The following is a 72089-nucleotide window of genomic DNA, read 5'->3' as shown; positions in this document are numbered from 1 at the left end:
AATAGCAGGCCTAATGCTCTTCCCACCATGGCCAAGTGCTTTCTCCACAAACAAGCTAGTGCATGCTCCACCATGGAGGGTGGAGGGTCGTTTATCTTCAAAGCTGACTGCTATAAATATGTGCAGCAGCTGTTGAAGAAAGACACACAACACAAAAACTGAAAACGAAAACGCTCAACTTTGGCTATACATTGCACTCCTTCCTCTCAACATTTCCATACGATTTTGTGAGTTTCTACTCCTTTGTTCTGCATTATTTTAACTTCAAATAAAGTAACTGTAAGTGTGATTTGCTACGAACTTTGTGTTCGCTGAAACACTGGGGTTTGAAGTACCGCTACACCAGTGTGTGATTCGTTCTATCCTGGGAGGAAATAATCCATAACCTTAGGTACTAGGAGGGGATTAAATTTCTTAAGGAAACATTGTGAATTCAATGGGCTCGAATTAATTACTGTTTCATTACGATAACTTATATTTTTCAGAATTATTATTTACAAATACAGCAATATTGACGGGACTAACAAGAGCAAGCCGATCAACCTCAGTTTTTGAATGTGTTGTGGGGTGGGGGTGATAATTCTGTTAACTAAATGTCGCGAACTTGATAAATTAGCATTTGATTCAATTTCCTATTTAATTCATACGGTTTTGGTCGAGGATGAGAGGTTAAATATTGGTTTCTTCTATCGGTTTAGCTTGGATGTTGCAAGTTCTTACAAGAGTAGAACTTTTAATAAGGCTATACTGAAGTAGAGAAAATGGAACAGAGACAAGTGAGAAGCCAAAAGAAAAGAAAGGATACAACCATTTGCAGTTCTTTTCAGCATGAATTTGTAACATTAATAATTTTATGGAAAAATTAGAATTTTTTTGTAAAATATTTGAATGAAACTGAAATTCTTTAAGCACATTACAAAACAAATACACTGACTGTGATTTTGTTAAATAGTTTTATGAAAATTAAGCCAATAGGATAGAGGAAGAATAAGTTCTAACCCAAAGAAAAAAGGCCTCATTGTTTTAGAGGAAGGCTTTGCTTTATTGCAAGTCATGTAGCCATTCCTTTTGTCCCTTGTTGATGTTCACTCTTTGCTTGACACAGTGGAATCTCATTCCTGGTTCATTTAATGAGGACATTTAAATGAATAATCTTCTCCTTCCTAGTCGTGGTCGATATTTTATTTAAACCAACTGGTGATGGATAATATTTGCTTATTGCCACTTCTCCAAAATTAGTGATGTAGATCAAATTATGATTCCTTGGGTCAGATATGCAACCAGTTACAAGTTACAAACCTTGATGACCAAAGAGATGTAGCTGATATGATAGCACTGTACACAGAGAGAAAATGTATATCCCCGTTTTCCTGAGCACATGTGTCTTCTCATGTTTTCTTGTCAAACTTTGAACCTAAGCAGATAACAAGATTTCAGAATGGGCCCTTTAGGTTCAAACTAAATTTTATTTTTTAATAAATCATTTCTGTTTCCCCCAATTTTATGTACTGTAAGGGTCTCCCTGCTAAATATAATTTTGTGATTGTCAAAGTCCACATTTTTTGTTGACTAGTTAATACTATTGAGAGTATTGTGTATTGTAACTGTATCTGTATTTATGTAGTTGAGGATATTTTGTAATTAGTAGTTGAGGGTATTTTTGTAATTAGCCAAAACATAGTGTGCGTATATGTACAGTATAATACAGATATACTTTTCACTTTTCTCTTTATGAAAGAATCGGTTTTCTCTCTCCAGAAGTTTCCACCATCTTCTCTTCTTCTCTCTCATTCGTTCTCTGCGAGCTCCGACTACCACATCAATGGTGGTTTCTGCTCGCGTCTGAGTCTTTGATTTCCACATGGTATCAGAGCTGGCTCATCTCTTTCATCACTAATCTTTGTTTGTTTTGAAGTTGTAAGTCAAATTGGGAAACCCTAATTTTCACCCACAGTTTTTCAAATTTGTCGATTAATTCATCTTGTATCATGGCGGTAGATGACGATACTTCGGATTCAACTAATACAAACAAAGATACATTAGATTCGACCAATCCCTTGTACATGCATCCTTCAGAGAGTGCCGGATCGACATTAGTGCCGGTGGTATTTGACGGAACTGGTTATAGATCCTGGAGAAGAGGCGTCCTCAGAGGTCTCTCAGTGAAGAATAAGGTCGGTTTCATCACCGGAAAATGTAAGAAGCCAGATTCCGGCCATCCGACATTTGAGCAGTGGGAGAGATGCGACGATATGGTCACATCGTGGATTCTCAACTCACTTTCCAGGGATTTGGCAGATAGCTTACAGTATGTGGTCGATGCCAGGGAATTGTGGCAGGAACTGGAGGATAGGTACGATCAGATGAATGGAGCGAAATTGTACCAGCTTGAAAGGGAAATTAACGACCTAAGTCAGGGAACCCTAGACATTACAGGATATTATACAAAAATGAAGAAGCTTTGGGAAGAGTTAAACACATTGAATGCACATGCACAATGTAAGTGCCAGTGTACTTGTGGTGCCAAGGCAAATATGCACAAGGCTGAACAAGACAGAAGGCTAATTAGGTTTCTAATGGGTTTAAACGAGGTCTACACAGTTGTGAGAGGAAGCATTTTGATGATGAATCTGTTGCCCAGTATTGCACAAGCCTTTTCTATCCTGATCCAGGAAGAAAAACAAAGGGAAGTTAGGCCAAGTAACCATCTGATGATGGAGTCTGCTTCAATGAATGTCAGTGGTCTTGCAAATCCAGCTTTTAGGACAAATTATGCTCAACAGAGGAACACTATAGGAAACAACTCATACAGAGGGAGTTATCCATCCAACAGGTCACGCCTGTTTTGTGACTACTGCAAGAAGCAAGGGCACACTAAAGATAAATGCTACAAACTACACGGATTTCCCCAGAACTTCAAATTCACTAAAGGAAAAAGTGTGGCATCCGCTGCAAGTGTGCATAGAGGACTTGAAGGGATAGTTCCTGGAGGATGCAGTGAAGTTGGTGTTAGAAATCAAAGCATGGGAATTCAAAACCTGACAAAGGAGCAATATAATCAGTTACTACATCTGTTGGAAAACTTCCATGGTGGAAGTGCAATTGAAGTCTCAAATAATATCACTAGTAGGGCAGCAAACTTTGCAGGTATATTGGCTTGCTCTAATCATAAAGAAATCATTGGTAATCTTTCATGTAAATGCTTCAAATCATCTGCTGAATATTGGATTTTAGACTCCGGAGCTTCTAATCATATATCCTATAACAAAGCCCTATTAACCAACATTAGAATTCTACCTTATCCTTTCCTAGTAACCTTACCAAATGGATACAAAGTTAGAGTGACAGAAATTGGTGATGCAGTCCTTAGCCCTAAGCTGACCTTACACAAAGTGTTGTTTGTCCCCAGTTTTAAGTTTAATTTGATCTCAGTTCATTGTTTAACATCATACCTTAAGACAATTGTCCAATTTTCTGATACTTCATGCATTTTACAGGCCCCTTCAATGAAGAGGCCTCTGGAGATTGGTAGAGCAAGGAATGGTCTGTACTTCCTCTGCTCAAAATGTCAGTTCCTTAGTTCAGCTACTGTCCCCACTTTTCTCATTTCAAATTCATGTTCTGCTTCTACTGGCAATCCGAACAATGCACAACCACATAAATCACTCACTGTAAATAATGACAACTTGGAAACTTGTCATGCTAATTGTCTTTCATCATCATCTGTAAATGTTCCACTCTCAAGCAATAAGAAAGGTTCTTGTACATCTTCTTGTCCTACTAATGTGTGTGGATCCTTTTCTAATTCTTCATCTTATGGAAATTGTGTTGACTATTTATGGCATAACAGATTGGGCCATGTACCTTTTGTGAAAATGAGGGGAATATCATCTATACCTGTAAACTTTGCACCTAAACAACCATTCTTATGTTCAATTTTCCCTATGGCCAGACAAACAAGATTACCATTTCCACAGAAAAATACATCATCTACCAATGTTTTTGAACTATTACACATAGACCTCTGGGGGCCATACCACACAGTCACACATGACAATTACAAATATTTTCTTACCATAGTTGATGACTTTAGTAGGTCAACCTGGACATATCTTATGAGTTGTAAAAGTAATACACTTCAAGTTCTAAGAATCTTTGTGTTTATGATAGAGAACCAGTTTAATTCTTCCATTAAGTCCATGAGGTCTGACAATGGACTGGAGTTTGTCAACAATGAAACTTCATCATTTTTTCATTCCAAGGGAATTATACACCAGAAAACCTGTCCATACACACCTCAACAAAATGGCGTGGTGGAAAGAAAATATAGATATTTGTTGGAAACTGCAAGAGCCTTATTGTATCAGTCCAAGTTACCTATCAAATACTGGGGAGAATGCATTCTCACAGCCACATACTTGATTAATAGACCACCCTCTACAATCCTGAATAACAAATCACCTTTTGAAATACTTTACAAAAACAAACCCAATTATTCGCACCTTAAAAGCTTTGGATGCCTATGTTATCCTACCACTCTTAAAACTCATAAAGACAAATTTGAACCCAGAACTGAGCCTCATATTTTTGTAGGTTACCCCTTTGGCACAAAAGGTTATAAGGTACTGAACTTAGCCACTAAAAGAATACACATTTTCAGAGATGTACAATTCCATGAACATGTTTTCCCTTTTGTAGTGTCTTCTGATCACACTTCTCTTCCTTGTGTTTTGCCATCTTTTCATTCTGATCTTGCATGTGAAGGTCATAGAAATGCTGCCTTGAGTAATAGTCAGTCACCAACTGGGACTTCACCAAGTTCTGTCACCAACATTTCTTTACCAGGCGATCAAGATATTTCCCCACTAGTTGATCAAAGCAACCATTCACCTGTTGATGCAGGTGTTTCTGAAAATTCACCTATCCTTTCAAATACCTCAGACCAACATACCACCAACACTTACTCATTCCCAAGTCCTACAAGACCATCCAGAACAGTAAAAACACCAAACTACCTAAGTGAATATGTGTATTCCCTTCCAAATCTAAAGAACAATTCATCACACACTGTCTTGCTCAATTTTCCCCTTTCAGACCATCAACATATTTGTTTTACTGCTTTAAACAAGGATAGTCAGCATATGATGAGAAACATTACTCGTGAATCTGAGTCATGTTCTTATGAGGAAGCAGCCTTAAACCCTGCATGGCAAGCAGCCATGACACAAGAATTTGAGGCTTTGCATGCTAACCATACATGGGATTTAGTGACATTGCCTGCAGGTAAGAAAGCCATAGGATGCAGATGGGTGTATAAAATCAAACACAAAGCAAATGGGACTGTTGAGAGATTTAAGGCAAGACTTGTGGTGAAAGGATACACACAACAAGCAGGGATAGACTATACTAAAATATTCTCTCCAGTTGTCAAGATGACAACTGTTAGGACCCTTATCAGCATAGCAGTTAAAAGGGGCTGGAACCTTTTCCAACTAGATATGAACAACGCATTCTTACATGGAGATCTACATGAAGAGGTGTATATGGAGGTACCACAGGGACTGCAGACTGAGGTTCCTAGTCTAGTTTACAAGTTAAACAAGTCCTTGTATGGACTGAAACAAGCAAGCAGATAGTGGTATGCTAAGCTGACTGAGGCATTGTGCACCAGGAGTTTTAAACATTCAGAAAATGACCACTCACTGTTGTGTAAAAAGGATGGCTTTTCAATAGTATTTGTGGCTGTCTATGTTGATGATGTGATTCTTACAGGTACAGATGTAGAAGAAATTAAGGCACTAAAGGTTTTCCTCCATGATCAGTTCAAAATCAAGGGTTTAGGAAAGTTGCACTATTTCCTGGGACTGGAAGTGTTCTACAAGGATGATGGAGTTCTCATTTCACAGAGGAAGTTCACTGCAGATCTGTTTAGAGAATATGACAATCAGTATACTACAGTCTCTTCTCCTCTTGACTGTACTGTCAAGTTGAAGGCAGAAGAGGGAACCCTGCTGGCAGATCCCACTCACTATAGAAAGTTAGTTGGGAAACTTAACTTCCTCACCAATACAAGGTTAGACATTGCCTATAGTGTTCAGCACTTAAGTCAATTCATGAAAACACCCAGAGAACCTCATCTTAAAGCTGCCCTTCATGTCTTAAGGTATCTTAAGAATGATCCAACCTTGGGCATTTTCTTTTCCAACAACCCAGATTGCACTATGAAGGCTTTTTGTGACTCAGACTGGGCTGCATGCCCTGATTCTCGACGATCAGTGAGTGGATACATTATCTTGTTAGGTGATAGTCCTATCAGCTGGAAATCCAAGAAGCAGGAAACAGTCTCCCTCTCCTCTGCAGAAGCAGAATACAGATCAGTAAGAAAAGTAGTTGGAGAACTAATCTGGCTTAAAAGATTGCTAGAAGAACTGACAGTTCCTTGCTTACATTCTATCTCAATTTTTTGTGATAGCCAAGATGCAATACACATGGCAAGAAACCCAGTGTTTTATGAGCGTACCAAGCACATAGAGGTGGATTGTCATTTTGTACGAGCCAAGTTACATGATGGCCTCATCACTTTGCATCACATTCCCATAGATGCTCAGCTAGCAGACATATTTACGAAGGCCTTAACAGGGATCAAACATACTTCTATTCTTGGCAAGTTGGCAGTGAGTTCCTCACCTCCAACTTGAGAGGGGGTATTGAGAGTATTGTGTATTGTAGATGTATCTGTATTTATGTAGTTGAGGATATTTTGTAATTAGTAGTTGAGGGTATTTTTATAATTAGCCAAAACATAGTATGCGTATATGTATAGTACAATACAGATATACTTTTCACTTTTCTCTTTATGAAAGAATCGGTTTTCTCTCTCCAGAAGTTTCCACCATCTTCTCTTCTTCTCTCTCGTTCGTTCTCTGCGAGCTCTGACTACCACATCAATGGTGGTTTTTGCTCGCGTCTGAGTCTTTGATTTCCACAAATACAACTCTAACTTTGTAAAAATTATTCTGAACTTAAAACATCTCTAGTTGGATATAATGATCACACTGTAACTTTATAAGTGGAATTTCTAGTGAAATATGTTTTTTTTTCTAGTATTATTTACGAAGCTATTGAAGTTTTCAGAGGCTCGTAAAGGTCGAAGGAAGACCATTATCTCAACATTCTTTGTGGGGGGAGGGGGGGAGTGTAAAGGGGTGGGAGTTTAACCCATAAGTTTGGGATGTTTTTGAAGCCCTATAAGTTTGATATTGGAATACTCAATGTACTTACCTTCTACTCTGCTTCTCTCTCCCTTTTAAGTGATTTCCATGCTGATGTTGGAAAATGAAGAAGTTTTGTTACCGTTGCTAGAGTGCAAACAGTTGACGATAACATACTGGAGTTCAAAATATTCCCTTCTCGGTATAGAAACCCTCTTAAGTTCAACTCCTTATCTGGAGAATCTAAGGATACTTCCTGAAGAGGTATGTTTTCAATTGATTTCTTACTTCAAGACATTTCTATTTCTTTTTCACTCTTTTATTTTGTTCCCGGTGTTTGTTCAATTGTATTTTCCTTGTTATGGATGAGCTATACATGACGAGGTCCATGATGCATTCTCTTTGCGGACAATATTGTGTTAATCGATAAAACTAGCGAGAGTGTCAATCAAAAGCTCGAATTATGGAGAAGCACTTTTAAAGAGTAGGGATTTTGGATTAGTGGGACCGAGACAAAATACATGCACTACAGTTTTAGCTAGCGAGATAGGAGTGAAGTTGAGGTGAGATTAGTTGAAATTGAGGTACATAAATTTAGACAGTTTAGAAATTTAGGCTCAATGTTATGTGTAACTCATAAGATTAAAGTAGGATGGTTGAAATGGAGGAGTGTTATGTGATAGGAAGATACCTACAAAAGTGAAAGGCAAGTATTACAATACAATTGTAACACCAACAATGTTTGTATGGGCCTCTAAATCCGAATATATCCACAAGATGAGTGTCGCAAAGATGCGAATGTTAAGATGGATGTGCAATCGTACAAGATTAGATAAGATCAGAAATGATCACATCCGTCAGGATGTGCAAGTAGCACATATAGAGAATTCAGGCACGTTTTATGTAGGCCTCTAAATGCTTAGATGTGAAAACATTATAATGGACGGTGTTAAAAGAAAAAGGGTAGACCTAAAATCACATGGAAAGAATTTATCTCAAAATATTTAGGATATCTCGGAATCCAGGTAGATTCATCAAAAGATAGAAAATAATCGAAGTTGAAAATCGGTACAGATAATACCAACTAGAAGAGTAGTGCTTACTAGAGGACTCTTAATATATTAAAGATATAACCACTAGAGTATATTAGAGAATCCCTAGTGTTAGATAATGAAATATTTTGGACCCAAACACTACTAAAAATTCGACAAAAACCGACCAAGATCGACCGACCAACTTTGGTCGGTAAAAAAAACCGACCAAAGTTGGTCGGTTTTTCAATTTTTTTTTTTTTACGAAACTGACCAACTTTGGTCGGTTTTCTTTGGCGCAAAAATGCAGAAAACTATTTTTGAGTCCCGCAAAATTTATGTTTCAAGAAACCGACCAACTTTGGTCGGTTTTTTAATTAAAATAAATAAAAATTAATATTAAAAAAACCGACCAAAATTGGTCGGTTAATTCGGCGGGTCATTTAAAAAAACCGACCAACTTTGGTCGGTAATTTTATTTTTTAATAAAACCGACCAACTTTGGTCGGTTATTTTCGTGCGAAAATACAATTAAAGAGTATAAATCAAATAAAAGACAATCTTAAAACAAAATGTACCAATGGTCTAGTGGTAGAATAGTATCCTGCCACAGTACAGACCCCGGTTCGATTCCCGGATGATGAATTTTTTTATTACATAATTAAAATACCGATCAACTTTGATCGGAAAAAACCGACCAACTTTGGTCGATTTTTTTTTGCAATATTTTTCTTTTGAATTTAATTGACCGACCAAAGTTGGTCGGTAATTTCCGACCAACTTTGGTCGGTATTCCTTTCCGACCACAAAAATACCGTCCACACGTAAATGGTCGCGTTTTGGTCGATTTTTGGCTATTACCGACCAACGTTGGTCGGTATTTTTGGTCGATTTTTACCGGATTTCTAGTAGTGAAACAGAGCATCTATGATATTAAGAATGCATACTGTCGATTCCAACTAGCTTTGGATTGAGGCATAGCTACTACTCTTGTTTGTTCAAGAGGTAATTGTGAAACCCCGTGTATTCTGCTGTTTCATTTTTTGGTGTAAAGAAAATTATGCAAATGATGTAGAATCCTTACTAGACATCATACAATCCTTGTAGGAAGAGCAAGGATAGTTTTCATATCTTGCCTTATTTTATTACAAATTTTTATACTCTCTCCATTTAAAAAAGAATGAACCTATTACTATTTGGGTAGTCAAACAAAGTTTTCTTTGACCATTTCTTTTGCAAATAATATTTAAATATTTTAAATTTTTAACTATTGTGACTTATAATACTTTTATGTAGTTTTTAAATATGTAAATTTTATTTCAAAAAACTTTAAGAATATATGTCCAAATTTACACAAAAAAAGGTCAATTTGACCTTCATACTTCAAAAAGATTCAAACAAATTGAAGCCGAAGTAATAACAAGCAAAACTCATCCATCTTTTGAGGTGTACTTGAATTCAGGGTGTCTTATGCACAACTTCCTGTGATGCTAAACCTATTGTCTATCATACTCACTATGGATGCTGGTATGGGGGTTGAACATGTTTTTTTTCGTTTTGTGAAGATTTAGTGGGCGTTTGGACATAAGAATCGTAAAATTCCAGAAAAAAGTGGGGGAAAAAATTCAGGTGAAAATGGTATTTGACAATTAGAGTTGCGTTTGGACATGAATATAATTTTGGGTTGCTTTTGAATTTTTGTGAGTGATCTGAGTGAAAATTTTGAAAAATAGCTTTTTGGAGTATTTCAAATTTTCGAAAATTTTAAAATTTATCTTCATGTGAAAACTGAAAATTTTATGGTCAAACATTGATTTCGAAAAAAATAAAACTTTTTCGGAAAAAAAGTAAAAAAAAAAATCATGGCTAAACGGGCTCTAACCAAAGTGTAGCTGCACTGGAGACTCTTCCTTTTACAATGAATAGTTAATTTGGTCATTTACAATGATGAATAGTTAGTTCTGATTTTTTTTTGGGCATAAAAATATTACATTTACCCGCCTATTAATCTCCTATAGCTTCAAATGCAACATCGCAGTATTTCCTCTAAATTTTTTATCAGTGATTTACCTCATTATTATACATGTTCTCACAAAATGTGTCTCACAAAGTGTTATTGATTTCCCCTAAAGAAAAATTCTTGTATACCAAATTTTACGTCTGAAAAGCATTTTCATTTGCTCGTCTATTTTTTACTACGATGTTGTTTATATATTGCTTCAGATTGCGAGTGTGCGCATTCATTAATTTCAGTACTATGATATTGCATTATGAAATCCAAAACATTTGCTTAAGGATGTTAAGCATAACATTTTACCTGATTTGTGTCTCTTCTGTATCTTTAGTATTGCACTTTCAAAGATTACTGGGATAAGGATATTGATTTGTTGCGAGACAACTACTGCTACTTGCAAGAGAACATATTCAAAGGTTCCTTACAGAATATGAAGAATGCAAAGGTTATTTCAGCTTTTGTAGTAGTTGTATCGAGGAAGGTGACAGAACAGAGCTCCTTCAATTCTTGACGTCGCTGCTTGAGCCGTTGAGCGTGCAGTAAATCTGGAGAAACTGGCTATAGCCCCATTGAGCAGGAGATGCAACATATGTCCAACTAATTTGAATTTGATTTATCCGTCGCGAACACTTTGATTGTTGCCACGAATTGTATCACGAATAAGTAGCCTTGATCTTGAATGTTTTGTATTTAATTTGACTTCGTTCTTGATCTTGAATACTTAAAATTTGTGTTGAAGTGCTTGAACACTTGCAATTTGCAAAGAATTGTGGCTTTTGATCCACGGGCCTCCTTGTGTCTTCTTGTTATAACTTCTGGTGTCTTTTCTGGGTTATGAAAACCCCTATTTATAGTTGTGGAAGGGAAGAATTATGATAAAAATAAACTCTTTCCGACCAATCAAATTGAAGTGTGAGAAGGCCGCATTTGATTGGCCAAAATATGTCACTTGCACATGTGGCGCGGTTTCATTGGCCTTTTAATTTGGCTTGGCATGCTTTGTCATTTTGACACGTGGCACGATCCTACTGGCTCTTTCATTTGACTTGGCTTGCCACGTCATTTGACACGTAGCACCAAACTGGGCCTCTAGGAAAATGACATTTTGGGTTTAATGAAGTGGGCTCATTATTTGTAGCCCAACTAAATAGGCTAGCCCAACACTTTGGAATTATTTATTTAATCCATAAATATTGGATCGGACTTATATAATTAATTCAATTATATTAACCCATAATATTTGTTTGGACTAATATATATTGAATTTAAAATATAGTCCAAATTATTTTACGAATTTAATTCTAATAAAATTTATATGCCTACATATGCCCCCTACTTCAAGTCTTGTCGGATATATCAAACCTTTAAAGACTAGGCTTGAAGTATTAACTTGAGTGTGCGATACACTTTATGTATACCAAAAAAAGATAATAAATCCTTGTCTTGCAACACATCAAATGAAAACGTGAAAGACCCAAATCAATGCCATGTTTGTTATTAACCTTGCTTGTTCAAGTTAGAATTCACAAAAGTGCCAAACATTGCTAGTGACAAGAAAAGCAATATCAGTAATCATTACAATAGTCATTAATATTGCATTGTTTCAAATTCTGTTGAACGATTGGATCCACGCTTTGTCTTATACAATATGAGACTTTATTCTCTGATGGGATAAAAGCTACAGTGGGCATAATCGAGTCCTTTTAGGAGTTGCCCATTCCACCGCCGTCAACAAATCGAGTCCTTTTAGGAGTTTGATTTATAATTTCAATCCCATATCGGCAGTATACTATTGTAAGCGGCCTATGGAGATCTATATAAACCCTTGGGCTCGTATTTGTCGAGCATCAATTCGCAGTGTTTGCCAATTTCTCGAGTGCATATTTGATAGGTAACTTCTTCTTCTTTTTTCAATTTTCGTCACCCTTTTACAGCCAACACATCTTATGGTATAAAATTGATATCTTGCTGTAGAAATGTCCAAATCATGATATGTTTGATTCTATAGAAACTAGACCTTTAGTTCTAGAATATATCCAAATTTAGAATTAGAATCTTCGCGGATCACCCTAGGTGATTTTTCGAAGTTAGCCTTGATTTTTGTCATGCACCTTGGAATCGCAAACCATTTGATTTATCAGAACCTGGAGTTCAAGATCTACAATATATTTGAACTTTTGAATTAAACACTTTCAGGATCATTCTAGATGATATTTTGAAATTGGCCCTACATTCTAATGCACCAACAGTTTCAGATTATTGCGGCTTCGCCAAAAGTTTTATATCTTGATGTAGGAACCTCGGAATCGCAAACTGTTTGATTTATTAAAAACTAGAGTTCAAGATATACAATATATCCAGAATTCAGTATTAAATACTTTCAGGATCATTCTAGATAATTTTTTGAATTCGACTCTACATTCTAACACGCCAACAGTTTTAGATTATCGCGGCTTTACCAAAACCTTTGTATCTCGATATTGGAATGTCAGAATTGAAAACCATTTTAATTGATAGAAACTAGACTTAGAGAGCTTCGTTCTCACCAAATATCATGGCCCGCATCATGCCAGATTATCTTAGGCAATACTTTGAACTCAATTTTTGAATGTGACACGCCTTAGCAGGTAAACTATCTTTCTTGTACTTATATTTTTTTTTTTGCCCTCTTTTTTATTATTGTAGGCAATGGAGATATCTTCGTCAACAAGGTTAGATGCACACAGAAGGAAAAATTCATGGCAAAAAATAGAAGGACATATCTTCAACATCATATGGGAGGACAAATCCATGACAGTATATGGAAGGACAAATCCATGACAACATATATGGAAGGACAAATCCATGACATCATATAGAAATATCAAATCCATGACAACATATAGATGTATCAAATCCATGACACCATATAGATGTATATATGCATTGACAACATTTGTTGTGATAATTAGTTTGGTGTTGTCAAATAGGTGTCTAAGTAAACTGATATGGAGTTGTGAAGTGTTTGAGAAATGACTATTATAACTGACTCATATATGCCCCTGTACAATTCGAACTAAGTCTAACTTGCCCTCACATATATTCTGCATGGCTTTATGAGTCTCCCGTTAGTGATGAAGGGCATATACGAGCCCATTTGTTGACGGCAATGGCAGAATAGAGACCAACTTTTAACGGAGGGCTAGCTTGTCCTATTTCATATAGTAAAGGGACATTTTAGGCCCCTTTCCGTATGTATAGTAATACAACAATCATCTAAATGCCGAAAATATTATTACATTAGCATAATACATGAATTTAAAATAAAAGGACATCATACAAAACTTACAGAAATGATCAATTTTGTCATGTTAGTTAGATAATTATGTCTTATAGTTTAAAAGTATTTAATGTGATGGTATCTTAACGAACACTTATTTGTGGACAATATTTTTTTGTGTATGTTTCCTCCTAATTCGTTGGATGCTCTGCTTTAACCAGAACTCTTTGTTGTTGATCTTGATATTCCTATTGAAAGTGCAACATACAGTTATTCGTGCAAGAAAATATATTGCGGTAAATATAGTTCAATATTTAGGATGTTTGTCCTTGTGCTTTATTTATTATATTTTCAAAACATAAACATACTAAAATTATTTTCACACAAATTTAAAAGGATATTCCTTAGTCTCGGAAGATGAAAGTTGAATTTAGGGATAAAATATACTTAAAAGCACATTGACCAGTATCATAATTTTTGCATGTATGATGTTATTGTCAAAATTTCAATATACCATACGTGTGCTATTACCTAAGTTATTCGGCGTATCTAAGTTTTTCAGTAGCATGACATATATATTTTTCTTCAAAATCAACCTATATACAATGGAAGATCAATTTTAACTTAGTCTATTATATATACGGTAACACTAATATAAGTAAAAAATAATAAACTTGACAACAAACATGTATGGTAGAAGACCATTTGGTATTAAAGTATTTGAGTATTATTCTTGGTAGTAATTATTGGTATCATTTTCTGCTGAGTCAAAAACAGAAAAATATTTTATTTTTACTATAAAATTTTGTAATCAACTTTTTATTTAGTTGATCAACATATTCATTTCTGCTAGTTGGGATATCTTTTTAATTCTATCGTGCGATATGCACAAATTGTATTTTAATCTAATGATAGAAATATTTCTCTTATTAAATGCACTATTATTACTATTGGGATTGATAATCAAGTATTCACGATGAACCAAATCATCTTTTATTGTATGCTCTTCTTCGTTTCCGACACGAAGCAAGAAGACACTGAATATTGAATTTGTTCTTACTTTATATTTCTTGTCAGTTGAATCTTTTTCATTTGAGGCCAGAAGTATAACTTTGGCAAGCTAGCTTTTACAATCTCTGTTTTTGTCGATTTTGGAACTATTGGTAGTACTTGACATAAATCACCTCCCAAACCATTAATATTTTACCAAACGGTTCATTAATATCCAATATATCACTTGTCACGACCCAAAATCCCACCACAGGCGTCGTGATGACACCTAGTCTCTAAGACTAGGTAAGTCGATTACAATTACCTTTTGAAACCATTTTTTTTTAATAAACCAACAGCGAAAATAATCACAATATACAACCTCCCAAGTCTGGTAGTACTGAGTCACGAACTCTAACTGAATACATGAAATGATCACGAAGACCAAATATACAATACTATTTGATTACAAATTAACAGTACAATGAAATGAAAAGACTCCAAGGGACTGTGACGGCCAAGCAGCTCTACCTTGAATCTTTACGATTGCGCTTTAACTCTGCTCAAGTCCGATACCTCCAATACCTGCCCCTGCACAAAAATGTGCAGAAGTGTAGAGTGAGCACACCATAGCGGTGCCCAGTAAATATCAAAACTAACCTCAATGGAGTATAGACGATGTACAGTCAAGACACTCTCTAGTCTAATAACCTGTGCAATATAATATACAAAATACTAGGAAACAATAACAATAAGGGCAGGATAAAACAACCAGTGATATGCGCAACAGACAACAAGAATACTATTAATATCTCTCACCAATTAATAAATATAATTACACCCAATTAAATCAAGTCCTTCAAATAAATATCTTTCACATATAATTCTTTTTGAATAAAAATCTTTCCAAATAAATTTTTTGAATATAATTCTTTCAATTAAAATGTCACCATGTGACACCTCATTTCATAATCATAAAAAATACGAGTCTCAGCCCATTTTCATATTTTTTGTAAACACGGGTCTCAACCCATTTTCATATTTCCACGGTACCTCGTGCCCATAATTAAATCATCATATTTTTCCGGCACCTCATGCCCTCAATTCATATCTCAACTGCATGAACAACTCATGTGCCAAATATCCTCAATGTATATAAGATCCACATGATCAATCTATTTCCACTAAAGTGAGTTTAAATTTTTTAAATCAAGTAAGAAATCAACAAAGAATTGAATTTATTTTTAGAATTCATTTGGGTGAAGAAAGTAACATTTCACTTAAATTAAGGCATCGGATAAACTACTGGTTTGGTTGTAAAACTATTTAATTTAAAATAAAATAATAATTCCTTTTTATTTAAATCAACTCAATCATCAAAAATCAGTAAGAAAACCCAGAAATATACTTCTTCAGGGTCACGTGCTAAAAAGCCAAAGCCAACACAATATAACTGGGAATACAAAATACATGATAATAAAGTCAACTAGTACATCACGGAAGAAGACAAGAATTTATATATTCAATAAAACAAAATCACCAAGACAGGAACATAAATAAAGAAATATCAACAGGGCACTCCCGAGTTACCTCCTCGTAGTCCCAAATCATAAATAAATTCACAATATCTCATTTTCTTATATCACCGCGGGAGCCTTCGCATTTAATTTTTAAAGAAATTATTTTTCACGAAATGGCATCCCGCGTTTTAGCCATCTTTATCACACCGCATGGCTTCTAGTAGTTTCCCTACTAGCCACGCGTTTCAAGCCACTCTTATCTCACCGCATGCGTTTCAACACCCTGACCTTATATCACCGCGCATGACTTCTAGTAGTTCATCTACTAGCCATGTGTTTCAAGCCACCCTTATCTCACCGCATGCGTATCAATATCATAATATTTCACAAATCGCACCTCAAGTGCCCAAATATCATAGCATAATACAACTTGCACCTCAAGTGCCCAAATATTACAACATATCACAATTGCACATCAAGTGATCAAATCTTACAACATATCACAAATTACACATCAAGTGTTCAAATCTTACAACATATCACAAATTGCACATCAAGTGCTCAAATATTACAACATATCATAAATTGCACATCAAGTGCTCAAATATTACAACATATTACAAATTGCACATCAAGTGCTCAATTATTATAACATATCATAAATTGCACATCAAGTGCTCAAATATTACAACTTGCCACAGAAATCAACAACATATTATTTTTCCACAATAAGGAGCCATGACTCGATCATAATATGCACAACATCTTAACAAAATGTTCGGGAGTGAACAACTCAACCGAATAATATTTCATAATTTGGCACTTTGCCTCAATATGATTCACGGCCTTTATAATTCAATACTAAATTTTTCATAACGTGAACTGAAAAGTAATTCATCTTATTAACTAAATTTTCCATTTTAATTATTTGTAGGTAAAATCAATAATAAAAGTATTTTTCATTAAAAAAAAATGGCAACTCAAACAAACACAAAGTTTACATAAAAGTCAAGTGATAATAACACTAATTTATCCTATAAAAATAATCTCGGCAAATAAAGAATGAGGCATGACAAATAAGGGATTTAATAAGTTACAACAAATTTCCAACTTAATACTTAAGGGGGTCTACGAATTTCAATCGATATAATTTGCACATATAAATCAAGTACGTACTCGTCACCTCGAGTACATGATTTTCAATTATATAATTTTCACATAAGACTCAATGCCTAAAGGATAATTTCCTCACTCGAGGTTAGGCAAGATACTTACCTTTTTGAAGTTATGCCAATATTTCATAATAGCTTTCTTGCTTGAATTTAACCTTCAAACACCTCGAATCTAGCCACAAATAATTCGATTCAGTCAATAAAATTTATTGAAATTAATTTCATAAGAAAATACTAATTTTCCAACAAAAAATTCGAAATTAGCTCAAAAATCGATCGTGGGGCCCACATCTCGGAACCCGAAAAAAGTTATAAAAATTCAAAAGCCCATTCAACCACGAGTCTAACCATACCAATTTTACCAAAATCCGACCTCAACTCGACCTCCAAATCTTCAAATCTTATTTTCAAATCCCTAAGTTCAAACCCCCGAATTATACCTAAAAAATTATGTAATCTAGTCAGATTAATCGATGATAATTCAATATTATGGAGTAGAAATGATCACAAGTGACTTACCTCAAGTTTCCCTTGAATTCTCTCTCAAAATCGCGCCCCAAAAACGTGCTTGAAGGCCCAAAAATGGCAAAACTCGGAACCCCTCTGTTTTGTAACATTCTGTCCAGGATTTTCGCACCCGCCGTGATTTCTTCGCACCCGCGATGATTACTTCGCACCCGCGATGATTTTTTTCGCACCCGCGGTGCCTGGACAACCCATGCATTTTTGCTTCTGCGAATCATTCCTCGCATCCGCGAGCTCGCACCTGCTGCCCTTTTTCGCGCAGGTGCGATCACACCAACAACCCAACTGCTTCAGCTCTTCCTCCAAATCCAAATTTGATCCGTTAAGCATCCGAAACTCACCCGAGGCCCTCGGGACCCCGTTCGAACATACCAATAAGTTCCATAACATAACACGGACCTACTCGAGGCCTCAAATCATATCAAACAACATCAAAATAACGAATCACACCTCAAATCAAAATCTATGAACATTGAACTTTCAAATTCTATATATTGTGCCGAAACATATCAAATCAATCCGGAATGACTTCAAATTTTTCACACAAGTCATAAATGACATAACAAAGCAATTCAAATTTTCAGAATAAGATTTCGATCCCGATATCAAAAAGTCACCCCCGGTTAAACTTCCCAAAATTTAATTTTTTCGTCATTTCAAGCTTACTTCCCCTACGGACCTCTAAATAATTTTTCGGACACACTCCTAAGTTAAAAATCACTATACGGAGGTATTGACATCATCAAAATTCCATTCCGGAATCGTTTACTCAAAAGTCAACTCTCCAGTCAACTATTTTCATTTAAGCTTCTAAATAAGGATTGTTCTTTTAATTTAATTCCGAATCTTCAGTAAATCAAACTTGACCACACTCGCGGGTCATAATACATATTGCGAAGCTTTTCGAGATCTTAAGTCACTGAACGGGGCGTAAATTCTTAAAACGACAAGTCGGGTCGTTACATCTCTAGAACTCCGGGCAATTAATTTGATTGTTTGACACTTAGCCATAAGTGTTTCATCCCACATTATCAATTTTGCTTTTCTTATAAAATTTAGCACCATTGCTCTGTTTTGATATATTTGTGATGGTTATTTAAGTTGTTTGAAGAGGTATATCAAATCTAAAGTGGGTGGCCTCACAATAAAATCGTTATTGGTACACCACTTGATATTATTGCTAACAGTGTCATGCCTCTTGATATGATATTTGCAAGTAATGCATGACATAGAAATATTATTTCGATTTCGCCGGAGGCATCTACAAAGAATAATCATGTTATAGCAGAGTCGACTCTTTATAATATTGTCTTTAAAGCTTGTTCTTGTTTAGGATTTAGCTTTGATTGTACTTCCTCAGACACTTATATAGCATTTTAATTCTTAATAATATACTAACCTTTTTACTTTGTGTTCTAACGCTCTTTTTATGGAATAAATTTATGTACCCTATAATATTTTTTTAACTTGAATAAAATTTTTACTCATATGATGAATTTAAAAAATAATTGAATTGGATTCTCTTACTAAATAATTAATTAAAAGATTTAAGTATTTGGTTTTAACTGTTCAGATCTTAGTATTAGTTCATCTCTTATTTTGAATATTTAATCTTAATTATAATTTTATCCACCATAAATTTTATTTTCAAAGAGTAAAAGATTGATATGACATTTCACTTTTAGATCTTTATGTTTGTAGAATCATTAATAGTATTGACTCTTACCAACCATTTTTTTCTCTCTCTTTCTCACACATTTGTATTCTTAAATATTTTCTTAGTTGTTGTTTAATAATTAAGTATTTTTTAATATTATATGAAAAATTGATAAAAAAATATTACTTGAGTAGGAAAATAGTTTAAATATAATATAAAAATATATTATCGTGGGGGTATTTTTTTTTTAAATTTTAACTCTTTATGCAGTCCATTTAATATTACTTTTTTTTTTGTATTGGACATTATGGAGTGGTAATGTATTGCCAATACGGAGGATTCGTATGAAATTTATTTTATTAAACCTTCCTACATATTTTTAATAAGAATTTAATAGACAAAAATTTATTAATTTTAAAATCTTAAATATTAAAAATTAGCATAGAAGGTATTGTAGTCCAAAAAATAGGTTATTGCATTTATGTCCTTTCCCTATGAGTTCTTCCATTTAATATTTTAGGGTTATTTTGGTATCTTAATATTGTATTTATGCTTTTATAATAATATAGGCTCTCCTTTTTCTAAATAGATTTGGAAAATATAATACATTCTCAAATTAAATTAGTAATAGAACATTATAATACTTTTTCAAATTAAATTAGTAATAGGAATTTTAAGAAGTATATTCTAAAAGTAATAGGATTAAATGACTAAGGATATTTACTTGTTCAATTTATATGAATTAGACAACCCGGAAGTAATTATACTAATAGGATTCCTAAAGGTAATCATGTAGGATTCCTAACGTGTAGTATTATGTCCTAAACTTATAAGATTATAAGTCTAATATCTAGAATTCCGGTTATGTCCTTTTATTATGAGTTATTATGCTTAATATTATAAGGTTATTTTTGTAAATCGATATTATATTTATACTTTTATAATAATATAGATAGATATAGATGAGGCACGAGAAAGGAGAAATTGGGGAGGGGATTATTAAGGTCAACAAGGTGAAAATTTATGTAGCCAACCAATTGAACTATTAAGGGGTTGTTTGGTATGATGAATAAGTAAAAATAATCTTGGAATAAAAATTTAGTACCGGCTTATCCCTTGTTTGATTACTAATTTTGGTATAAGTTATTCCAGTATTAAAAATAGTATTGAAATAGTTTATACCTGGCAGATGGTGGAATAATAATCTTAGGATAAATTGTTCCTGGATAAAACAGTAAAATTGACAATCTTAAGATTAATACAATATATTAAACAGTCAAAAAGGAATAATACGAGTATAACTAATATTAACAAAACTAATCTCAGTATAACTAATTCCACTGGTAAATTATTTTATCATATCAAATTTTGTAGATCCTTCAAGGCCATTTTACGTGACATGAAAACTATATATAAACAGTTTAATATTTCGTCGCTAACTGGAGTATCATAATAGCTGTAAAAAATAGAAAAATTCATCCCCAAATGTATTTTTGTAGCCGAAAAGGTTTCGAGAAGAAAATGACATTTTCCTTTTTCCATCGTCTGTTTGGTGGGGATATATTTCGCGGCAAGTAATTCGATAGATAGAAAAGAGAAGGCTGGTTGCAATTTGGCGCGGTCCCAAATTCATTCTCGTGTCTAGGGTTTCAAATTCAATCTTTTATCCTGGTCTCGACGAATTACAATGGGTTAACGCAGTTATTTCTGTCACGTCAAAAATTCTGCACCACATTTTCTTTCTGGTATGACTCAATTCATTTTTTCAACCATATGCAAATATTACCTGGGCTCTTTACTCCTTTTAAGCTTGAAATGAGCCCTCCAAAGTTTTTTGCTTTCTTTTTTATTCTTGTATACTGAAATTTTAGACTGGTGTTACATTTTTTTTTTTTTTTTGGAACAGCGTGTAGCTGCTGAATATTCTTATGCGCTCGTGTACAGAAACATAGTTAACAAATGAATATCTTCTGTCATATAATTTCAGATTATAGTTTGTCCTGCTTATGTTCTTATTGATCATTTATTCTTGGGTATTTACTTTTCTTTAGCCACATTCAGATATTTGTTTATTGAAAAGTGAGATGGCTCTATAGGTAGGGAAGCTCAATTCTGCGTCGGTGTCAAAAAGGCATCAACCTATTATGGGTGCACCAAAGCAGAAGTGGACATCAGAAGAAGAAGCTGCCCTTAAGTTGGGTGTTGCTAAGTATGGGGTTGGCAAGTGGAGCACCATACTCAAAGATCCAGAGTTTGCTGGTGTGTTGCGTTCTCGTTCAAATGTGGACATTAAGGTATTAGACAACACAGTTAACTTATGTTGCTTGTTACCTATTGGGGAAGCTTATACTTTCTCGGGCTGGAATATTTGTGGTTTTCCCATAGTTATGCTCAAAGTAAAGTTGCTCTGATGAACCTGGTCTTGATTGGACAGGATAAATGGAGAAATCTACATGCTATGGCAAGTGGGCGGGGTTCTCGGCAGCCAGGGAGGACTGGGTATAAAAGCATTCAGCCAACAGTGAAACATGTTGATAGTGCCTTGCATGTTAGCACTGTGTTTGAGAATGGTATAGAAGTTCTTGATGCTAAATCTCTTGCAGCATCCTATGAAAAGGTGGAGGATGTTGGTTCTAAGGAGGCGATTTCAAGGTTATTATGCTATCCATTCCTTGAACTGTTTCATATTCTAAACTTGGATCCTTCTAAATGGTCTTAAAGTTCATCATTGTGCTTGAAGAGCTGTTGCAAGAAAAATTCAAGCAACTCTTATGTGACTTCTTGATGCGGACATCACTTTTAAGAAGATATTGCACATACTTTTTTGGAAGTGAAATCACTAAGATGAACCTTTACTAAAGCCACCTTGGCATAAAACTTGAGACATTGCTTTTGGAGAATGTAAAGTTTAACATTCTTTCACCAAAAGTACTTTATGAGTTAGTAATATGTTTAACTTGTAAGGTATTTAATGCGGAAGCCATTTAGTTCCTGAAGTTTCATCATCTATTTCATCGGGAGCACTTTGCAACTAAGTTCATATTTCAAACCATTGTTTTTAAATGCATCTACATCATTATATAACACCGTTATCTCGGAAAAAGCATGGCATCTATCTTCATATACATTTTGTTTCACGTTCCTTTGGAAGATCAAATGGGCTCCTGTCTGTTTGGGAAGCTTATCAGAAGTAAGGGAAGTGGTTTTGGTATTATAAGAGTAGGTTCTGGTTGTTACTGTAGATTCTAGGCCAAACGTTTCAGCTTGTTTTATCATTTTTAATTTGTCATTTGTTTTTTTGGAAGAATCTTAGCATTCAACTCAAAAACCTTTAAGCATCGGTGAAATAACCCAAAATCTTTGTAAATCTTTGGATGTCCTTTTGTACTTGATGTAAGCCACAATATAACTCAACATCTTGTCTCACGCGTAACCCAATTTTAGGGTTCACATATGAAGCTTAATGCAGGCTTACATGTGTTAAGTGTGATAATGGGGCTCGTCAAAAGTTGGCTCTGGTACCATATTAAAGAATTTGAGTTTTAACTCAAAATCTTAAGACAATAAATGGAGTAACCCAACATTATAACTCAACACTCAACAGTTCCATTGAATTTTACATGCAAATGTGAGCATCTTTTTGTTAACAATAATGTTACTCCATTGTAACATTAACACCATGGCTCAGGTCTTGGGAATAGTCTGTCTTTATAACAAGAAAGTTCTAATATGTTGAAACTGCTTGACGATTACATAATGCATTTGTCTTTTTGTTATACCCCATTTTCCATTTTTACTTTTCCATATCCTTGTTCGGTGTTCAATCTAGGTTGGTTACATGCCCTCTTCTAATTTTATTCTTCTACTCAATGATCACGCTGTCCTTGAAAAATATATTATCACCAAGCCTGCAATGTTGCTTTTACTGATCGATTTTTGCATACTAAGTCCAATCAACATATGAAGTCATAATTTAGTAGTAGTGTTTTACTCTTTGTTTTCTACCTTCTGAGAATAAACTACTGCTTCAGTATTGTCACACACCTAAAATAAATGCTGAAAGTGTCCCACCTTTAGCATTTTAACTTTTAGATAAGGCATTTCTCACAATTTCACATAGTATTAGAGTCTTGATTCGGCGTCTACCATCATGCACAAGAAAATATTTTGTGCTTGACCTAATAAAAGAATTAGTTCATACTTGAGGGGTGATTGCAACAAATCTAACATATTATTTTCATGTGCTTGACCTATGAAAAAGAATCAGATTCGCACATGAGGGGTGTGATGTAGATATAAAATAAAAAAATGAAAGTAACCCCACTCTAATGATTTAATCTTTTAGATGAGTTTTTTCATGCAATGCAATAGGTATCTGCGCTTAGATTGCAATTTGAATGGACCTGTCTGGGGCATGTTTTTTTTATTGTAGATTGGATGATCTTATATTAGAGGTGATAGCTGGATTGAAGGAACCACGCGGGTCTAGTCGAACAACAATTTCTTCGTACCTCGAGGTATTGCTTCCATTCTTTTACCACATAATGTGCAAATATAGGATAAGGTTCAGTGGAGAGAGTTCAATGATTTGAAAAATTTATAAATCTTGTTAAATACTATTTTAAGGCATTTGTATTAATGTTGTCTCTATTGGTACGCCTTAAACTATTTTATCAATCTGCTGGGAAATACTTGTGTGCTTTTAATTCTGCCTAATTGAGCATTTTCCCAACAATCGTCCACCTTTTTCCTTTTGAACTAGATCCACCTTAAACACCTAAAATGGAGCAAAACACCCTTTAATTTTTCCAAGAAGGCAAGAACTTTGACAAATGTACAAACGAAAAGGTCTCCTTTTCTCTAATCTTGCCTAATCTTTTATTTGCCAATACACTAGTGTCAACGAGCATGACATCATAGTTGATACTTTGTATGGATCTCGATAAAATACTAAATACCTACAGAAGTTGAACATACCCATATCGATCGCGCATTCATCTTCATTGCAACATAGCTTCTCCCCTTGGCTAGGCTTAATGTTGTTTCATCAAACAAACCTTTAATGAATGAAGATTTGTAAATTATGGGGTAGTCCAGGTACCCCATTGTGGTGGGAAGAAAGATTGGTATAGAAAGTGGAATGGAGTGCTATGAATGATATGTCATATGTGAGGATTCATGATTTAAATTTGATGGGTTCAACCTTTAAGGTTCTTAGCACCAAATACATTTTACTTTATTATGGGTTCGGAATTTAACATTTCTATAATTTTACCTCTCTTCTCTCGCGCGTGCAAACACACACACACATAAAGCATAAAACTAACGCTCACATATGGGTGTACGCTAATTAATCAAAAATTGGGTTAAGATGATAAAAGGGAAACTAAGACCGCCAACCAATTGGCAAGCTCATTATCCACCAAGTTGGGTTGTGCATCCATGTCAACAGAGGTGGATGCAGTCATATTTACTGGATTATATATTCTATGTTGAAGATACTGGGTTCAGTTAATCCATTAAATATGACTGCCTCTGCATCTGCTGACATGGATATACAATCCAACTTGGTGGATAATGAGCTTGCCAAATGGTTGTTGGGGTTCTTAATTTTCGTTTTTTCATCTTAACCCAATTTCCAATTAATTCACTTACACCCATATGTGAGCATTGGCTTTATGCTTTATTTTTTAAGTTAGATGGATTTACCTTTTCCAAAGGGAAAGAAGAAATAGAAAGTTGTCGGAAGTTGCTCGTTTGCCTAAAATTGAAGAGCCTTAATTAACTTTTTACTTTTGCTCTCAATTACTTTGGACTTTCATGACATTTCAACAAGGGTATGGATTTTGTGAATGCTACTGCATTCTTTACACTTTTAGGTGTCAGTAACTTCATATCTTTCTTTGCTTAAAGGAACACTTCGTGGCACCTCCAGACTTTGAAAAGCTGTTAGTTGCAAATTTGAAGGCGTTGGTTGAAAACGGAAGACTGATAAAGGTAATGAAAGTGATGAAAATCTCCTCTTTTGGCCTTCAGGTCAGGTGCATTGGCTGTTGTACATCAACAGGGGCTTATAGGCTATTCCATCTTGATATAGCTTTGAAATCACTAATTGCTAATTCGTGATTAGGAGGATAATTCTAAGATAATAGTTATGTGATTATTTTGAGAGGATTGTCATCTAGTAATCTCAGAGGACCTATGTATAACTTGCATTATATTTAAGTGTTGCTTTTGGTGTTTTTTTTTTTGTATCAATGTTCCACTTTTGTCCTTCTATCCCTGTTGGGAATGGAGTTGGTGTAGGTGTCAGGAGATAATCATGGCCCAAAAGATTTAATAAGTTAGTTGAATTCCACTGCCGCAAGACATTTAATTGTTAATGGTTAGTGTGAAATCTGTGGAGTCATGAAGAAGATGGGAAACTGCTAACTTAACTAGAGGAAGTGATATTATTTTATGTCAAGACTATAGTATCATGTCTGTTCTCGGTCTTAAGCTTGATCTTCACTGCAACATCATGCCAAGCTGTTTCAGTGACGGAAACACTGAGAGGTAGGGTAACTGGGAGTTTATTATCCTTTGGTTGCATCAATTTGTTTCGTTTGTGGTACCATTCTCTTTCTGTTATGAACCCTCCACTGAATTATGAAGTCCCTTTTGTTGAACAGTTCAGAAATAGGTTGCTCAGCATGGTTGCTGAGTAAAATTCTTTGATTTAAGTAACAGTTGTGAAAATTTATTATGTAAATGCATTTATCTTTCTGAAACTGAGAGCTTTTGCGCATTTTTCCTTTTATTTGTGCGTCTCTATAGAAGATTAGAGTTCAGACAAGCAGTGAATTGATAGCCCCATAATGGGTAAGCTCTGTTAATTGTTAATTTTGGATATTAATGCTTGTATTCTTATTGATAGGCGAAGCATCAGTACAGGATTTCACCAGGTAGAGTATCATCTGATGCCAGGGGCAACGATTTCCCATTGCTTCTGGAGGGGAAGCAGAAGGATTCCCCAAAGCTTGAAAACAATGGAGTTGGAATACTTACTAAAGCACAAATTGATGCAGAGTTAGCTCAAATGATGAGCATGAGTGCGGAGGAGGCTGCTGCAGCTGCTACACAAGCAGTTGCAGAGGCAGAAGCTGCTACTGCTGAGGCAGAAAGGGCAGCTAGAGATGCGGAGAAGGCTGAAGCAGAGGCAGAAGCGGCACAGTGCTTTGCTGAAGCAGCATTGAAGGCATTGAATCCTCGAACTGTCCGTGTGTGGTAAGCTTAATTGTAGTTCCAGTTTGGATTTGCTAATCTATAAGACATGATGGATGGAGTAACAAAAGTGGACTTGCTTCGGTCCTATGAAGGAAGAGGTCTTGTATATTCAAATTTCTTTTGGATCTCTAATCTGTATTCCATTTCAAGTATGAAGTCAACCTTTTGCCTTTTAATGTAACTCAATTATTAGTTACTCGCTCTGTTGCCAAGAGAGATTTACCTGCATAGTACCTTATTTTTTTTTATTTTTTTTTTGGTGTGGGGCGAGGGGCAGGGGGTTGATCACGTTGCCTATGAAGTAAAGAATTAGGTGGCCTACTGTTATCTCTCACCTTCAGTGGTCTCACAATCTATCCTTTTTGTTTTTCATTTAATACTAACTAGTATATCATAAGTTTGTTTATATTTCACTATATCATTTTGCTCGCAACCTAATCCTTTGGTTGCATATAAGATTTTGAATTCTTATCGCCTCTTTACAATTACTTTTTTTTGCTTATGCAGATGGATCTGGATTGCAACAGCTAGGGTGTACATCTATCCAGCTTAAATGTCACTGTAGATATGTGAATAGATTTGTAAATATGGATAATTGTGTCCATTGGCAGGTGATATTGAATGTCATTGGGGTCATTGGCAAGAGAGCACTAGAAGTTGGTGCTTTTATTTTTGTACATATACCCTCTTTTGTAGTGTGTTTGGGTGCAAACTGTACAGACAGCTAGTTGACTTGCCATGGAACCCCATGAAATTTTTGGTGATGCTATGAGTATATAAAATTATAGTTTTGATTATGTGGATATAAACCACACGAGTTACTGATTCATTTTAATTTTGTGATGGTAAATGATTCTGCTATCAGCAGCACTTGCACATCAATCGATTAATCTCCACCAAATTATCGTGCATTAATATCATTCGAATGTGAAACCAATTTCCGGCATTCGTTGGATCTGAACTAATAGCAATGAGGGATTGCTACCCAGCGAGCTTTTCTAGTATAACTAAACGCGTCAATTAGCCAGTTTTCCCGCATCTATTGGTAAGGGAAAAAATAATTTGTGTATGCGAGATATGAACATAATACGCATATTTTCTATCTCCTTTCCCGAAGAGCTGATGTGAAATGAAAATCAAGCGACATTCTTATTGCGTCCAACAAATAAATCAAAAATTAAAATGCGAGATGGCTAAACCAAGTGCGAAGATGAAGATTTAAACTCAGAAATTATGTCCTAAAACTTGCTGCTGTATTATCAGGGAGTCAAGGACCCTGAATCTCCCGAAACCTCGTGTACTTGCTCTGCTAAGTTCCTGTTTTCAATTCTACACCAAGCGCAAGCAAAAGTCCACTTCTAAAAGGGACATATGATTTTGATTACTATGCAACTGTTTTTAATCTGCCCATGAAATAAAATACTTATACCAAAAACTAAGAAATGGATTGGAATTTACTTTGATTAGAAACCAGTGATATCTCAGTCACATTGTTCATAGATGACAAACACAGACCTGAGCTAAACTAAAGGTCATGAAAAAACTACTGCGCAAAAGATGCTGAAAATATTAGAATGTAGATCCCAAAGAGTTTACATTCAAAGAAGCAACTTGTCCTAATAAAAGGGATAAGAGTTTGTAATTTATCATATCATTCTAGTGAGAATAATCCTTTACATGAAAACACATACATTGACAGATTGGGAATGCAAAAGAAAATGGCTACAATTGAACTAGGATATCCGAGACATATGCAGGGCCAATCAGCTTAGCCTCAGATAAGCAATAATCAAACAAGAATGATATGTTAAGTGATTATCAAGAGTATCCAACATTCAATATTGAAAAAGGCGTACAGTGATGGCCACCAGATGAAGACTTATCATAAGGAGCCAGTTGCAGGTTGACAACTAAAGTCGCATGCAAGTTTGAGAAGAGTTGATGGTATTTGTTTGGTGTGCTGATCTATAAGAAAGCCAATCATCTCTCACTTTCTAAGATTTCAACAATACGCTAGCAATTGAGGAATCCTAAGATAATATGGAAGGTCATATATCAAGGCTGTTCACTTCAAATTCAGGTATTCATCTGCAGTTGCAATTATGATCCCAAGGGAAGCATGCTATGCAGAATAAATGATCACTGGATAACTCCCTAAAACAAACCGGTGGCGTTAAACTTAAACCAATACAAGAGCAGAGAGAAAGTGAATCTTGCAATCAGAGAACAGTAAAATCCACAATCTCAGCAAGTTATTACAATTTCAACAAACTCTATAGCAGATCACGAATAAACAAAATAAGCGATTGATCACGAGGTAAACCATGAATATATGATGAAAGTACAACTTCCAAAACAAACCAGCGGATAACCCTACACCACTAAAATTGCTTTGATACACCCATATCTATAGGTATGACATAAATGTGGGTACTTCGAATGGATTTTAAAAATACACTACAAACTAAGAAAAACGCTAAATGTACCCAGATCAGATACTTACACATTCTCACTTTCGTAAGCCATTTGTAAAATCCATGTAACAAGGGAGCAGAAATGGATCGTATAAGTTATTACAATTTCAACCAACTCTATGGCACATAGCAAAATGAGCTAACACGAGTTTATTGAAGTAGTAAGCCAGGAACTATAAACAGCAAAAGGGACACATAAAAACGAGTATCAGCAAATTACTGTTAGTAAAATCCCTAGCAATTATGCAACCAAAATTCATCAAAAAATGGATCACAATTTCCATTTCCATTAAAATGACAATGTACAATATAACAAATGAAGGCAAAATTGAAAATTTTCATTCTAATACCGCTGTAGCACCAATTGCCTTGAGCTTTTCAATAATGGCATTAGCTTCATCTTTGGTTACTCCTTTTTTCACCACAGCTGGCGCTTTTTCCACTAACTCCTTAGCTTCCTTTAAGCCCAAATCAGTAAAAGCCCTAATTTCCTTAAATCACCTTAATCTTAGCCGCTGCATCAAACTTTTCGAGCTTTACATCAAAGATGGTTTTCTCTTCAGCCTTTGCTTCAGCAGCCGCTGGCCCAGAGGAAGGTCCAGAAGAACCTAAGCCCGAAACAGCAGGCCCATATCGATTAAGACCCATTTTGTGCCGGAAGAGAATGGCGTAGTCATGTTTTTCGAGCTTGTTCAGGTCCAGAAGTTGGTCGGCGATCCGCTCCAGCTTCTGGGTTCGGGTTTCTGTAGCGGTGCATAGAGTGTGAGCTATTGATGGGGCACGGATCCGAGAAATGAGTCCCCTTGTTACAATGGATAAGAGTTTGTTATTTATCATATCATTCTAGTGAGAATAATCCTTTACATGAAAACACATACATTGACAGATTGGGAATGCAAAAGAAAATGGCTACAATTGAACTAGGATATCCGAGACATATGCAGGGCCAATCAGCTTAGCTTCAGATAAGCAATAATCAAACAAGAATGATATGTTAAGTGATTATCAAGAGTATCCAACATTCAATATGGAGAGAGGCATACAGTGATGGCTACCAGATGAATACTTATCATAAGGAGCAAGTTGCAGGTTGACAACTAAAGTCGCACGCAAGTTTGAGAAGAGTTGATGGGATTTGTTTGGTGTGCTGATCTATAAGAAAGTCAATCATCTTTAGCATTCTAAGATTTCAACAATATGCTAGCAATTGAGAAATCCTCAGATAATATGGAAGGTCATATAATATCAAGGCTGTTCACTTCAAATTCGGGTATTCATCTGCAGTTGCAATTATGATCCCAAGGAAAGCATGCCATACAGAATAAATGATCACCTTATAACTCCCGAAAACAAACCAGTGGCATTAAACTTAAACCAATACAAGAGCAGAGAGGAAGTGTATCTTGCAATCATAGAACAGTAAACATCCATAATCTCAGCAAGTTATTACTATTTCAACAAACTCTATAGCGAATCACAAATGAACTAAAATAAGCAATTAAACCAGGAACATATGATTAATGTACAATTTTCAAAACAAGTCAGTGGAAGATAAACCATACACCACTATAATTGCTTTGATGCATCCGTATGTATAGGTATGACATGCATGTGGGCACTTTGCATGGACTTTCTAAAATACACTACAAATTAAGAAAAAAGCTATATGTACCCAGATCGGATACTTACACATTCTCACCTCTGGTACGCCATTTGTAAATGAATCCATGTAACAAGGGAGCAAAAAATGGATCTTGCAAGTTAGTACAATTTCAACCAACTCTACGGCACATAGGAAAATGAGCTAACACGAGTTTATTGAAGTAGTAAGCCAGGAACTATAAACAGCAAAAGGGACACATAAAAACGAGTATCAGCAAATTACTGTAAGTAAAATCCCTAGCAATTATGCAACCAAAATTCATCAAAAAATGGATCACAATTTCCATTTCCATTCCCATTAAAATGACAATGTAAAATATAACAAATGAAGGCAAAATTGAAAATTTTCATTCTAATTCCGCTGTAGCACCAATTGCCTTGAGCTTTTCAATAATGGCATTAGCTTCATCTTTGGTTACTCCTTTTTTCACCACAGCTGGCGCTTTTTCCACTAACTCCTTAGCTTCCTTTAAGCCCAAATCAGTAAAAGCCCTAATTTCCTTAATCACCTTAATCTTAGCCGCTGCATCAAACTTTTCGAGCTTTACATCAAAGATGGTTTTTTTTTCAACCTTTGCTTCAGCAGCCGCTGGCCCAGAGGAAGGCCCAGAAGAACCTAAACCCGAAACAGCAGGCCCATATCGATTAAGACCCATTTTGTGCCGGAAGAGAATGGCGTAGTCATGTTTTTCGAGCTTGTTCAGGTCTAGAAGTTGGTCGGCGATCCGCTCCAGCTTCTGGGTTCGGGTTTCTGTAGCGGTGCATAGAGTGTGAGCTATTGATGGGGCACGGATCCGAGAAATGAGTCCCCTTGTTACTGAGGTTTTCGAAACTAGAGATGCCATTTCCAGCAATTGCAGAGACTTGTGTTAGGGTTTTAGTAATGGAAGAGAAGTGGGAAGAAGGTGAAAGGAGGACTGAAGTGAACAACGGTGTCGTTTTTATGTTGACGAATAACGAATTGGCTAGTCAAGGAGTACTTTGATACTTTGAAGTATTATTAAAGAGATTTTCTCCACTTTAAAATTCTTCCAAAACCCAGTTTTTTTCCCCTCTTTTTTTAGGATGTTTACATTTTTTACTTCTTAAATATTAATACTAATTAAAAAAAATATTCCTCTTGTTTTTTAACTGATTATATCGTATTGCTTGAAAGAGTGAAGCAACAGTAAGTCTTTGATTTAAGTTTTTCTTATACTATTTCATATTTTTTAACCTGGCAACACATCCTGTAGCATGTTTCATATTGTCACTGTATATCCACCCTAATTTATTTTAAAATTTTAAAATAAAGACAAATCTATCCATATCAGATTAACCAGAGAGAATTTCAGTTAATCCTCAATGAGTGGTGAAATAAGTGTAGAATTTGACTTAAGAGAGTATATGCTTAAGACATTTTTTTTATAAAATGCACTATAACCATATAGTTAGTGTTTTATGTTGGAGCGTTTACCGACTCATAACTCATACATATATATATATATATATATATATATATATATATATATATATTATATGTGTGTGTGCGCATAACAGTATATATAAGTTTAATACATAACTTAGAATCTACATTTACTACTTAGAATCCACGGCGTATAAATCTTTCCGCCCTTTATCACAGCCAGTCTCCAGCATCATTTGGTTGGCTTTGGCTTATCACAAGGAGCAATTTCTGTGAAAGAGAGAACTCACATCCCCAACTGAAAGGAGAAAAATGTAGCATCTTTTTTCCTCATATCCTCCCATGTCTCTAATATTTCTTGTGCTGAAGGCACCTTGGTTTCACAAGATTTGTCATCTTCATCACTAGATATCCCGAGTCCTAACTGATCTATATCATCCAGGTATTCAAATTGGTCATCAAATGTTAGTAGTTCATCAGAAAGCTCAGAGATTGTGCTGGTCCCAGCCCTCTCATCTTCTCTTTGACTTAAGTGTGACATATCCGAAATTAACTCCCTATTGACACCTTTTTCTCTGGCATCAGAGGAATGGACATAGGCTTCATCACTACAGTCACCTTCATCAGCATGAACATACTGAAGGTTAAATTCATCTATATTAGCAGGAGCATTGCATGTATATAAACTTCTATCCTTATCAGCTGTCGTAGCACAGGCATCTGTTGCAAATTTAACAGATTCATCGATTGAAAGCACTCTTGATGTGTAAGATCCACAAAGAGATTCCAAGGCACTACACAAGTTTACAATGGACGAGTCTGATACCAAGGCTTGACTGCATAGCACATCAAATAATCCTCTCAAACTAGAATGGCTAAATCTTTCACCATTGTTGTTAAATAGGTCAATCCACTGTTGTTCACTGACTCGAAATGGAGCATGAACCATTGATTTAATTAGAGCAACAGCTCTATCATAATCATGTTGACTGGTGGCTTGACACAGAATCTCAAAGAAGAAAGATGCATGAGGTATTTGACCAACTTCCAGTATTGCATCAAAGGCATGCTCTAGCAAATGCACCTGCATCATGAACGAAGAAGCTTATAAAAGGAAATGAATAATACAAAACAACCGGGGCTGATTTTTAACCCAGTTCCAACAAGAAACTGATTTTTGATATAACTCCAATAACAGAGGCTCATCTGGAACACAACCAACTCATGAAAAGTAACTAAATCCACAACTATTAAAGCATTTCATCATTATTTCCGCTCAACCTTTTATCTTCTGTTATAGCTCAATTGCAGGTAAATAGTTGAAATAAGTTGAATCAACCTATAGGCCTACGCATTTTGACCAGGTAGATCTCATTGGCTAGATTTTTTTTATCTGGAAGGAGGGTGCTAGTCTACTATTTGGTGTTAAAAAAATATCAAAAGCAAGCCCTGAGAAATAAACCAGTCTTTCAAATTTTACCTTCCCAGCTTTTGATGCTTCCACCAGGAGGTGCGCGTGTCTACTTTGATCAAGCTGATACCCAGCTAAGGCCATCTCCTTGTACACACACTCAAAGTATTCCCAGTGGAGAGAGCAAGCAGAGGCCTCAAGCATTGAGGTGTACGTATATGCATCTGGGCTATGGGAAGAACTAAAGTTACCCTGGCAAAGTTGAGGACCAGGATTCTCTGTCTTAGCCCACTCAAACAATTCCTTAGCCTTAAAGAACATATCATTCTTGCCATAAACCTTCAACATGGCATTTATGATTCCTATGTCAAGTTCGCAGTGCTTTTTACTGTGCTCAAATATACATATACAACCATCAACGTATCCACCATCCATGGATGACAAAATCATGCCAGTAAAGGTAACCGCCAAAGGTCTTGTGTGATGTAGCATTTTCAGCTTCTCAATCTGTGGTAATAATTGAATGACTGAAATTGACTTTGTGCATCAAAAGATTAGCAGAAGAACCACGCAGACACATTTACACAAAGAGGAGAGCCTCTCGGCCAGCAGCAGATAATTTTGCATGTTATGCCACCTTTTCAATGAGATTGAGAGAGCATAAACTGACACACAGCAGAAGATGCATACTTGAAGGCAACAAAATTTTGAGTCATGTAATGACTAAAGATCAAAGGTTAAAAAGATAAAATGAAAGGAACATATGCATGTGTGCACAATGAATTACTGTAAAAGTACTATAACCAACTTTTCCTTTTAAAAAAAAGCATATCATGACACCACTCTTAGCTCCAAAGGCGAGAGCCGAAAATACCCAAATTCCTCAATCAATGGGCTTGAAGAAATACCAAGAATCAAGCTTAAGAGAGGATGCATGAAATTGCTAAAATGAACCTGTTGATGGATTTCAATCAGAATCCAACATCTCCCAGAATAAGTATTGTCTAAGTCCTCGACAAATTTGCCTTATTTTAAATGACAATCTTTATAATTAACGCCTGACAGTGCAAAATTTGTGTCCTCCAAAAATATAAAGAAGTGCTAAAACTGAAATTACATTTCAGAAAAACTATCTAATCCATTAGTCCTGCTGTACATTAAGTGATAGTACTGACGAGGGAACTTCTTTATGCAGTACGCAACACAGGAACTGACTTCTGAGAAAGTCTAAATAATGATTTATATAACTTAAGCTTCACTAACATAAGAAGTCTCTATAAAAACCATTAAAAGGAAAACAGATAAAGTGAAAAGGGTATGGATACCTCCAAGAATGCTTCTTCCCACATCCCATGGTAGCAAAGGCAGCAAGCCAGCTCATAATACACTGAGGCATTTCCAACAACTCCTCTTTGTTCCATTTCCCTCACCGCTTGAATGGCTTCATTGACTCTCCCCTCTCCCCAGAAAGCTTTTACAAGAACTAAAGGAATGCCGCAATATATTTCTTAGTTAAAAAGATTTGAGTGCTCCTTTTTGTGTTATCTTCTTTTTCTTTTTATTGGGAGGTTTGGGGTGGGGTGGGGGGAACTCGACAGTGGAAAGAAAACCATCTTACCTTTATAACTAAGAGCTTTTAGGGCTTCCCCACTTCTCTTCATCTTTCCAAAAAACTCATGGACAAGGTCAAATCTTCCAGATTGCAACATTACCTTTCAATAAAAGTGCAGCACCACTTGTCATACTTACAATGCTACTATAACTATTTGGAGATAAATAACAAGCATTAGATGGTAAATAACACGTTGCAATTACCAACTACTTGAACCCTTACTGAATGGTTGTTTGATGATGCTAGTCTAAAATCTATATGCAGTTCACTGTGTCAGCAAGACATGCAAATGCTCATTGTGAAGCAAGAGAATAAACAAACAATCACTGTAATATCGATTGTTCCGAACTGGTATCAAAAGTATGGATCACCTCCAGATATTATAAATAATTCTTTTCATTTTGAAGGCGTAAAGCCTAATTATTTTTGTAACTCGTAGCACTTTCTTAGTGCTATACTCTGTGAGTAATACAAAGTCAACTTTATTAAACTAAAAGGGGAAAAAAGTATGAACTACCTCCATCGCGAGTCCATAGCTTGGCCCATTTGGCTTAAGACCATTCTTTCTCAGCTGCTCAAAAGCCCAGAACACTCCCCTCCACTGGCGGGATGGTACACAAGCATTTAAAACCTGGCAGCCATTTAGTTAAGATCAATGAAGTCACAATATGAGCAGATTATTGAACAGAAAAAACAAAATTGGGACCTCCAAAGTACAAAAACTATCACTACTTATTTATCAGAAAAGAAAAAAGACAAATAGAAAGGACAACAATTACTTACAGCATTATATACCACAAGATCCGGTTGAAGAACAGGATCCCAGTTCTTCTTCCGCATGTACTTTATCTTTTCAGGTTTTTGCTTCATGCAGTCAATGATGTTGATCAACTCTTTGAGCAGACCAGCTTGGCCAAGTGTAACTGCCACGCTATGGTATGCTGCCATATCAGGGTAAATATGGGCATCTCCCTAACATCACATAGTGTTAGACTCTTCCAACCACATCATATGAGTATATTGAAGAAGGAGCTGACACATAAGAATTAGGATATACTCTCATCAAATTGAAAACTTGAAGAGCTTCACGGGGCCTCCTTGCTTTCCCCAGAACTGCCAACAGTTTAGTGTACACAAACCTAGATAAACCAAACACATTGTTTTCTCTTTTTTCACGAAAATAGAAGCAACATATATACATGAAAGATTTACAATTGACAACAATGTAGCTCTGAAAACAAAACCATATATAAAACATATGTACCTGCTCTTGCAGCGTCTGTGTTCCTTAGAGTTGAAAACCCAGTGTACAACAGACAATGCGTGTCTCCACTGTCCCTTTTCACCAAGCCCTTCCACTAACCTCAGCATTTGCTCCTCAGTAAACTGCAATCCCGAGTGTTTCATCAACTTAGAAAACTTATAATCCTTCACACCTAGTTCCGTCCCACTCAATCTACAACAAGAATTGAGAAAATTTTCAGCTTCAAACTCTGCTTTAACCTACTGTAAACATGCAATATTCATACACTTATCAATCGTACTACAACAACAACAATTATGCCTTAATGCCAAACTAATCCGCGTCAGGTAAATTGCCACACGGATCAATAAAATTAGTTGCGGTTCAGCTATATTGCCACCTATCAGTTTTTCAAAAATAACAACTCAATTTCAAATTAGTTGGGGTTCACGCACCTGTCAATAATAAACCGAATAGTCTCAGCTTCGCCTCTACGACGCCGTGTATAGTTCCAGTTATCCCTTTCATTATCGAACCATCCTTGTTTAATTTCAACATCATTATCCAAAAGCCATGAGAATTTATCTCTTTCACTCTCAATTATATCACTGAGCTCCCAAAGATGCTCAGAATTCAATTTATCACCAGAATACACCTTACTCTCACTAGAAAGCTCTTGCAATTTGAGTTTCTCAATTCTCTCCCAAGGCCTTCCCACCATTTTCACATCATTTTTGGCATTCACCTCTTTGTTGAAGCTTTTGTACTCAGACTTAACGGCCTGGAAATATGATTCTTCGGTAAGGGCTTGTGTTTGGGTTTCCGTGAGTGGCTCGGGTTCTTTAGCGGCTTTTTTGGCGAGGCGTCGGTTGAATTTTTGAAGTTGCTTTTTACGGAGAGTGTGGATGATTTTGGGAGTTGGGTCGACGCCGTTTTGCAGAAGCTTTTGCTTTAACTTGTCGACGTTTATTGACGGTGACGGTGAGGGAAAACGTGGAGGTCCGGTGGAGGCTTCCATGGAGATGGAGGGATGAGAAGGGAAGTGAACTGAGGCAATTACAGAGTTGGTACTCCCCGCTCTTTGCTGATAAGACTACCAGGAATTTGATTTGTTTTATTTGGTTTTCAAGAGGAGCATGTCTTTTCTTCTTTTCGTAATAAATTGATAATTATTAATGCGGAAAAGGGCCTGATATGGCCGATATGGCCCTCTACTTTAATATATTGTTTAATATCGTGTCCTGTTATACTTTCCGTCCTAATAGCCCTTATCATCCAACAAACAAGTATATTTAACCCTATTTTAACGATTGGGACACATGGCACACTTTGAAAGAGAAAGCCTATCCACTTAATTAAATAAAATTAACCCGCCCCATTTTTCTTGCCCCGCCCGACCAACTAAGTTACTAAAATACTAAAAACTCACCGTAAAAACACATAAACAAAAGATCAAAAATTGAGAAAGGAAAAAAGAATTTCCGACAGTGACAAAACGTTCGATCTAAGACTCGACACATTCAAAAAGGTGAGTTCTTTCTTCAAAATTTTTTGATTCAGCTTAGTCTAGTTGTGTTTCTGCTAATTTTGTTGAAGAATGTGCGTTTCTACATAATGTTTCGAGCTAGAATTTTTTATGTTCGGGTAAATGTGCATATGTTTGTTCTTATACATGCTTCATACACCTATGTTATTTGTCGATTTGTTGTTATTTTATCGTGCATATGCATCTTTTGAGGTGGTCCCTTTATTTCTGATGGATTATTAGGGCTTTTGTTTTGTGGTATTTTATATGTTTAGTTTGTTGGTAAGGGCTACAACAGAGGTGTGATTTTATTTTTTAAATAATGAAGTTATTGCTTTGAGCTGTGTGGTTTTGGCCGTGTATGAATGAATGAGGTCCAAAACCCCCTTATGCATGTGATCAAGTACATTGGATAGTGGTAGTTGAGAATATTTCATTGTAATGTTCTGCATTCTTTATTGAAGAGTAACTATCAGTGTTTTCTTCCCATTCTTTATTGTTTGATTTTTGATTTCTTTATCAAGTGGAATCCATTTTGTATAAAGTATTACTATATGGTCATAAAGTGTTTACATTGTCTCATTTATGTTTGTAGATGGTTCTTGTGGACCTAGTTTTTAATTATGGGGGTGACTGCATAACAGAGTCACACCTAGTCTATTCAAAGAAGTTGGTCCACATTTGAAAAGATAAAGATTCTGACCTATTATCTTTTAAAAATATAGTAGATGAATACATTCTTGAGTTAGGGTATATAGGGGTACAATTAGTAATTGCTGGCCCATCTGGTAAGTATTATGAAGGAGGAGATATAGGGATTATGCACCTTTTATGCCTTGTCTGTGAGGAATTTAAGGTACTAAATGTCTATGCTGTAGATGAGTGTGAAGAAAGTGTTTGTGTCTCAAACATTGTCAATCATACTGAGGCTTATATATCTCCACTGTTAGTTGGTACTGATGATAGTAGTAGTGAAAATGAAGATGAAGATGAAGCAGGTTCTGATGGCTTGGCCTATGACTTTGAAGAGTTAGAACAATTTGAGGCACAAGGAAAAAAAACATCCTACTGAAAACCTTAATGAATACAAAGAGATTCACAAATGCATGTTTTTTAAGGATATTCCTGAAGCTAGAAAGTTCATGAACCTTTATGCATTGGTTAATCAAAAGAAGTTATAGTTGTTGAAAAGTGACAAAAGTAGGGCGAGGTATAAGTGTGTAGATGGCTGCCCATTTAAATGTCTTATATCCAGGGACAATGGCAGTGCGGGCTGTAGAGTGACGACACTAAACCCAAAACATGACTGTAATCATATTTTTTATAACAGTAGAGTTGGATATAACACTATAGCATACTACTTCAAGAAGAAGTTGCAAGACAACCCTAAGTATAAGGTGAAAGAAATGAGGACAGACCTAAAGAATTCATTTCAACTTAATGCTAGTAAATCAAAGGTTAAAAGGGCAAAGAGAATGATATTGGAGAAGTTGGAAGGGAGTTTCACTGATGATTATAACAAGCTTGAAGCATATGCCAATGCTTTGAGGGACAGTAATCCTGGAAGTGATGTGGTTATTAATTTATCTAAAGAAGCATTGTTGCGAAAAAGGAAATTCCTTAGGATGTACATTTATTTTCATGCATTGAAGATGGGGTATAAAAAGGGCTTAAGACCATTTATTGAGCTGGATGGTATATTCTTAAAGGGGAGGCTAAAGGACAACTATTAGTTATTGTTGGGTAAGACAATATGAATCACTTTTATCCTCTTGCTTGGACATTAGTTGATAGAGAAATAAAAAGAAGTTGGACTTGGTTTCTGGAGCTTCTTCACAATTCATTGGACTTGAATATGGGTAGTGAAGTCACATTTATGTCGGACATGCAGAAGGTATTATTTACATCTTGTATAATTTCAGATCACATTTATAGTTTTATCATTACTAATCTGTTAGTATGTGGAGGGATTAATGGAGACAATAAAGACAGTCCTTCCTGAAGCAAAGCCTAAGTTCTGTGTGAGACATGTAGAGTCAAACTGGTGCAAATATTACAGAGGGCTTGAAATGAAGAAGTTACTTTGGTAAGTTCTTGGGCCACTTATGCAAAAGACTTCAAGGATCAGTTGAGCAAGATGAGACAATTGAAGGAAGCAGTTGTTACTGACTTGTTAAAGTACCCACCACAGAGTTGGTGTAGGGCATACTTTAATACTGTCTGTAAGAATCAAGGTGTGGTTAATAATTTTACAGAGTCTTTCAATTTTTGGATATTAGAAGCTAGATACAAGCCCATTATCAAGATGTTGGAAGTTATAAGACTCAAAGTAATGAATCAGCTGAGAAAACATGAAGATGAGGTGAGAACATGGAAGACAGACTACAGTCCTCAAAGAATGAAGCTTTATAATGACTATCTGAAGATAGCTCATTCCATTGAGGTTGATTTCAATGGTGATGATGGGTTTGAAATAGTAGAAGGGGTTGACAAATTCACTCAAGATAATAATATTTAAGTTGACATTAATAACGGAAAAGAGCATGATATGCCCCTCTACTTTGATATATTGTTCAATATTGTCCCCCGTTATACTTTTAGAGTATGTCATGTGTCCCAACTGTTAAAATAGGGATAAATATACTACTTTGTTGGACGGTAAGGGCTATTAAGGATGGGAGCAAGCCTATCCATTTAATTAAATAAAATCAACCGCCCATATCCCATGCCCCGCCCGACCAACTAAGTTACTAAAATACTAAAAACCCACCGTAAAAACACATAAACAAAAGATCAAAAATTGAGAAAGGAAAAAAGAACGGGATGGGTTCCATCTAGGGTTACCGTCAGTGACAAAACTTCCGATCTAAGACTAATACTAGGGTTTCTTTTTCGTTCCCTTGTTAACTATTCAGCTGGTCAAAAACTACTTTACGATGTCGAAAAATAGATGTTCATCGAAGAGGATCTATCATTGTGGGGAAGTTGCAAATCACTTTACTTCAAAAATTCTCTTAAACCCCGGTAGAAGATTTTATAAATGTCCTAAACCTGAGGTACTTTTTATTTCTCTATTTTGATTTCTGTTAAAATTTCTAACTTTATAGTGTTCATAATTTGAATTTATTTTGTTGTGGTTCGTGTAGAATGAAGGATGTGGGTTTTGGGAATGGCATGATGAAGAGTTTCCTGATGCTGCGTTAATTGCAGTTAATAATGTAAGATTAAAAGCTGCAAATCACGAGATTAAGATGTTGAATGTTTCTTTGGAAGTTCTTAAGGTTGAAAGAAACGGACTGACTGAAAAGATTGAACTCATAGAGGCTATGAAGAATTTTGAAGTTAAAAAAACTATGGAATTGGAAGACAAAGTGGTGAAGTTGAAATGATCATCATAATTTTATGCTCGCTAATAATTGGATTTACATTCTCCTCTATAATGAGGTGAAATTATGCTGAAATATTCTATAGAAGTGAATGTTGTATCTTTTGTTTTCAGTAAATATTGGTAGTTAGTCTTGTATGTTTAATGGTTGGATTTTGATTGTAATGACATTGTTAAGTGAATGTTTATTGCCAATTATTTTCTGATGACTGTTTGTATATGTTGTTTCATGTTACTTGATCGAGTACCACAAACCAAATGTTAACAATCGGAATCAATTCGAACTGGGCAATAAATTCGAACAGGTAGTAATATAACTGGGCAACAAAATAATTGGGCAATAAATTCGAACATGCAATAATATAACTGGCAAACAAATAACTGGGCAACAAATTAGAACAACCTAAGTCATAACAGGCAGTAATAAAATGCAGTAACTGAAGTTGCAGCAATTCAAAGCATTGAAAACCCCTGAAATTAGGCAAACTAACTAAATAATTTAGCAAGTCATAAGTTTGACAATTACATCAAATTGGAGAAGTGGATGCCAAGCTATAACTTCAAAAACTCACACAACCTTAGTCATAACAAGACATCCAACTCCAAATGCCAACACCAGAAAAATAAAACATAAACCAAGTGTTTCAAATTCACTTTAGCACATGTAAGATGCTACCAACTAACAAAACAAAACAAGTCCTAATCAAATTATCAAGGCCTCTTTCTTTTCTTCAACTTCCTGATTCTTTGTTTTGTTTGCATCTCCAGTTGATTCCCAGTGATTGCAGCATTTACCTTCCATGTCAAGTTTAATAGGGAGTATGGAAGATCAATAGGTTCACTGCCTTTCCATAAGTCTAGTATGTGATTCTGATATAATACTAGGCCTTAATGGAGGTTCAAGACCATGATCAAAATCTGAAAAATGTGATGTACTTTCAAGGTTTTGCACATCTCAAGTACAAAGAAGAGAGAAAACAAAAGCACCCCGCTAAATTTTTTCACAAAACTAGCGAAAGCGTTCTTCAAACTCATGTTAGAAGAATATAAGATGGAAAGAAACCTCACCCACACGTTCTTCAATCCCGCAAGATTGCAAGAAGCATTGAATAAAGGAAGAATAAAAAAATAAAATGTAAATCACGTTTTTGAAGCAAAAATTTAGAAAAACTAATCACCCTCTTTATTTTCAGCATATTGAGCCATTTAAATAGGCTTTACAATGAGTAAACTTAATAAGGTTAAGGAAAACTAATCCTAATTAAACTAGAATAAGAATAAGGCTAAGAAAACATATCCTAACTAAAATAGGAAAAAAAATTCTAGTAAGAATGGGATACCAACTAACAATCCTAGTTTGACTAGAACTACATATATAATCCTACTAAAACAAGAATTAAATTACTATGAAATAAGAAATAAGAAATAAGAAATAAGAAATTTTAATTTTTAAGGAAAAGAAATCCTAATATTGAATGGATTCTTGGCTTCTTGAATTTCTTGAATTCTTAGCCTTCTTGATCTTGCATCAAAATGATCCAGAGTTAGAGTAGGCATAAAGTCTTGACTTGTTTGAGACACTTGGGTGCTGATAAAGTGATATCTTCACTTTCTAGTTGTGACTCCAACACTTCATCATCATCATCATCAGTGTCTTGATCAAGCAAAGTCCTTTATCTTTTGGCTGATTTCTTAGTCCTATATGTCTGCCCATCATTTGACGGCTGCTTCTTCTTTGTCACTTTCTGCCCAGTCAATGGCTGTTTAATGTAAATAAAAAAAGTTAATAACAATGAAATATAATAACATGTTCATAAATAACAGAATTTTTGGGTCTATACTTTTTTATATCCCCTGCATTGTGGTTTGCCTCTCCATAATTGCCACAAGTCATAATTCTGCCTTTTCTAGACAGACTCCATTTCCCTTGCCGCTTGCCTCATCATTTTGTCCAACTCTTTTGACTTTATGCTTGCCATCTTGATTCACCAGGGACGCTCTATGGCTTGGGATGCATCTATCTTCCAAAATTTCTAATTTGAGCAGTAAGATGAAATGAAGAGTTGAGATAGTTGAAAAGAAAATTTATTTTCTACTCGTATTGTAGAATTTTTTTTTTTCTTAAAAAAATCTGACAATCAAATACCAGTTTTTGGAACATTTCCTGTTGCACTAGACTCACATTACTTTTACAAATAAATTATTTCTTAACTTTTTATATTAAAACTTACCAATTTACGTCTCAACATATAGAAATAATAATGTTGACTATAAATCACGTATTTTTGTTATTAAAATACTTGCATCATGTTCTTACAATAGTAAACTTTGGAAGGATAAATAATACTAAACAAAAAAGCATTTTAGTCTTGTACTGCCCCCTTCACCAACGCAATACAAGTCCCCATCATTCCAAGGTTAAGAGAATTTGCCAGAGATCATCGTTTGAAGCTCACATAATCAAAGAATACACATAATTTGGCATCAATAATTGGGGCTCCGACATAACAGAAAAGTGATGATCCTTCAGGTTTCTTTCTTCTAATAAATCAAAGGTCCCCTTTCACACAAATTCGCAAACACTATAAAAGAGGAAAGGCACGCAATAGAGAGAGCTGACCCAGAAAATCACAAAAAGAAAAACAAAAAAAAACATGCAACAACTCTTTCAATTGACAAGATAATTTAATATACATACAAGGAGAACTCTGGAGAAACCAGCAGAAAAAACCAATAGCCTCACAAGTTAACATACAAATCAGTACTACAAAAAAGTGTGTCATCCTTAGCTCTTTGATTTCGAGTGCTTAACAAGCCAATCAATGACTGAGTCAATATTGGTGGAATTCTTGCACGAGATCATATAGCAGCACACTTCTCTATCAGTTATTGATTTCAATCCCCTGCAAAACAGCATAATATTCTTTAAGATAACTCCATATAGAGAGAGTTAAAGCTATGTGATTGGGGTTGGGTAGAAGGAGGGATAAGGTTAAGATCCCATCTTTCTTTGCAACTAGATATGAAGAGGAGGACATGCAGAGGCATTTGCATCCCCCACCAAAAGCTTTTTCTAAACCATGTGAAATCTCTTTTGCTTCCTTTCCATTTTTATGGATCTGAACTGAAAGATTAAACTTTTCCCTCCCTCACAAACCAACCATAATGTACACTAAGGCCGTAAAAGGCCACCAATCACTCTGCATGTACTTTTCTGCACTTACATCTGGTCGGTCAAAGCCTGCTTGGACTGGGCACCAGGCTTGTCAATCTTGTTCCCCAATACAAGCAATGGAATACCACTCAGCGATGGCTTGCTCAGCAGGTCATGGAGTTCACTACTTGAAATGCTGAGGTTATCAGGATCAGCGGCATCAACAACATAACTGCAGGGAAGGGCATTTAAAGAATTCAGAAACAAAATAACTCATAGGCTATAATATAAAAATTCATATATGCGTAAATACACTTGAATGCGTTGAAATTTGCTAAAACTCTGAGGAAGTACATTATTTAGCATCACCCCTTTATAATACATGGAGACAGTCAAGATCAAGGAATTCCACCTATCCAAGGCATAAAAACATAGATCTGTCAAGCGCCAGATCGGATAATTTTATCAGGTAAACCATGAGCTTCCATAAACTGTTCATTTATAAACCATGAAGAAAAATGAAATTCATCTCAATTCATAAGAAGACACACCATTTACCATGTGTTGTCTTCTAATACTTCAATAGTACTATTATACTACACAAACTCGTAAAGCACTCAGGATAGCTAACAAAGAAGTGAGCCTACTAATAAAAGCAAAGGTGATAACTGAGTGTATAAATGGATTCATCTAGATCTATCTGTTAAAGTTATTCAAATAAGCTGGAAGGCAGATGCATACACTATAGCAGAAACTGCGCGACAGTATCTCTCCCACATGCTGCGGAATCTGGGTTGACCTCCAAGGTCCCACAATTTTATTGTCACATTTCCTTTAGTCACTTTGCGCATGTTAAATCCCACCTGAATACAAACAAAAAAAAAACAATCGTATAATTATGAAAAATCACTTTGAAGTATTTAGCAGAACTGGCTAAAAACTAAAAACTAGTATGAGATGCTTTAGGATGAAAACTTACTGTTGGTATCATGTCTTCACTGTATCCACCAGTCTACGAATGAGAAGGGAGGAACAAACCCATTAAGATATCAGATTCCATTGGTTATGTGGAAGCAAAAGTAAGTGAAACCATAATGATGAGCTGGCACTAGAATGTTAAGTAGTAATTTACTTACAGCAATAACATTTACAAGAGATGTTTTTCCCGCATTTTGTAATCCTATCAATGAAAGCTCCATTTCCTGCTTAAAAAAGAGGCTGAAGGAACAAGCAAGTTTTGACATGAGGAATCATTTCATAAGAGCCAAAGGAAACATAATGATTAGCACAAGTGCATTTATAATATCGAAATTCCTATATGTATTATACTTTTAAGTCCACCTCAGAAAGAAGATAGCAATATGTTTCAACAATCAAGTTCCAAACTCAGAATTAACGAAGACACAACACAATTGAAAGACCTTATACTAATAGCACCTACAATGTCTAAAGTACACAGCATGGTGGGATAACACAAGACTGAAACGGATGGGCAACTATCAGATTTTAGTTTCCGGTCCATTCATTTCCCGAACAACCCCAGTTGAAGCTCAGGAGAAATATTTGCATATGATGGAAGCTCAAGGGGAAGTATGAACTGCCGAACAAACAAAAGCAAAAAGGGCACTGAAAATTTACTTTACAAATTGTTGTTGTTACCTTTCTCAAAAGACATTTACTTTACAAATTGTTTCACCATTCAGTATCTAGTCCTTTTAAGAATATGAAAAGCGTTTCCAACAACATAATTAGGTAATAGACCTCCTCTCGGATTAGCATATATACTTTATTATTTTCTGATAAGAGGTAGTCATCACTGACCAGGCAAAGAATCTGTATAGAGCAATGACTCCCAAGGAAGACACTAATCAATTTGCAAAAAATGTAGAAAGATCAAAAGCTGTAAGAATTTCAAGGATGGAAAATTCAAATAAGAGAAGAAGGGAAATGGTTCAGCCAAATCTGAAAAGTAAATAAACCAAAAGGATACAATGACAAAAGGATTAAATTCTCAAAACCTTGTCAAGAACAAAGAGAGCTAAATATAAGAGACCATCTAAGGACAGAGAAACATGATTTCAGCTGGCACGGGAACCTTGGAAGAGAAGATATGAAATCCCTTCTTATAGTAGCAAAAGATATACAAATTTTCAACAGGCCAATATGACATGTGAATGAAAACTACCAGATTTATCCTAAAACGCTCACTTGTACCGAAGGACAGAACAGATTTCTTGTCGTTTCAAACTAGAAAATCTCCTTGCACTGTTTAAAAAATAAATCTTTAGTGTTCGTTTCCATGCCTTGGTGGGAGGAGTAGTAGTGAAGCACAATAGACAGGTTTAGTAACCTCAAGAGTAACTCTTTCAGGACTGGATGAAGAGGCTCAGATAAGACAACTCTAAGGATAGAATTGAGAAAAAAGAACATCTTTTTATAGACAGTTCAACATCTCATAGACAGATAGCTTCAAAATCCAAAACCATGTTATGCCCATATCTGATAAACAGACTGAATGTTTGCTGCCATTGATCTCCCACTCCAATTTCTTTTCCACGAGATGAAATCAGTGATATAAACTTCTATGATATATAGGAATATTATGATTACTATTATACTCATTAAGGCTTAAGCAAACAAAACAAAACAAAACAAAAAGATGCAGAAAATAATATCCTCCTTTTCCAAATTCCAGAAATCTCAAACAAAACGAATATGAGGTCTCAGGACCAGAGTCATTAATCAACCGTTCAACAGATAACACACCCAAATACGAAAAAAGATACAAACAAAAGGAAGACAGATCGTAACCAAAGAATAAATTCATATACTTTTAACAATAATACCCATTTATTTATTTATTCTCAAAGCCATAAGTCAACAACGACATATCAACTAAGCCTGAATCTCAAATTAATGTTGATAGATTATAAGGATCCTATTTAGCTTTATTATTTGTAGTTTGTACCAATTATACTTCGCAAAATTCATTATACAAAAATAAATTAAGAAAAAGGAAATATACCTTCGAAGCCAATTGAGAAAAGCTTCCCAGATACCCATGGCTGATGCGAGGAATCGGAAAGGAGAGAGAAAAAGAGAGAGATCTGTATAATATAAAAATATCAGTATAAAGAAGAAAGATCCCTCTCAGACATAACACAAATATCCTTTGGGTAACTTCTTTTCCCTCGCTGCTGTTTATCGTATATGCGTACAAATATCAAATCACTCATAGGGGACGAAATTATTATGGTAGGAGACAAATATTGGTAATATTTAGCCCTTGAATTTACGTAGATTTACTAAATAGCCATTGGTATTGGCATCTAAATGAGTGCGTGGACCAATCCAGCTCATCGTATAAATTGGCCATTTAGGAAATAATGAATCGTACTCGCCAAGAGATGCGCGTGAAAATCACGATCGATGAAAATCTAAATCCATAGGCGAGGGGCGGTGCTTTGTGGATGATTACTGGACGGTGGGCGGTCCCGGAACCTTTTAGTTGTGGACGCACGTTCAGCCTACATTTGCAAACCCTAGGGTCGACGTGTCTGGTCTCCAACTTTTGATTGGTTATATATGAAAAACATAATGTATATGGAAAATATGGCTGAATAAAATATGGAAAGATAACTTGTTGCGTGACCGTTTGATCAAATTCTTTTATTTTTGTTCTTTTTGATGATCTTTTTAAATATAGTTTCAAAAGACAATGTGAAGAGTTGTGGTTTGTATTTAGCCAGATCAACCATGAAAATATGACATGACTCTAAGATTATTATTATTATTGTTATTTAAATATATATATTATTCTAAATATTTATTATAAGAGACTTTATTATTTAACTAAAATGTAAAAGTTATATTAAAAAGAACAGTTTGGTAAGAACTTAGAGAATGAAATATATACTTATGTAAAAATTAAGGTGCGATAATTTGATAAATACAAATAATTTCTATGTAAGGCACTTTGTTTAAAAAATCAAATCTTTTTTTATTTTTACTACTAATGAAAGCTACAAACTTCTTTTTTCTTTAGCAAGGCTTAGAGATTGCTATTTTTTAGTTTCTTCGAGTAACGAAAAAAAAAGTTGTTTCTATCGCTACTCATAAACATGTACTTTATTTTTTTAAGAAACATGACCTACCAATTGGAAAGTTGTATGTGGCGGAGTGTTGGCCAGTTAAGACCTCTTATATGCAGAAGATGAAAGTAGCGAAAATGAAAATGCTGAGATGGATGCGTGAACATACTAAGAGATACATGATTCAGAATAAAGATATTGGGGATAATGTGGGAGTGGTGTGGTGGACAAGATGCGAGAAGCGAGGCTGAGATGGTTCGGGCATGTAAAAATGAGATGTACAGATATTTCTGTGAGGAGGTGTGAGAGGTTGGCTACGGCGGAGCTAAGAAGAGGTAGAGGTAGGTTGAAGAAGTATTGGGGACAGCTGATTAGGCAGGATATGACACATCTTCTGTTTGCCGAGGACAAGATCCTCGATGGGAGGGAGTGGAGGTCGAGGATTACGGTAGTAGGTTAGTGAGTATTCTAACGTTAGTTTTCTTTAAACCCGTATTAATTTCTTATACTTGTAGCACTGATGTATTTCATATTTCTACTCTTAGATGTCTAATATTATCTGTCATTTATTTACTTCGATTATCTCATTTTCTGGTTGTGGTTACTGTTTTTTTTATATATGGATTTTTCTCTTTACTTGTGTTTCTTGAGCCGAGGGTTTATCGGAAATAACCTCTCTATCTTTACAAGGTTTGCGTGCATGCTACCCTCCCCAAGCCTCCACTTGTGCGATCACACCGGGTATGTTATTGTTACGACCCAAAAATCACACCTGTCGTGATGCACCTATCTCAATACTAGGTAAGCCAACAACATCAATAAACCATAATTTCTTTTAAATTTAAAAACATAATATTTGAATTTCATAGAAAATCTCACAAATCACTGACATAAAATACATTTTCAAAATCCGGTGTCACTGAGTACATGGGCATCTAAATGACAACAAAGTCTGCTTGCTAAAAATATTGTTTGAAAATATAGAACAGTACAAAATTGAAAGGAAAGAGAAAGTCAAGACATGCAGACGCCAAGCAGCTACCTCGATAAACTCCAATAGATAAAACTCCGAGAACTAACAACCGCCGTGTCCAGAAGTACTTGGATCTGCACACGAGGCGCATGGTGTAGTATGAGTACAACAACTCAGTAAGTAACAATACTAAATAAAGAACTAAAAGTAGTGACGAGCTTCACAGCTGAGTCCAATTACAGTAATTTCCAACATAATAAGGTAGGCATGCTTTCAAGTTCAACATTTAAGGCCAAAACAGTAATTTCATGTCAAGTTCAACTGAAACATAAGATAATATCTCTCAGAAATTTCCAAAACAGTGATATATGACAGTTGGAGTGCAACAGTAATGAAATCAAATGCATCCTTTCAGGACCACAGTCACTTAGCCATTCCAATCACTCATCACTCGCACTCAGTAGGTACCTGCGCTTACTGGGGGTGTGTACAGACTCCGGAGGGGCTCCTACAGCCCAAAAGCTAATAATCTGCGCGGAAAACTCACGTGTTGAACGGACAACTCACGTGCTGCACGGACAACTTACGTGCTATAGTATCAATATCTGGATCCGCACGGATAACTCACGTGCTGCACAGATAACTCATATGCTATAGTATAATATATGGATCCGCACGGACAACTCACGTGCTGCACGGATAACTCACATGCTATAGTATAATATCTCACAATCATGCCCTCGGCCTCACTTAGTCATAATTCTCTCCAGTCTCTCGGGCTCTCAATAATCATGAAAATCAGCCCAAACAACAATGATATGATGCATCAATAATGGACAATAGAGACTGAGATAAAATAAACAAGTAAACTGTGACTGAGTACAAAATAATAATTTAGCAGATAGTTCAACATGTATACAACCTTTGTGGGTCCCTACAGTACCAACACATAATCTAAACATGATTTGTAGTTCAATTTCTCTACTACATGGAGAATGTACAGATAACAACATGTTATTCAACTACACAGTTCCATGGAATTTGACCAAGTCACAATTCCTACGGTGCACGCCTACACGCCCGATACCTAGCATGTGCGTCACCTCAAAACCGATCCTATAACACATAATCCGGGGTTTCATACCCCCAGAACCAAATTTAAAAATGTTACTTACCTCAAACCGTCTAATTCTTTATTTTGCAATGCCTTTGCCTCGCGAATCGACCTCCAAACGCCTCGAATCTAGCCACAAATAATTCGATTCAGTCAATTCAAATTATAGGAATTAATTCCATATGAAAAACTAATTTTCCAATAAAATTCAAAATTGCACTCAAAATCACGCCTCGGAACCCGACAAAAATTATAAACTATGAACGCTCATCCAATCACGAGTCCAACCATATAAATTTCACCAAATTCCGACATCAACTCGACCCTCAAATGTTCAATTAAAGTCTTTGAAGATTTCTACCATTTTCAACCCAATATTTACCCATTTGAACTCAATAATCTTTCCACAAACCTTATTGGTACGTGTATGTATAAATAATACTCTTACACCCAAGAATCATACTCCCAATCACCCATCTTTACCCAAAAATGGCATTCTCAAGACTCACCCTTAGGGTTCATACAATATCCCATTATAACTTCAAATAAAGCTCATAAACATGCTACCCATACTCCAATATGACATATATATGAAGCTCAAGTGAAGGGATTACCTCTTGGTGAAAGAATCTCACTTTTCCTCTTTTTGGTGTTCTTGAAGATTCAACCAATTTTCTATAGATTTGATCCATAATAATGTTAGTGTTATCATTAAATGATATAATCATCCTTGTGCCAAAACAACTTATCTTGAAGTGTATCCATGGTGGAAGAGCTCCATCTTCTCTATAGAAATCAATTCCAAGTTGAAGAACTAATATTTTCTCTCTCTAAACCCCTTGTTTCAGCCCCTTTAGAATGGCCCCTAAACCCGCGTAGCCTCCCTGCGTAGGCTACGCACAAAGGCTATGCAGGGTGAACTTTTATCCCCCTTCAGTTGGAAGCTGCTGGATTTGCCTACGCAATGGTGCGTAGGCTACGCTGCGTAGGCTACGCAAGACTCGCGTAGCTGTTCTGCCACCCTTTAGTAAATAGGTCATAACTTATTGTAGGAATCTCCAAATGACAAACTCTTTGAAGCATTAGAAACTAGACACATAGACCTTTCTTGTGATAGGTTGTACTCCATATAAATATTCATATCTAGATAGTTATGCTCATTTGAAATTAGGTCTTATACAAACTCACTTGAAATTTGATTCCATCATATAATTTTCAACTTGACTTAACCTTAGGGCTCTTCTTAGACCATAAACCATTCTTAATTCACCTAATACATATATTATTATGATCAATTGATATCATTTAAATTATCAGTTTTGTTCATACCCGAATTAATATAATTAGTACCTGCCAATCTTCTTAATAGTCTTAAAACACTTCGAAATTTTTTTGGGGTGTTACATTCTCCCCCACTTAAATAAACGTTCGTCCTCGAACGGGTTTAGAATTATACTCGGAGTCTCAAATAGATGTGGATATTTACTTTGCATCTCCTGCTCAGTCTCCCAAGTAGCTTCTCCGACTGGCTGGCCTCTCCACTGCACTTTCATCGAAGTTATGTTTTTGTTATCTCAACTTTCGAACCTGCCGGTCTAAAATGGCCACCGACTCCACATCATAAGTCAAATTACCATCCAACTGCACTGTGCTGAAATCCAAAATATGAGACGGATCTCAGACATACTTCCGAAGCATAGATACATGAAACACTGGACGAACACTTGATATACTAGGCGGTAATGCAAGTTCATAAGCCACCTCTCCAATCTTCTTAAGCACCTCAAACGGTCCAATATACCGAGGGATCAACTTTCCCTTCTTCCTGAACCTCAACACATCCTTCATGGGCGAAATCTTGAGCAGAACCTTCTCCCCATCCATGTAAGCAACATCACGGACCTTCCGGTTGGCATAACTCTTCTGTCTATACTGCGCCGTGCGAAGCCGCTCCTGAATCAATTTAACCTTCTCTAAAGTATCCTAAACTAGATCAATACCCAATAGCCTAGTCTCACCCGGCTCAAACCAACCCACCGGAGACCGACACCGTCTCCCATATAAAGCCTCATACGGAGCCATCCGAATGCTCGATTGGTAGCTATTATTGTAAGAAAACTCTACAAGCGGCAGAAACTGATCCCAAGAACCTCCAAAATCTATAACACAAGCGCGTAACATATCTTCCAATATCTGAATAGTGCACTCGAACTGTCCGTCCGTCTGAGGGTAAAATGTTGTACTTAACTGAACTTGTGTGCCCAATTCTTGCTGCACTGCTTTCCAAAACTGTGATGTAAACTGCGTGCCCCGGTCCGAAATGATGGACACTAGCACCCAGTGTAGGCGAACAATCTCGCAGATATAAATCTCAGCCAACCGCTCCGAAGAATAAGTAGTACCAACTGGAATGAAATGCGCGGACTTGATCAACCGATCTACAATCACCCAAACAATATCAAACTTCCTCAAAGTCCGTGGGAGCCCAACTACGAAGTCCATGGTAATACGCTCCCACTTCCACTTCTAGATTTCAAGTCTCTGGAGTAATCCGCCCGGTCTCTGATGTTCGTACTTCACCTGTTGATAATTTAAACACCGAACTACAAACCCAACTATATCTTTCTTCATTCGCCTCCAACAATAGTGCTGCCTCAAATCCTAATACATCTTCGCGACACCTGGATGAATGGAGTACTGCGAACTGTGAGCCTCCTGGAGAATCAACTCACGCAAACCATCTACATTAGGCACACTATGGCTGTCCAACGGGACGAGATAAAATTAACGAAACGGGACGACATTTAGCCAGGACGGTGGCGAGACGGGAGAAACGGGATAGGACAAACAGGACGAAACAGTAGGCTCATCCCGTCCCCCTAACAAACGGGATGGGACGGGACAGACGGTAGGCCCATCCCGTCCCGCTAACAAACGGAATGGGACTGGACAGGACGGGATGGGTTCGCGGGCCTTAAGTGCCATTTTTAAAAAAAATTTATTTAAGCACTGATTTTGGCAACGGATATTCTTTTGACAATGACTAAGTTTTTAAAGTTTGCAACATCTAATTTTTTGACTTATTTAATAAACTTAAAAATTAAATAGAAATTAGGAAACTAAGTAAAGAATTATAAAATATTAAAATAAAAGACTTGTAATGAAATATTCTAGTAATTATAAATTTATAATAGAGTTATAATTTATTTAATATAATTTCAAGCCATTAAGTAACTAAGTAAGAGTGTAAGACAATTCATAAAAATAATTCAACGCTTAGAGCCTTTTATTTTATTAATAGAACTTTCAAATCTCACATACAAATATAATTCTTTTGAAGAGCACCTAATCTATGCAGCCACCTTCTAGGAAGGGTTCTGTTTGAACTAGGCCTCTTAGTAGCCAATTACAAATTATCATACTAATATTTGTAAGCTCCTATATAACTTCGTTGTAACTTATCTATAATTTCTCTCGGACATTGTTCTGGAATTGGCAATGTTGATTGATGTTCCATGAGTTCTATCCCGTCATCGCTTCCAGTGCTAAGTATCTCATTGTATTCTTCTTCTTCCCTAGTGGTTAATTTTTCAAAATAAAGATTTCTTCTTTCTGAATTAATCCAATCTCTGAATAATGCGAAAATCTCTAGGCTGTCCTCCGCTAATGAATGTCTATAATCTCCGATTTGAAATCTTGCCGCGCTAAAAGCACTCTCCGATGCTACTGATGATGCTTGAATAACAAGGATATCTCGGGCCATTATCGAAAGTGTTGGAAAAGCCTAGCCACGCTCCCTCCACCATGCCAAAAGTTGTTCGTTGCCTTCTTCGTCTTTAATACTTTCCAATCCTTGATTAAGATAAGAATCAAGTTCATCATCAATAGAGGAATCAAAACCTGTTATATCATCCATGCCCGTGATAAATATTGAAACTTGAAGAAATTGCCCAAAATATTTCTCCAAATACTTGACGAATTAATTTGAAGCTTGAAAGTTGCTCCAAAAATTTGCCCAAATACTTGAAACTTATCACTTGATTGCGAGAAAATTGAGAGAACAATATAGATAGAATGTAAGAGATTTGAGAGAGAATGATTTATTTTTGTGGGAAAAAATGAAGAAGGATGGGGGTATTTATAGTAGAAAATAAGGCCAAAGTGTAATTTAATAAACTTAGGGATTATATTAAAAGTTTGGAGGGGGGGGAGGGGATGGGGGCCAAATATGGCCTTTTTTGGTCGTTGGGAATAGTTATTTTTGCAATTATAGGTGTTGCCCAATGGCTATAATTCAAAAAAAGGGGACGCGGGACGGGACAGGTGGGGCGGGACGGGACGGGACGAAATGGGACGGGATAAACGGGACGAAATGGCCATCCCGTCCCATCCCGTGTCCCGTTTAACATGGGCCCATCCCGTTTAAAATTAAGTGGGACGGGATGACCCATCCCGTTGGATAGCCTTAAGGCACCCAGAGCCTGCCCTGTATCCGTAATACACCATCATTCCCAATAGTGAATTTCTTGGCATCACCGTGCTGAACCGTGTCCTTAAGGACAAACAGATGAGGGTCATCATACTGACGTTCTTTGATACGATCATAAAGAGAAGATTGAGAAACCACACAAGCCAAAACTCAGCTCAGCTCGGAAACATCCAATATGACAAACTGGTTGGCCAAGGCCTGGACCTCTAAGGCTAAAGGCCTCTCTGCTACCGGTAAGTATGCTAAGCTTCCCAAACTCTCCGCCTTACGACTCAAGGCATCGGCCACCACATTGGCCTTTCCGAGATGATAGAGAATGGTGATATCATAATCCTTAAGCAAATCCAACCACCTCCATTGCCGCAAATTAAGATCCTTCTGTTTAAACAGATGTTGTAGACTCCGGTGATCGGTGTAAACCTCACAATGGACACCGTACAAATAATGCCGCCAAATCTTCAATGCATGAACAATAGTTGCTAACTCAAGGTCGTGGACCGAATAATTCTTCTCATGTACCTTTAATTGTCTGGACGCATAGGCAATCACCCTACCGTCTTGCATCAGCACTACGCTGAGACCAATACGCGACGCATCACAATACACAGTATAAGATCATGAACCTGTAGGCAACACCAATACTGGGGTTGTAGTCAAAGCTATCTTGAGCTTCTAAAAACTCTCTTCATGTTCATCCGACCATCTGAACGGAGCACCTTTCTGGGTTAATTTAGTCATAGGCGATGTAATAGACGAGAAACCCTACATAAAGCGATGATAATAAACGGCCAAGCCGAGAAAACTTCGAATTTCAGTAGCTGAAGATGGCCTGAGCCAACTCTGAACTACCTCTATCTTCTTCGGATCTACCTTAATTCCTTCACTAGACACTATGTGTCCCAAGAAAGCCACTGAACTAAGCCAAATCTCACACTTAGAGAATTTGGCATACAGTCTCTCCTCTCCCAGCCTTTGTAATACAATACCCAAGTGTTGTGCATGCTCCTCCTGGCTACGTGAGTACACCAGGATATCATCAATAAATACTACGACGAATAAATCAAGATATGGCTGGAATACACTATTCATCAAGTGCATAAATGCTGCTGGGGCATTGGTCAGTCCAAACGACATCACGAGAAATTCATAGTGACCATAACGAGTCCTGAATGCCGTCTTTAGAATATTCGAATCCCGAATTTTTAACTGGTGATACCCGGATCTCAAATCAATTTTGGAGAATAGCCTCGCTCCCTGAAGCTGGTCAGATAAGTCATCAATACGAGGCAAATGATACTTATTCTTGATTGTAACTTTGTTTAGTTGCCTGCAATCGATGCACATCCACATAATACCATCTTTTTTTTTTCACAAACAGAATTGGTGCACTCCAAGGCGACACACTAGGCCTAATAAACCCCTTATCAAGAAGTTTCTGAAGTTGCTCTTTCAATTCAACTAGTGTCATACGATACAGAGGAATAGAAATGGGCTGTGTGCCCGACAACAAGTCAATACCAAAATCAATATCCATGTCGGGTGGCATACCCGGCAGATCTGCAGGAAATACATCCGAAAAGTCTTGCACTACCGGTACTGAATCAACAGTAGGGGTATCTGCATCAACATTTCTCACAAAGGCCAAATATGACAAACACCCCTTCCCCACCACACGTTGGGCCTTCAAATAAGAAATTACCCTACTGGGAGCATAATCTAGAGAACCTCTCCATTCAACCTTTAGCAACCCCAGCATTGCCAATGTCATATTTTTTGCATGACAGTCCAGAATAGTATGACATGGGGACAACCAATCCATACCCAGGATTACATCGAAATCAACCATACTAAGCAATAAGAGATCAACTCTAGTCTTTAGTCCCCCAATAGTTACCACACATGACCGATACACATGGTCTACAATAATAGTATCGCCCACTGGCATAGATACTCGAACATGTGAAACTAAGGACTCATGAGGCATATCCAGAAAATGAGTAAAGTACGATGATACATACGAATAAGTAGAACCAGGGTCAAATAATATAGAAGGTTCCCTATGGCACACTGAGACAATACCTATGATCATTGCATCTGAGGCAACGACATCTGGCCTGGCGAAAAAAGTATAGAATCGGGCTTGAGCGCCACCTGATCGGCCTCCCCCTCTTGGGCGACCCTTAACTGTCTGAGCCCTACCCCGAGATGGCTGGGCGGGTGGTGTAACTGCTGGTGCTGGTCGAGAACTCTGCTGTGGAGCCCCACTCAACAGCCTAGGACAATCTCTCTTAAAATGACCAAATTCTTCACACTCGAAATAACCCCTTATTTGACGGAACTGCTGCTCCTGATAACCCGAGGAATTACCTGTCGAAGCCTGAGCGGACGAGGCACGATGAGAACTATGCGTTGGTAGTACACTAAATGAATACTGGCCTGAGTGGGCACTGTAAGAACCGTGGCTAGCTGATGCACCAGGATGAGCTGGATGATTCGTCTGAGCGGGCCTATAAGGGCGACCTCTACTGTGGTATGACTGTCCCCCAGAAGGTATCCCACCAAAACTGCCCGAACCTCAAGGCCTCTTGGCCTCCCTGTCACTAGGGGTGTTCAAAACCAAATCGAAACCGAAAATCGAAAATCGAACCGCAAAAGTGGCTTAATGGCTTATTGGTATCGGGTTAACGGTTTAACGGACGGGGAACAGATTAAAATTTTTTTATTAATGATTTATCGATTTGGGGGCGGATTATTCAATTTTCTTAAATGATAATTCGTTAACCATCAAAAAGAAAATATATATATATATATATATATATATATATATATATATATATATATATATATATATATATATATATATATATATATATATATATATATAATATTTATTTTTATCCATATTACTACTATATTTATTTTTTATCTTTTTAGTTTGAGTGGGACACCTAGCTTTCCCTTGAGCTTTATTTCCTTTCGTTCTCCTAATCCCTTTCCCACTGGATTAACATTTAACATTTACAATAGTCCCCTTTAGAAACCATAGCATCTAAACCCAACGGCCAGCCCTCTGGCCCCTCTCGCTTCTCCCTCTAGCAATAAATTCTCAAACAACAACCACGCACAACCGCACACACGCATAGCCAGCAGAGCAAGGAAGAAGGAAAGAGGAAGTCAAAAAATGTATGGCCATGCTTTGCAAGTTAAGGATTCATAGTCAATTCTAATCATTCTTTTCTTCACTTCAATTGAAAATCAGGTTGATATTCAGTTAAAGAATGTTATAACACAAGCCTGGATAATATTTGAGTTGATAAATATTTGGTTGATATTTAGTTAAAGAATGATGTTTTTCTATATGAGTTGATAAATAGGGATAGCTTTTCCATTACTTATTAGCAAAATCTTTAACTAAATTTCCTCAAACTAACTATTGTTTCTGTCTTAATTTGATCTTGTGTCTTTCTGCAGATAGTTCCTTAATTTGTAGCATGGATGAAAATATACTAAGTCATAAGGTGATGGGTGAAAGTGAGGCTTCTAATTCAAATGCAATAAGTCAAGCTAAAACAACAAAGTCAAATATAACCAAAAAAAGGAAAAACAAGGTCTGTTGTGTGGAATCATTTTACAGAAATTATTACTTCTGAAGGGAGTACAAAAGCAAAATGTGACTATTACTTTATTGAGTATTGTTTTAAGACCAAAGACGGTACGCCGACACTTCTTTCTCATATGTTTAAGTATCCTAACCGCCCTGCTACTGTTGATAAAAAACAATCAAATTTAGGCTTTAAATCTGTTCGGGAGGGGGGGGGGGTGACGTAGCTGTTGTTAATTGGAAATTTGATCAAGAAGAGTGTAGGAATGCGTTATGTCGTATGATAATAGTTGATGAACTTCCTTTTAGCTTTATTGAAAAAGAAGGTTTTAGAGACTTTATGAAAGTGGCGCAACCTTATTTTCGGATCCCTTCCCGTAGTACTGTAACTAGGGATTGTTTTGATCTTTTTAATGAAGAAAAGCAAAAGTTGAAGAGGTCTTTTATAGAAACGAAACAAAGAGTATGTATTACCACTGATACTTGGACTTCTATACAAAGAATCAATTACATGTGTATCACTTCTCATTGGATTGATAGTGAATGGAATATGCATAAGAGAATAATTAATTTTTTCCTATTGTTAGTCATAAAGGCGAAGATGGCAAATGGTATTGGTAGGTGCTTACGTGAGTGGGGGATAAATAAGATCTTCACTGTCACAGTTGATAATGCAAGCTCAAATGATATGACAGTAAAAGAATTGTCTAAACAATTAACAAAAATAAAAACTAATTTGATGAACGGTAATCACCTTCACGTGAGATGTATGGCTCACATCATGAATCTTGTGGTCCAGGATAGTTTAAAAGAATCTTCAGTGTCTACTGAACGTGTTAGACATGTAGTGAGATATGTTAGGCAATCTCCTGCGAGGTTGAAGAGGTTTCAAGAATGTTTTGATGATGAATAACTCAATTGTAAAAACATTTTATGCTTGGATGTTCCAACTAGGTGAAATTCCACCTACTTGATGTTGCGTAGGGCTATTGAATTTGAAAGTGCATTTTTACATTATGCTTCTAGTGAAATTGGCCTGAGACATTATCTTGAGCATTCTTATATTGAAGTTGGAATTCCTACAGGTGAACTTTTGAGTAGTGATTGGGAGAATGTAAAAAGAATTACAAAGCTTCTTGAAATCTTTTATCTTCTTACTTTGAAAATATCTGGATCACGTTATGTTACATTGAATATTCATTTTCTTGCAATTTGTGCGGTTGCTATTTATTTGAAGCAATTGATAGCAAATGAAGATACAATTTTAAGTGAAATGGCAAAGAAGATGAAAGAAAAGTTTGATAAGTATTGGGGTGATCCAGGGAAAATGAACAAGATAATTTTCACCTCATGTATTTTGGATCCACGTTACAAGCTCGAATCAGTTGGCCATGCACTTGTAAATATGTTTGGTCAAGATCCGAGGGAAACTATACAAGCAGAAGTAAAGAAGTACATGACTTCATTATTTAGTGAGTATGTAAAGTCCAGCTCAAAAGGTGTCATACTTGCTTCATCTTTAGATTGTTCTTCATTGGACACTTCTACTTCCGGGCTTTCTGGCAGTCAAGTAAGCACAAAAAATACAGGACTTTTAGAATCACTCATGCAAGATATAAAAAAAATATAAAAGTGGGAGTGGAGGTGTGGATACTAGAACAGAGTTAGATAAATATTTTGGTGAAGAAACTGAGGATGACACTAAAGAATTTGATGTTCTTCTCTGGTGAAAATTGAGCTCAACTAGATTTCTTGTTCTTGCGGAGATGGCTCGTGATGTATTAGCTGTTCCGATTTCAAGTGTGGCATACAAATGTACGTTTAGTACGGGATGACGTCTTCTTGATTCATTTAGGAGTTCATTAACTCCTAAATTGGTGCAAGCTCTAGTGTGTCTTCAAGATTGGCTTCGAAATGAAAAATTAAAATAACTTGTTAGTGTTGAGGAAGATCTTGATAAAATCGAGCAGCTTGAACAAGGTAATAATATTGTTACTATATTTGTTGTATACAAATGTTGTGGATATGCTTATATTTATCGCACGACTCATTATTTTATTTTATTTTTCTTCAGATTTAGCTAGCGATGGAAAAGACCCTTCCGTAATTGATGTGTAGTGTTAATATATCTGGTAAGAATTCGAATTATGGATGTGCATCAGTCATATTCCTTCCCTATGGTTTATAGCTTTGTGAAACATATGTAATGGCTATTATCATGATAAGTGTAGGTTTAAAGCTTTGTGAAGCATATGTAATAGCTCTGTCTATCATGATAAGTGCAGGTTTATAGTATCACCAGACACTCATGTTAACACTCATGTTATCTGATTCTAAAGTATTCTAAACTATCCTATCTATGAGTTTGCTGAGAAGATATTCTAAAGTTCATACAATATACTACAGATATCTGATTTGCTTGTTATTTACAATTTATTTCTTGGTCAGTTTTTATGGCACTGGGGTAGAACTCATTATGACGTAAATACTTATAATTGAACTAGTTCTGTTTGGTTTAAGTCATTAAAGTATTATATTAGTAGTTGATGCCAGTGTATAACTGTTCAATTTTGGTCCTTGGATATGTTTGTGCTGGTGGTGTGACAATGTGGTCAGCTGTCTTTTCTTTTAGTATTGTGAGTAATACTTGTTTTTAGGGTCTAAAACATCAACTTTCTTTGTTAATTGTAGGCCTGGATTATGCAGATCCAAAGAAGAAGAGCAATTTTGTTGGTAAAATTCTTATGGCTGCTGTGCTAACAGCACTATGCATTCTTATGCTCAAGCAGTCCCCATCTTCTAATACCCCAAGCAGTCCCCATTCTTATGTATGAGACGATAACCATCCACTTGAATGTAGTTGATATATATGTATGAGAAATGATGACTGGGTTGAAGTATGTTAAGATTCAATCAACTGAAACTAAACTGATAATCGCCCGGTAATAGCTAAACCGATACCAATCCGCTCGATATCTTATCGGGTGGCTAGCGGATTAATATATTTAAAAATCGATAAACGATAAGCCAAACTATTAAGAGTAAATAACTGCCCGATCCGCCCGATAAGCAGCCCTACCTATCACCACGCACCTGGCTACGGACCACCTCTATCTCTCGAGCAATGTCAACCACCTCGTCAAAAGTGGCACAAGATACCCTCTCTCTAGTCATAAGCAACCGTATCTGATATGTTAGGCCATCAATGAACCTCCTAATCCTCTCCTTATCAGTGGGAACCAACCAAACTGCGTGACGATCCAACTCAGAAAACCTCATCTTGTACTGGGTCACAGACATGCCATCCTGTCGAAGCTGCTCAAACTGTCTGCACAGCTCTTCCCTACGAGATTGCGGCACGAACTTCTCCAAAAAAAGAATAAAGAACTCCTGCCATGTAAGTGGTACTTCACCAACCGGCTTGCGCCACTCGTAAGCCTCCCACCATCTGAAGGCAGCCTCAAAAAATTGAAAAGGAATGAACGAGACCCCACTGGTCTCCAGAATACCAGCTGCCCGAAGCATCCACTGGAACTTATCCAGAAAACCCTGAGCATCCTCTGACTCAGCACCGCTAAATGATGAAGGTCGAAGCCTCCCAAATCTCTCAAGTCTCCTCTCCTCATCATCTGCCATTACGGGGACTACCGGGGACTGAGCAACTGCAACCGGATAGGCTGGTAGTGCCCCAGGTATCTAAAGTCCCTGTACTACCTACTCTAGAGTACGGGCAATAGGGGTATGAGTACCTCCCCCGGCCTGAAAAGTGACTGGTGCGGCCTGAGCTGAAACCACCTGAGCAAGGCTAGTGTAAACTGTCAATATCTGATCCAAAGCCTCCTGTAGGCATGGAATCTCAATGGGCACAACTGGTGCCTGAGCTGGTCCCGCCGATTCAACTACATATGTAATCTGCTCCTGAGCTGGAGCAACTGGTGGTGCTACAGGTGCTGCTCAAACTGTATACGAGCGACACCTCGACCTCTACCTCGGCCCCGACCTCTACCACGACCCCGACCTCTCGATGGGAGGGAGTGTAGGTCGAGGATTACGGTACTAGGTTAGTGAGTATTCTAACGTTAGTTTTCTTTAAACCCGTATTAATTTCTTATACTTGTAGCACTGATGTATTTTGTATTTCTACTCTTAGATGTCTAATATTATCTGTCATTTATTTACTTCGATTATCGCATTTTCTGGTTGTGGTTACTGCTTTTTTTATATGGATTCTTCTCTTTACTTGTGTTTCTTGAGCAGAGGGTCTATCGGAAACAATCTCTCTACCTTTACAAGGTCTTCGTGCACGCTACCCTCCCCAGGATTCCACTTGTGCGACCACACTGGTATGTTATTGTCATGACCCAAAAATCACACCTGTCGTAATGCGCCTATCTCAATACTAGGCAAGCCGACAACATCAATAAACCATAATTTCTTTTACATTTGAAAACATAATATTTGAATTTCATAGAAAATCTCACAAATCACTGACATAAAATATATTTCCAAAACCCGGTGTCACTGACTACATGAGCATCTAAATGGCAACAAAGTTTGCTTGCTAAAAACATTGTCTGAAATTATAGAACAATACAAAACTGAAAGGAAAGAGAGAGTCAAGGTCTGTGGACGCCAAGCAGCTACCTCGATAAACTCCAATAGATAAAACTCCGAGAACTAATAACCGCAGTGTCCAGAAGTACCTGGATCTGCATACGAGGTGCATGGTGTAGTATGAGTACAACAACTCAGCAAGTAACAATACTAAATAAAGAACTGAAAGTAGTGACGAGCTTCACAGCTGAGTCCAATTATAGTAATTTCCAACATAATAAGGTAGGCATACTTTCAAGTTCAACATTTAAGGCCAAACCAGTAATTTCATGTCAAGTTCAACTGAAACATAAGATAATATCTCTCAGAAATTTCCAAAACAGTGATATATGACAGCTGGAGTGCAACAGTAATGAAATCAAATGCATCCTTTCAGGACCACAGTCACTTAGCCATTCCAATCACTCATCACTCAGCACTCGCACTCAGTAGGTACCTGCGCTCACTGGGGGTGTGTACAGACTCCGGAGGGGCTCCTACAGCCCAAAAGCTAATAATCTGCATGGAAAACTCACGTGTTGAACGGACAACTCACGTGCTATAATATCAATATCTGGATCCGCACTGACAACTCACGTGATGCACAGACAACTCACGTGCTATAGTATAATATATGGATTTACATGGACAACTCACGTGCTGCCCGGATAACTCACATGCTATAGTATAATATCTCACAATCAGGCCCTCGGCCTCACTTAGTCATAATTCTCTCCAGTCTCTCGGGCTCTCAATAATCATGAAAATCAGCTCAAACAATAATGATATGATGCATCAATAATGGACAATAGAGTCTGAGATGAAATAAACAAGTAAACTGTGACTGAGTACAAAACAATAATTTAGCAGATAGTTCAATATGTATACGACCTCTGTGAGTCCCTACAACACCAACACATAATCTAAACATGATTTGTGGCTGAATTTCTCTACTACATGGAGAATGTACAGATAACAATATATTATTCAACTACACAGTTCCATGGAATTTGACCAAGTCACAATTCCTATGGTGCACACCCACACGCCCGTCACCTAGCATGTGCGTCACCTCAAAACCGATCACATAACACATAATCCAGGATTTTATATCCAGGACCAAATATAGAACTGTTACTTATCTCAAACCGTCTAATTATTTATTTTGCAATACCTTTGCCTCGCGAATCTAGCCACAAATAATTCGAGTCAGTCAATTCAAATTATAGGAATTAATTTCATATGAAAATACTAATATTTCAACAAAATCCGAAATTACACTCAAAATCGCCTGTGGGCCCCATGCCTCGGAACTCGACAAAAATTACAAACTATGAACACCCATCCAACCATGAGTCCAACCATACAAATGTTATATAATCTTCCTTGTGCCAAAACAACTTACCTTGAAGTGTATCCATGGTGGAAGAGCTCCTCCTTCTCTCTAGAAATCAATTCCAAGTTGAAGAACTAATGTTTTCTCTCTCTAAACCCCTTGTTCCAGCCCCTTTAAAATGGCCCCTAAAGCTGCGTAGCCTCCCTGCGTAGGCTACGTACAAAGGCGCTACGCAGGGTGGACTTCTATCCCCTTTTAGTTGGAAGCTGCTGGATTTGCCTACACAATGGTGTGTAGGCTACGCTGCTACGCTGCGTAGGCTACGCTGCTATGCTGCGTAGGCTACGCTACTAGGCTGCGTAGGCTACGCAAGACTCGCATAGCTGTTCTGTCACCCTTTAGCAAAAAGGTCACATCGTCTTGTAGGAATCTCAAAATGACAAACGGTTTGAAGCATTAGAAACTAGACACATAGACCTTTATTTTAATAGGTTATACTCAATATAAATCTTCATATCTAGAGAGTTATGCTCGTTTGAAATTAGGTCTTGTGCGAACTCACTTGAAACTTTATCCCATCATATAATTTTCAACTTGACTTAGCTTTTGGGCTCTTCTTAGACCATAAACCATTCTTAATGCACCTCATAGATATATTATCATGATCAATTGATATTATTCAAATTATCAGTCTTGTTCATACCCGAATTAATATAATTAGTACCTGCCAATCTTCTTAATAGTCTTAAAACACTTCGAAATATTTTCGGGGTGTTACAACTATTGTTATTGCTGTTGTTGTACTTGGAGTATAATTTTTCGTAAGTTTGACCAAATATGCTACTCTCTCCGTTCACTTTTACTTGTCACGTTTCACTTTCACTTTTCGAGAGTCAATTTGACTAATCTTTGAAGCCAAATTTGATTAGATTTTCTTTATATTTTAAAACTAAAATTTAGTGTAACGACCCGACCGGTCAGTTTTCTTTCTAGAATTCCATTCCCCTAAATAAGACTTCCCGTACTTGCTTTTACTGATTTATGACTTGTGGTGATGGTTGGTTCGGGATTTGGAAGAGTTTGGGTTGAAATCGGAACACTTGGTTCCTTAAGGTTGGCTTAAAAGACCAAGTTTGACTTTGGTCAACATTTTGAGTAAACGACCTCAGAATCGGGATTTGACAGTTTCAATAGGTTCATATGATGATTTCGGACTTGGGCGTATGTTCGGATCGGGTTTTGGATGACTCGGGAGCGTTTTGGCACCCAATAGTGAAAGGTGGTTCTTGAAAAACTTTGAAGTTCTTTAAATATGGTTTGAAGCGGATTTTGGTGTTATCAAGGTCTGACTTGAATTCCAGGACCGAAAATAGTTCCGTAATGTCATTTAAGACTTGCACGCAAAATTTGGTGTCATTTTGAATAATCTAAGCATGATTCGGCGCATTCGGAGGATTTGCAAAACTTGAAGTTTAAAGTTTGATCCAATTTAGTTTTGGGGTGTGATTCTTGAATTTGTTATTGTTTTACGTATTTCTAGAGTTTGAGTAGGTCCGTATTATGATTACAGACTTGTTGGTTCCTTTGGACGGGGTCCCGAGGGGCTCGGGTGTGTTTCGGACCGCCCAGAGCTAAATCTGAGAAACCAAATTTTCCAGTTATGGTTTCCTTCTTCGCGTTCGCAAGAGGGCCACGCGAAGAAGGATTTGGGGCAGTGGGAAAATTGCCCTTCGCGTTTGCGGTCAGGCTCACGCATTCGCGAAGCCATGTGAGCCTAGCCTTTGCGTTCGCGTAGGGGAAATGGGGCCAGGGAGGGCCAATGAACTTTGCTCTTCGAGTTCGCAAAAGAGCTGTCGCGTTCGCGATGCTCAATCAGCATAGGCCTTCGCGAACGCGAGGCTTCTTCCGCGTTCGCGAAGAAGAGCGTCACAGCTGGGCAAAAACTTGTTTTAAATATGGGTCTTAGGCATTTTTCTCCCATTTTTCACACACTTGGGCGATTTTAGAGCTTCAAAAAGGGATATCTCAACCTAGCTATTAAGGGTAAGAAATTACTACCTAATGTGAGTTTAATATATAGATTATGGGTAGATTTTAACATGTAAATTTGTAGAATTCATGGTTTACATGGAAAACCTAGGTTTTTGATAAAAATGAGATTTAACCACGAAATTTGTTATGGAATTAAGTAAAAACCATACTCCCTCCGTTTCTATTTATGTGAACCTATTTCCTTTTAAGTCTGTGCCAAAAAGAATGACCTCTTTCTTTATTTGGAAATAATTTACCTTTATGCAATGATCTATAGCCACACAAAATATATGTACCTCATTTTACGCCACAAGTTTAAAAGTCTTCTCTCTTTTCTTAAACTCCGTGCCCAGCTAAATGGATTTACATAAATTGAAACAGAGGGAGTATATTTATGTTCCTAAGGTTATGGGTAACAACTTTCTTTAAAATTTTCTGGAATCCGAGCATGTGGGCCCGAGGGTGAATTTTAGGAATCTTGCAATTTAGGTTGGGTAATCACTTAAATGGTGGAATTATGAACTTTTGAGTATAGATTGATTAGTTTATGTATTGTTTGACTAACTTCGAGTCGTTTGGCGTCAAATCTGGAGGTTTGAGCGCATTCTTGATTTTGGAAGTAGGCTTTGCGACGAGGTAAGTCTCCTTTCTAACTTTGTAAGAGGGAATTAACCCCATAGGTGAATTAAATAAATGTTTGTACCTAATTGTGGGGGCTACGTACGTATGAGGTGACGAGAGTCCTACGTAGCTACTATTATGCTATTGTCCGGGTAGTTTAGGACCCGTATCATGCTATACTTGGAATGTTTGTACCCTTACTTGCTAATATAATCACTTAGTCATGATAGAAATTGATAAAAGAATTGTATAAGGTTAAATTCACTTACTTGAAGGTTTGTATGAGATACTTGACAGTAAATGAGAAACTTGTGTTTTCTTGAAAATAATTATTATTTGTGGATCGGGCCGAGTACCTCCGTAGTAAATAGATGCATCTATGGTTCGCGTCGTTCGATCCTCCGGTAGTACACAGTTTAAATATTTTTGTTGGATCGGGCCGTATGACCTTGGCATAATTGCGCATGTTAATTATTTGGAACTCTCCGTGATTTATACTGCTTAAATGACTTGAAATATAAGTGGTTAAATGATATGACCGAAATTGAGATTTTAAATTTATGAAAGAAGTACTTATCTCTTCTTGTTATTGAACTTTCAGAATTATTCATGATATCTATACTTAGCATAACACTTTAATTACATTATTATTGGCCCTAGTAAGTGTCAAGTCGACCCCTCGTCACTACTTCTTCAAGGTTAGGCGGGATACTTACTGGGCACATATTGTTTATGTACTCATACTACGCTTTTGTACTTAATTGTACATGATCTGAAGCTAGTGCATCTAGTTACCTGCCCGGCGTGCATACCTGATCTTGGACCGAGAATTTACGGTGAGCTGCCCCTTCTGAGCCATTCAGCAGCATGCCAGAGTTTATCTTTTGTTTTTATCTGTCTATTCTTTCAGACAGTAGAATAGTCATCTTTTGTATATTCTAGTAGTTACCCACACACTTGTGACACCAAATCTTGGCACGTATTAGTAGACTTTGATTTTTGGGTTGTAATTCAATAGTTATAACTGATTTTAGATGTTCTGTTTGTTTGCCTTAAAAATCCTTTATTTATCAAATGCTTTAAATGTAAGTAAAGCTAAATGTTGGAATTGCTTAATAAACAAAAATGGGAAATCACTAAGTTGTTCACTGTTGGCTTGTCCAGCAACGGTGCTGGACGCCATCACGGCCTGACATGGAGTTGGGTCTTGAGAACATGGTATGAGAGCTCTAGGTTCACGTAGGTCTCACAAGTTATGTGCAGGTCTAATAGAGTCTTGCGTATCGGTGCGGAGACGTCCATACTTATCTTCGAGAGGCTATAGGATGTTAGGAAATTACTCTTTATTCATTTCCTATTGTGTAATTGATGGTACACTAAGTTTCTTTCTTCTATTCTCTCACAGATGGTGAGGACGCGTACAACAGGCGTTCCAGACCCGGGATGAGCTTCTCCCCCTGTTGCTAGAGGCCAAGGCAGAGGCCGGGGGAGGGCACCGGCCCGAGGTAGGGGACGGGGGCGTCCCAGAGCTGCCCGAGTAGCACCACCAGTGGATCCAATGGAGGATCCCATTATTGAGGAGCAAGGCGAGGTGCCTACCGCAGAGCCAGCCACAGTAGATTTCATGACAGCACCAGGCTTTCAGGAGGTCATGGGCCGTATGATGCGGTTCATGGACACCATGACTCAGGCTAGTTTATTTCCAACGGACCCAGCCACATGTCAGGAAGGAGGGGGAGCACAGACCCCTACTGCTCAGGCTCCTGGGCATGTAGTTACGATATATCAGACTCCAGGTGCACTAACCATGGGCGCAGCCTAGCTAGTTACGGCGGCTGCACCTGAGCCTAGATCGGCTGCGGACGACGATCCGCAGAAGTTTTTGGATAGATGGACTAGGTTACACCCTCCTGTCTTCGGAGGCGAGCGTCATCAGGATTCCCAAGATTTAATTGATAGGTGCAGGGATAGACTGCACAACATGAGGATATTGGAGTCTCATGGGTTGGCTTCACTACTTTCCAGGTGGAGGGTAGGGCCCGTAGATGGTGGCAGTCTTATCTTCTTGGCAGACCAGCGGGTTCTCCTCCCATGACTTGGAGCCAGTTCACACAGTTTTTCCTGGATAGGTATATTCCACACTCCGAGAGGGAAGAGTTGCGGTATCAGTTTGAGTAGCTTGAGCAGGGTCAGGTGTCAGTGACCGACTATGATGCGAGGTTTTCTGAGTTGTCTCGCCATGCACTTATGATACTTCCTACAAACGCAGAGAGAGTGCAGAGGTTTGTTTCGGGGCTGCACTCCGGTATTAGGGATAATATGGCCTGAGAGGTTGAGATGGGGACTTCTTATCAGCTGGTAGTGGAGATTCCTCGGAGGATTGAAGGCTACCGTTAGAGGGGGAGAGAGTAGATGCAGCAGGACAAGAGGGCCCATTTCTCTGGAGAGTTTAGAGGTGCCCCGGCTAGGGGCAGAGGTCAGTTTGGGAGGGGTCAGCCTAGCAGGCCCCCATATTCATCACCACCACCTCCTCGAGGTGCTCCAGCGTGCCCCTATTTCAGCGTCATGCCAGAGAGTTCTTACCGCCCACCAGCCATCCAGGGTTCTTCCAGTGGGTACTCAGGTCACCAGGGTTCTTCCAACTCCTATTTTAGTGCCATGCCGGAGAGTTCATACCGCTCACCAGCTATTTAGGCTTCTTCTAGTGGGTCGACATGCCATCAGGTCAGACATCAGGGCAGAAGATCACTGCACCGAGGGGCTATTTTGAGTGCGGAGATCTCGGTCACATAAGGAGATTCTGCCCTAGGCTTCAGGGCAAGGTAGTGCAAGAGGGCCAACAACCCATGATTTTAGCACCATTTGTCCGGTCGCCCAGAGGCGGAGCGCAGGCTGGTAGGGGCCGTCCTAGAGGTGGAGGCCAGGCAGGGGGAGGCTAGTCAGCTACTGTTCAGTCAGGCGGGGGCCAGCCCACCGGCGCTCCAGCCAGATTCTATGCTTTTTCGACCAGACCAGATGCATTGGCCTCAGATGCCGTGATCACAGGTATTATTTCTGTATGCGGTAAGGATGCTTCGATATTATTTGATTTAGGGTCAACATATTCATATTTGTCATCTCTGTTTTCTCATTTTCTAGTTATTCCTCGTGAGTCCTTGGGTACTCCTGTTTATGTGTCCACTATTGTGGTGATTGTGTGGTTATGGATCAGATCTACCAGTCCTGTGTGGTCACATTCTGTGGTTACGAGAATAGGGCAGACCTTCTGTTGCTTGATGTGATCGACTTTGAGGTCATCCTAGACATGGACTGGTTATCCCCATATCACGCCATCCTTGATTGTCATGCCAAGACTATTACCTTAGCGATGCTAGAATTACCGATATTGGAGTGGAAGGGTTCCTCGGTTAGTACAACTAGTTGGGTCATCTATTTTCTGAAGGCTCGACATATGGTCGAGAATGGTTGTTTGGCTTATCTTGCTTATGTTTGGGACACCATTGCAGAGTCTCTGATGATTGATTTAGTGCCAGTTGTCCGTGAGTTCACCGATGTGTTTCCTTCTGACCTTCCAGGCATGCCGCCAGATCATGATATCGATTTCTGTATTGATTTGGCTCCAGGTACGCAGCCTATATCTATCCCACCATATCGTATGGCTCCGAAAGAGTTGAAGGAGCTGAAAGAGAAACTTGAGGAGTTATTAGCAAAGGGGTTTGTCAGACCAAGTGTATCACCTTGGGGTGCACCAGTGTTATTTGTGAAGAAGAAAGACGGGACTATACGGATGTGCATTGATTACCGCCAGTTGAACAAGGTTACCATCAAGAACAAGTACCCGCAGCCACATATCGATGATTTGTTTGACCAGTTGTAGGGTGCTAGGGTGTTTTCTAAGACCTACTTGAGATCGGGGTACCATCAGTTAAAGTTTCGGGACTCAGATGTTCCGAAGACTGCCTTCCGTACCAGATATGGTCATTATGAGTTTCTAGTGATGTCCTTCGGCTTGACTAATGCCCCAGCAGCGTTCATGGATTTGATGAACAAAGTGTTTAGGCCTTATATTGATTCCTTTTTTATTGTCTTCATTGATGACATCTTGATTTACTCACGTAGCCTGGGGGAGCGCGAGCAGCATTTGAGAGTGGCATTTCAGACATTGCGAGAACATGAGCTATATGCTAAGTTCTCCAAATGTGAGTTTTGGCTAGAGTTTGTGGCATTATTGGGGTATGTTGTATCAGGAGAGGGTATTAAAGTGGATCCCAAGAAGATTGAGGTAGTTCAGAGTTGGCCTCGTCCCACTTCGACGACTGAGATCAGGAGTTTCTTGGGGTTAGCAGGCTATTATCGCCGGTTTGTGGAGGGCTTTTCCTCCATTGCAGCACCTTTGACTAGATTGACCCAGAAGGGTGCCCTGTTTCATTGGTCCAATGATTATGAGGCGAGCTTTCAAAAGCTCAAGACAGCTTTGAGTACAACACTGGTTTTAGTGTTGCCTTCCGGTTCGGGGATGTATACTGTGTATTGCGACGCTTTATGCGTTGGCTTGGGTTGTGTATTGATGCAGGATGGGTGAGTTATTGCATATGCTTTGCGTCAGCTGAAGCCCCATGAGAAGAATTATCCTGTGCACGATTTGGAGTTAGCCGCGATTATTCATGCTCTTAAGATATGGAGGCATTATCTGTATGGGGTGTCATATGAGGTTTATACTGATC

General features: G+C 37.2%; 4 protein-coding genes and 1 pseudogene across 5 annotated transcripts; 1 reads left to right on the top strand and 4 right to left on the bottom strand.

The window, feature by feature from the left end:
- Positions 1 to 20860: 20860 nt before the first annotated feature.
- LOC107775054 (single myb histone 6) lies at positions 20861 to 27454 on the top strand. 2 transcript variants are annotated; one of them, XM_016594729.2, is made up of 8 exons: positions 20861 to 21124; positions 21476 to 21673; positions 21814 to 22031; positions 23812 to 23896; positions 25293 to 25376; positions 26296 to 26323; positions 26447 to 26645; positions 27153 to 27454. In XM_016594729.2, coding segments are annotated over exons 2-8 (765 nt in total). In that variant the 5' UTR covers positions 20861 to 21124; positions 21476 to 21523; the 3' UTR covers positions 27154 to 27454. The 2 variants fall into 2 exon arrangements, with proteins under 2 accessions (XP_016450215.2, XP_016450214.2); XM_016594728.2 differs by having other exon boundaries at positions 26296 to 26645.
- A 1924-nt stretch (positions 27455 to 29378) lies between these two features.
- LOC107775055 (uncharacterized) lies at positions 29379 to 30101 on the bottom strand (annotated as a pseudogene).
- Positions 30102 to 31039: 938 nt separating this feature from the next.
- On the bottom strand, positions 31040 to 31758 carry LOC142171575 (uncharacterized). Its single transcript, XM_075234536.1, has one exon. The coding sequence runs from the start codon at positions 31624 to 31626 to the stop codon at positions 31129 to 31131; it is 498 nt and encodes a 165-aa protein (XP_075090637.1). The 5' UTR covers positions 31627 to 31758; the 3' UTR covers positions 31040 to 31128.
- Positions 31759 to 32171: 413 nt separating this feature from the next.
- On the bottom strand, positions 32172 to 37600 carry LOC107775058 (pentatricopeptide repeat-containing protein At5g67570, chloroplastic). The gene is made up of 9 exons (XM_075234535.1): positions 36908 to 37600; positions 36474 to 36665; positions 36267 to 36348; positions 35993 to 36181; positions 35727 to 35840; positions 35216 to 35309; positions 34923 to 35080; positions 33667 to 34104; positions 32172 to 33270 (listed from the first exon to the last, which is right to left on the bottom strand). Exons 1-9 carry the CDS (start codon positions 37468 to 37470, stop codon positions 32473 to 32475), a joined length of 2628 nt encoding a protein of 875 aa, XP_075090636.1. The 5' UTR covers positions 37471 to 37600; the 3' UTR covers positions 32172 to 32472.
- Positions 37601 to 44012: 6412 nt separating this feature from the next.
- Positions 44013 to 47748, bottom strand: LOC107775057 (ADP-ribosylation factor-like protein 8a). Its single transcript, XM_016594730.2, has 6 exons — positions 47542 to 47748; positions 45653 to 45734; positions 45496 to 45528; positions 45258 to 45379; positions 44587 to 44748; positions 44013 to 44265 (listed from the first exon to the last, which is right to left on the bottom strand). The coding sequence occupies exons 1-6, from the start codon at positions 47577 to 47579 to the stop codon at positions 44148 to 44150; spliced, it is 555 nt and encodes a 184-aa protein (XP_016450216.1). The 5' UTR covers positions 47580 to 47748; the 3' UTR covers positions 44013 to 44147.
- Between the last annotated feature and the right edge of the window lie 24341 nt (positions 47749 to 72089).

This window comes from Nicotiana tabacum, chromosome 17, assembly GCF_000715075.1.
Source record: "Nicotiana tabacum cultivar K326 chromosome 17, ASM71507v2, whole genome shotgun sequence".
NCBI lineage: Eukaryota > Viridiplantae > Streptophyta > Magnoliopsida > Solanales > Solanaceae > Nicotiana > Nicotiana tabacum.
This window is presented reverse-complemented; position numbering and strand designations above follow the sequence as displayed.

What these genes read in the sequence shown, in the direction of transcription:
- LOC107775054 (XM_016594728.2), top strand. Translation starts at nt 21,524, where the DNA reads ATGGGTGCACCAAAGCAGAAGTGGACATCAGAAGAAGAAGCTGCCCTT. An exon ending in TCTAAGGAGGCGATTTCAAG is followed by an intron (nt 22,032 to 23,811) that starts GTTATTATGCTA and finishes TTTTTATTGTAG; the next exon opens with ATTGGATGATCTTATATTAG. An exon ending in CAATTTCTTCGTACCTCGAG is followed by an intron (nt 23,897 to 25,292) that starts GTATTGCTTCCA and finishes CTTTGCTTAAAG; the next exon opens with GAACACTTCGTGGCACCTCC.
- LOC142171575 (XM_075234536.1), bottom strand. Translation starts at nt 31,626, where the DNA reads ATGGCATCTCTAGTTTCGAAAACCTCAGTAACAAGGGGACTCATTTCT.
- LOC107775058 (XM_075234535.1), bottom strand. Translation starts at nt 37,470, where the DNA reads ATGGAAGCCTCCACCGGACCTCCACGTTTTCCCTCACCGTCACCGTCA. An exon ending in AAGTTTTCAATTTGATGAGA is followed by an intron (nt 36,182 to 36,266) that starts GTATATCCTAAT and finishes ATGTGATGTTAG; the next exon opens with GGAGATGCCCATATTTACCC. An exon ending in AAAAGCTCTTAGTTATAAAG is followed by an intron (nt 35,081 to 35,215) that starts GTAAGATGGTTT and finishes GCATTCCTTTAG; the next exon opens with TTCTTGTAAAAGCTTTCTGG.
- LOC107775057 (XM_016594730.2), bottom strand. Translation starts at nt 47,579, where the DNA reads ATGGGTATCTGGGAAGCTTTTCTCAATTGGCTTCGAAG. An exon ending in TTTCTCAATTGGCTTCGAAG is followed by an intron (nt 45,735 to 47,541) that starts GTATATTTCCTT and finishes TTGTTCCTTCAG; the next exon opens with CCTCTTTTTTAAGCAGGAAA. An exon ending in CTCTTGTAAATGTTATTGCT is followed by an intron (nt 45,529 to 45,652) that starts GTAAGTAAATTA and finishes TCTCATTCGTAG; the next exon opens with ACTGGTGGATACAGTGAAGA.